Below are 72,089 nucleotides of genomic sequence, written 5' to 3' on the forward strand. Positions count from 1 at the left end.
TAAAATTTGCCATGGCAAGTGAGCATAAGCTACCCTTGACATATATGCACCTTATATAACAGACCCGTGTAGGGAAAGTTCCTTGTCCCAATTCAGCAGTCTCTTAAGTGTATGAGATTAATTTCAAGAAGTTCATTTGGTGGCCTGGGAAGCAAGTGGATGGGGGCAAAGAAAAACATGTATTGCACATTATTTACTTAGCCACTACTCTGTTTTGAGTGCTGGGCCAAGTCCTCAGGAGGAATATAAAAATTAAAAATGAGATGATGTTTTTAGGAGGTTTTAATGTTGAGGGTGTGTTGGTTAGGACCCATTTGGTTCCCAGGAACCATGTAACAAATTAATAATAGTGTAAATAATAAAGGCATTAAATTAAATTATATAAATAAGAAGCTGACAGATGGCTGTTCTGGAGCTGGTTCATCCACTCTGCACTGTCAAGAGCATTGGGTTGGCATCTCCGAGATTCCCTTGGAGTTCCCATTTTGTTCACAAGGTGGTTGTGCAGATCCATACAGTACATCCTTCAGGACCTCTTCTAAAATGGCCAGGGGAAGCGCCAAGGCCATGAGAGGGCCTCTGCATGCACTTTTTCCCTTTGTCATAGAGAATATGTCTTTTTCATCAGATACCAGTGTACGAGGTCTGTCCAGAAAAAGTCCAGCCATTCTTAATGTAATTGAGAACACTTTGCACATCGATGTAATCTGGCAGCCAAGGAGAGTGGATTGGAATGCGCATGCATGAACAATGATGACTTCACTGTACTAGTCAGTGGGGGCAGTAGACACCATTGAGTGAGCATGTGTACTGCGTGGCCATGGCATTCAAAATAACTAAGTGTATAGAGCAATGAATCTGCATCGAATTTTGCATTAAGGTTGAACATTCCTCCATGGAAACTATTCAGACAATTCAGAAGGTCTCAGCTATGGGCAACTGGAGATTGGCAGCTTCATCATGACAACGTGCTATCTCATGCATCACATTTCATGCAATGTTTTGGCAAAACATTAAGTCACCCAGGTGACTCAGCCCCACTACAGCTCAGATTTGGAGCTCTGCAACTTCTGGCTTTTCCAAAACTAAAATCACCTTTGAAAGGGAAGAGATTTCAGGCCATAAAAGAGATTCAGGGAAATATGACAGGGCAGCTGATGGCAATTAGAACTGTGTGAGGTCCCAAGGTCCCTACTTTGAAGGTGACTGAGATTGTCATTATCCTATGTACAATGTTTCTTGTATCTTATACCTTATTCAATAAATGTCTCTATTTTTCATATTACATGGCTGGATATCTCCTGGACAGACCTCGTTTTTCTCCTTACAGCTCACTGGATAGAACTGGTTTACAGGTCTCATCTTAGCTACAAGTGAGGCTAGGAAAAGGAGGGATTGTCCAGTAGCCAGTCGACATTTTTTTTTTCAACAGAGGTGAAATGATTATAAAATCCTAAGAATATATTATTTAACCAATTACTCAAAATTGCATGAGTATTGTGAAGTAAAGAAAAGGAAGGAGTACACATGGCATGCAAAGGAATTTAAAAAGAGACAGAGAAACCATTAGATAAATGGCAAATTTAAATTGATAGACAATAAAGGGTGAAGGTCTTTCAGGTAAAAAAAGAAATCAAGAAAATTGGTAATGGCATTAAATGATCCGTAATATCAGTAGCACCAAGGTTATAGTGTTGGCAATATTTATATCAGTATTAGAATAATTTTCTTATTTTGCCTGCCAGGATATTTTGAATTTAAATAAACAATATATTTTTTTGAAATGTGTGTGATATTTCCTAAGAAGTGCTCCAACTATATAGACAAAATGAATGCAAGTTAGCCAATTACATTATAGAACTTTCCATTTTGTAATGCAGGATGGAAAGAAGGAGGCACATTTTTCCATTCAAAGCCTTTCCTAATGAAGTTTTGCAAGCAACTGTGAGACGTGTCCCGAGGAGGGGTGCTAGTGCTAGATGTCAACCACCAGTGATATTCCAAGCTTTGAAGGCATCAAAATGCTGAGTTATGAGTACCACCAAGAATATATGCAAGTGTAAAACAACCAAGGTAGGGGATATAGCGTGTCTCTGAAATCTGCTGGTTAGATGGAGACCAGCAAAGCCTTTGCTACAGTAATGCTTGATCTAATGTGGTGTCTATTTTCTAACCCCAGTTATTCTATATCTCACCCCCATATTTCTTTCCTTTATCAGTCTTGTTAAAGCTTACACTTACTTTATTGATGTTTGTTTACCTAACTTTTGTTATCTTTCCTTCCTACAATAAAACCTCCCTGAGGACAGACATTATATTCTTGTTTACCCAGGTATCCCCAAAGCCCATCACAGGGCCTGGAGTCTCTCAGTGTTTATTAAGTTAATGAAGGATGAATAAGTAACCTTATCTGTAACTCCTTTTTTAGACACTTGAAATCTACAAAACTGTCCACACTAGCTGTCTTTCCTCAGGCTTGTGGTGTGTGTCACAACAGGAATGACGCTGGGACTGGATGGAGCCTGTTCAGCAAACAGAATACATCAAACCAAACATTACCAGACAATCAATAAAAGAATAGTCATTACTCCAATACCTACCAAACTAAGCCAGGGGTTTGGCTCACATTAAGGAAAGCTGATTCATTATCAGCTGTCACCCCCTAGTGGTAAAGATTATACTTATCAGGGCTCCACATTTTAGCCTCATTTCAAAAGAAAGAAAGTCAGAGGCTTTTGCAGAAAAGTTCTTTTGCTACCAATTTCACAACCTTTGAATTACATATAACACACACGTGTATTATGGGTTGTACCTTCCCATAACGATCTGCTTGTTAACTTACTAGAAAACATAGCTAGAGGTGAAAATAACTTGCCTAAAATTCCCTTTGAATCCTGTCTGCTTCTGTCATTTCACTTGCTTATGGAACCTTTTTCTAAGAAAGATGTAAAATAACTATTTATTTTCAAAGCACCTTGGAGAAGAATATTAGTTTTCTATTTAAAATTTGGCATGATGTGAGTAATCTTCCAGACAGAAAGAAAACCATGACAAAGTCACCCTAAAGCTGGATGGATATAGATCAACTTTTTTAGATGAATTTCAGCAAACTACATGTTAAAAAAACCATTAAATTCAGCCAAACCACTACTTACAAATCATTAGTTGCAAAACAAACAGTTGCTTAACTGAATTCAACATTTCTCTGCCTCCACCCAATCCTAGACCCCAAAACACCCACAGAAACCTATATTTGTATCTAAGGATATAGATTGAGGAAGGCTTTTAAAAGTAAACCACCCAAATTATTTCTAATTATGAAAGAATTATGAGAGCAGAGAACACATTTTTTTCATACATACATTTCAGCTTCATATTTGACTCTGTCTTAGCTAAAGAGAGTTTATATTGAGTTTATAAGAGAGTTTAGAATGAGAATATCATCTGCTTATAAAATTTGTTTGAAATGCTTGGGATGTGTGTGTGTGTGTGTGTGTGTGTGTGTGTGTATCAGGAACGTGAGCATTAATTATTTACCATTCATTGAACTTGGCATACAACCTTTCTAACAAAACTGTGGAATAGACATTATTATTATCACCAATTTATAGATCAGCCTGTCAGATATATTACATTCCTGGCACAAGGTTACCAACTCTGGATACTGAATCTTACTGGATTCCAATTAGCTGCCCTTGTAGCAATGACTCTTTCACTTAATTGGTACAACTCAACAAGCGGGATCCTAGTAACTGCAGTGACATTGGTCATTGAGGGTGCTAGGCAGGATTCAAAAGCTTCAGGAAATATTTATCTCGTACTAAGAACAAATGGAAACTGTTCTGCCTTAAGGAGGGGAGAACTTAATTAACACCTAAAGACTTATAGGACATCAAAATTATTCTTCTTAATGCTACACATTTTATATGCTATTATCAATAACTTGAACATATTCTAGAACTTTATTTAACCAAATCTCAGTTATTATTTATTTTGTTGCCAGTTGCCTTTGTTTTCTATAAATAAAAAAGTATAGTGCCATTGGTTGCCTTTTCAATCACAAAAAAAAAGGTAATTTATTTAGGATTTTAGTTACTTTAGTACTAGTTAGCCAAGATTTTATCCTATTAAATTTGTGTGGCCATTGGAACTGTCCTATCTGTCTAGAAGAAAATTCCCATGGAAAATCATCTGCTTGTCTGGTGGGATTGTAACGCGCTAATTGTAGTATCTTCTCCAATACACCAGATGGCGGCGGCTCATTTAACCGGTATATGCATATAAGTGAACCTCACAAAGATGTTCAGACTAGTGTATCAGTTAGGCTGTAAAGAAAGAAAAGTTTGTCTTAAAGTGTTACAGTATAGGAAACCGAACACCACATGGTATAGTTTCTATGAGCCTCAGGTGTAAAATACTTCCTTCAAAGCATCAAAGAAAAAGAAGCACACAATGACATAGGACTGTTAGAATGGGTAACTTGTGTTATACCAACGCTGAAAAACCATTTTCATAGAACTCACCTTTCATTAAATATTTCAGAAATGGCATTCTGTCTGAGCATGCCATTGACACACTTGACTTTTAGGAAACAAGACAGACTAGACTGAGTAAATAGGTTCTAAAAGAAACAGATTTGTTTTCTTTCAGTGGAGGGATTCAAGCATTGCCCAGAGTCTGGATGGAACTGTGGCTGTAAAAATCCATGGTAAAAAATGAGTGAATGAATGAATAAACAAACAAACAAACAAACAAACAAATAAACAAGTAGCTTCCATGCTAGTTAACATAATGGATGAGAATCAGGACTGGCTTAATTTCTGGTGCTCAAACCATTCCAGATCTTTCTTCATGGCGCACAAACCATTTTCCCATGATCTTTGTCAGATGAGGTTAAAAGTCTACAGCACCTCAATATTTCTAGCTTCTGTTTTCCCTTAATCTTTTGATTAAAATGATTAGGGCTGCTAAAATTCCTCAGTGCTTAAGTTGATGAGCCTTCCACTGTTCCACATCTCTAAACCTATTTCAGTGCTCAAATCCTAGCAAGCGGTGAACACAAAACTAGGGCACCTGTGAGGCTGAGTGTTCATTGGGAGTAATATTCAGAAGATTATGTCCAACAGATAAAAAGTTACCTGCAAACATAGGAAACCTGGGTTCTTGTCTGACCATTACCTGGGCAACTCCTTTGCTCTCTCTGGACCTCAGTTTTCTCATCCGCCAGACACATCGACCCGCACATCTTTTGTCTATCAACCCACCCCAGATCACCTTAGCAGGGCCTATAGAGTAGTGTCCATGCTTCACTCTCCTTCCCCCAAGTCACTCAAGACCCTTTATGTACTGTTTTCCTTCCTATCAGCTACCACCCTCTGAAATGGTCTTATTTATTTGATCACTTATTTATTGTCAATCTCCCTTCGCAGAAGAGGGGGGAAACTCTTCCTCTACCCTCTCAGGTTCTATACCTGAGGTCCTGGAAATTAAGCTGACAAAAGACAGACTAACAGGAGACAATGCTTTATTTCACAGGCAAATGAAAGGGCCTCAAGAAATAAAGTGAAAATCTCAAAGAGCAATTAGATCCAGGGGCTTATGTGGCTTATGTACCATTTTAACAAAGATCAATAAACTTGTGGAAGAGTGACAAAAAGGAAAAGAAGTTTAGGCAGTAGGTTCAGTGAATTGTGAGACGGTAGATATATGGGGGAAACTAACAAAAGGCAAGAATTATTTTAGTAAAGTTTGTTTGTTCAGGTTCATCTTGGCCTGGTCTCCATCTCAGGTGATACAGCCTGTTTTGATCCTCCTGGTACAGGTAAAGGGAGAGGGGATACCTTCACAAAGAAAATTTTATACCCTGCCTGGAGAGAGGGTAGAATGCTTTTACCTGCACCTGCTTTTACTTAATTCAGCTCAAAATAATCTTTAGGCCAAAGTGGCAGGTTTTGGGGTGCTATATTCTCATTTCATACACCTTCTAGAATATAAGCTGTGGAACACCTTCTACAGTGCACTCAGGAACCCATCTTGTTCACCACTGTATCCAGAGAGCCTGGTACATGGGAGGACTCAATAAGTAATGACGAATACATGAAGGAATGAATTTATGAATTTTTGCACTTCTGATAAAGAGTTTGCTCCAATGTCTTCTGTTAGCAGATGAGTTGTGAGAAGGGGAGGCCATCCAGGGTTTGTGCTCTGCAATGCTGACACTAATTTTGTTCTGAGTTCTGGTAACTGCCTTGCTTAATGTCCCATTCCACCATCCTTGAAGTGATACAGGCTCTCCTTCTTAGTGTGCGACCAGTTCAGGGACGTTTTTTTGCATAGATAAGTTCATTGCCTGCTTTTGGTGCTTACCCTGATTGCTGACATCCTTGATACCTCCATTCCATTGCCTTCGAATCTTGTTAATACACCAGGGAAAAGTCAAGGAGATTCTTGAGCTACCTAACCCCCAGGATGAGTGAATTGATCAGGCCATTCCTGAGAAAAGGTATTAATTTAGAGCAGGAGAAACACAGTTTCTTCAGTATCCAAGGATAAGCGTATCCAAGACAATCTTTATATACGTATTTTAGTGGCAGACCAGCCCCACCAATACCCCTCCACCTACAACAGAACTTGATTTGTTTTCCATTTGATTTTTGTTTCCCCAATTTGGAGGGAGGACAAGAAAATGGTTTGGTGTTTTGAAGGATCATTTGAGCAATCTTAAAGTTAAAAAATATCTTACTTATCATCTAATACAGTGTTTCCCCAAACTTGTCAGAACATGAGAATCACCTAAGATGCTGGTTAAAAAACAGTTCTCAGGCCTCACCCTACTGGTTTGGATTCAGTCAGCTGGGGTGAGGTGAGGGATATCTGTATTTTTAACAGGTGCCACAGGTGATCCTCATGTTGGAGCAAGTTTGAAACACTATCTGATATAACCCTTCCAATTATCAGATGAAGAAACTGAGGCTTAGAAAGGCCTGGATGATCATTTGGGTCACATGTCCCAAGAATCTTCATGTTCCTTGACCTGAATTCTTACTTTTATGCCAACCTGCCTCCACCTAAATCTCCATCCTCCTAAAAAAATATTAACACCCACCCAACAGGAGGACTGAGCACCCAAAAATGCTTCCTTAGGGTTTCCAACAAAAATGTTGGCTGACTTCTTTCAATATTCTCTCATTATGAAACATCTTTTTTCCCTAAAACTTGCTACTCATAATGTGTATGTGGTCCAGATTAGCATCCAGACTTTGAAAGCAAACTCTGCAAATGACAGACATCATAGGACCAGTCTGATGGCTCTGTGGAGTTAGCTTAGGTCAACCACTAGATTAGTGTCTGAAATCTTAACCTAGATCCTCATCAAGTATCACTTGGCTTATCTGGTGAATAAAGAATCCAGTGAGGTAGGTGTTCAGAGCAGTTTTTTCATCATCAGGAACTACAAACAATTACTAATCTGTTTATACTGATGTAGTCCGTCTGTGCATGAGCAATTTTGTGTTTTTTCCTAAGTAGAATATCATATTCTCCATATACCTACATGCTTAATAAAATGAAAGAAGGAAGGAAGGAAGGAAGGAAGGAAGGAAGGAAGGAAGGAAGGAAGGAAGGAAGGAAGGAAGGAAGGAAAGAAAGAAAGAAAGAAAGAAAGAAAGAAAGAAAGAAAGAAAGAAAGAAAGAAAGAAAGAAAGAAAGAAAGAAAGAAAGATCCAGTCAGTCCCAGTTCTTATAAAACAGAGCTGAAAGCAGTGATTCAGCTGACTTTAAATGACTCAGCAGCCTGCCTTGATAGCCAAAGTTTGTGAGTCATCTGTCTACAGTCTGAAGACATTCATTTCAGGAACACCGTTTCCAGAGACCTCCCGAAGCTCACTAAGCTCATTAGTAACTAATTGGTTATATTTGTTTTATCCAACCCTTGGCCTTCAACCTCAGTTTTTATCCCTCCTCAAAGACACATAAGATGAACTTAGAGACATCAAGCAGTAGTTCCTATAAGGAACATCCCGCATCTAGGGTGAATTTATACTTCCTTTGGGTTTGATTTTCTTGGTAATCTGGGCTTTTAGGGGAAACCCAAAGAATGGAGTGGCTTTGCTTGGGAACAAATTCTTAGATTTGCTTAACCTTATGATGAATGAAGAGTGAGCAGAAGTAAATGCTTAGTTTGGGTTCCCTGGGAGAGTGCTCAACATAAATCTTAGAACTTAAAATATTACTGGAATGAAATTTTTTAAAGATTATGCATTTATTTATTTTTAGACAGAGGGGAAGGGAGAGAGAGGGAGGGAAACATCAATATGTTGTTGTCTCTTGCATGCTCCCTAGCAGGGACCTGGCCTGCAACCCAGGCATATGCCCTGACAGGAAATCAAACCAGTGACCCTTTGGTTTGCATGCTGGTGCTCAATCCACTGAGCCACACAGCCTGAGAGGTAATAAAATTTTTTATACTATTTTGGATAAAGAAAGTTTGTTTTTTATCTAGTTTCTCTTCAATCTTATTGGTATAGTTGCAAATCTTGCAGGCCCTGAACCTTGCCTTAATTGGCTATTGCAAAATTGCTCATCTGCCATTATAATAGTAATAGCTACTATTGTTTATTGAGCATTTACTTTTTGACCAGCATTGGGCTAAGCTGAAACTGCAGAGGTACTAATTTTCTCACAGTGGTCTAAAAAGACAGTGGTCTTTTAAGGAATTTTGCTATATTAATTATTTGTATAAGTGAGGGATTTCGAAAGAGAACCCAGAAAATGTCAATATTCAATCTTTCTGTGCTAGGCTTGTAGGTACGAAGGCACCATTTCAATGAAATAGTTTCTTGAAATCAGACTCCAAAATGGAAGAGACAAAAGTTGCTCAAACCATAGGAGCAATATTGACAAACTATCATCTCTAAGACTGCTCTCACTATGGAAGAAGATTCTGATGGTTGAATCAAATAGAACATTGGCTCAGATTCCTCCTGGAGCTGATGAGCATATGTCTGGGGCCAAATGACAAGAAAAATGTTCTCCTAAAGTACCATATATTTTTCCCTCAGCACCCATCATTGCTAATGTGGACAAAGGCTGAACTCCTTACCAACACAGCCCACTTTCTGAGAAACATGGGTTCCAGCTTTGACTAACATTCATTCATAAACAATAGTACTGGAATCCCTAAGTGGCAAACAAATCACAGAAAACCATTATATAAGATAGCTCACGGATTCTGTAATACTCTTTTTACAGATGAGAAAACTGAGATCAGAAGAGGTGACTGGGCAAAGATCACAGTGTATGTTTATGATCAACCATAACATGACCTCAGGTCTCCCATTCTTGCTCCTATATCAAATCCTTTTTCTTTAAGTGACACCTTTGGATCTCAATATCATTATTGGAGTCTCTGCTTGCCCTGGGTATTTTTTAAACAATAACAACAACAACAACAACAACAACAAACAACAAAGAAATGTTACATAAGCCTCTAGTTAAAACAGCAGAATGGAAAATTTATCAGTTGGTTATTTTTATTAAATCCTCCTCAAAATATTACCCATTCTTACCTTATTCTTGTATCCAGAAGCTCATTTTCTGCTTTGCTTTCTCCTTATCATTGAAAAATTATTTTATTGCACATACCCTTTGACCTAGAACTTCATCATAGACATATACTTCAAAAAATATACTGGGATCTACATTGTGGCAATGATTAGAATCATCAAAAAAACAGAAAATAGCCATCAGTTGAAGACTAGTTAAAAATTACCTTGGAGACATACATAGACTATGTTGTTATTTTTAAAAAAGGAAAGAAGGAAGGAAGGAAGGAAGGAAGAGAGGAAGACAAGCAGATAGGGAGGAAGGAAGAAAGGAAGGATCACCTTCAGGATATGTTGTAAAGTGAACCAAGAATGTATGTAGGATTATTCCATGTAGGCTTGTTTTTAAGTGTATATATATATATATATATATATATATATATATATATATATCTTTGTTTCTACATGGAATATTCTGGAAGGATACTCAGAGCCATACTGTTTTTGCTATTTGTACTATTACTTTATAATAATTTCATAAGTAATAACAAAGAGCAGGCAGAGGAAAGGCCATTGTGTGTTTCTAAATCTGGGGCTGTTAGCCAAAATCAATAGACCTGACCTATTTGTGAAAAGGAGTTAGTCTTCCCAGGCAGGCTGCTGGAACTGCAGCCAGGGAAACGTGATAGAGACAGATGGTAAAACACTTGACTTTTACCAACTGTTTTGGTTTTCCCCTTTGGCCAAACACATTAAGAGCCATTTAAAAGGGAAACACTATAATTATACCTACATGAGAAATAAAAACAGCAGCTAAATGATAGGATTAGACTCTTAATCCTTATTACCACCTCCTTAGAAGACAGGTGTGACAGCCACTCATTCAGGAATACACCTGAGGCCACACCTTGTTTGTCATACTACATCTTGTTTGTCAGATACCTTGTGCTTAGTATTACAGCAGAAAGAAAAATAACAAAAGACATTCCACCCAACAAGCTATTCAGGTTAGCTGAGCCTTGGCACATGGCCTGGCAACTTTGCCGACCATCTCTTTCTCCTTCCAACTTTGGCAGCTTGTATTTTGGTGATGAATGATTCTTTATAAAGTGTCACCAAACCAACACTTCCTGTTTTCTCTACAGAGTTCTAGTTTTATGGCAAATAAAGATTAAGGTAAAAACAAACAAACAAACCTCACAAGGGTCCATTCCATGATATTTATATTATATTATTAATCTTAAAATGAAGAGAGCTTTCACCCTCCTCTTTTTAGGAAGGTGGTAATCTATGGAAATACAGTCTTTTAAAATCTGTTTCAAAAAGCGATTTTACATTTATAAAACAAGAATCTTAAAAATCTTAAAAATGTCTTTACTCTTTGATCTAATAATTTTACATCTATAATTCCAATCTAACCATAGTCAAAAAGATAGATAAGGTTTAGGTGCAAGGATGCTCTTCAAATTATTATTATCATAGTGGAATCATGCTTATCTTACAGAGTAAGAGTTAAATCAGCTACATTGCATCCATATGATAATACAGTGTCACAGAGAACATTAATAACAAGAATCATAAACTATGCACATACAATATCATCTAATTTTATTATTTATAAATGTTAACTGTCAGTCTTTCTGAGATTTCAGGTGATTTTATGCTTTTCTCTACTTTCTGAGTTTCCTTCAATGACTATTTCTCTCATTACCAGAAAAATATAAATGTAAAAGTCACTGATCTTCATGAGAGTTTGCTTAGTAACAACCACCTGTCTATTGAGAATCGGCGATTGGCTCCAATCAGCCCCCACCGAGGAGTCAGCCTACCACACCATAATGTCAGCACCACTACCATAAGCACACCACCAGAATTGGGATTGAAACTGAGTGAGCTTCCATGGTAAGCAATGCTAGAAAACCAGAACTTGAAGTTTTCCCTGGTTCCAGTCATGACTCCTACTGGCAGGCAAACATTTAGCTTCAGCCCGACTTAGTTTCTCATATGCAAAAGTGAGACACCAAGAACATCAATAAGAAAGAAGCTCATTTCTCCCCCTGGCATTATAAGCCAATTTTTGAACCTTCCTGAGAAGTTAGAAGAATGGCATGTTTCATGTTACTATATCCTCAAAGAAATTGAACTGTGGGAAACTAAGATATGGACATCCAGAGTTTACTCTGTGACACACACGCACACACACACACACAGTTTAAGAATAATAGCATATTATCAACAATTAGATATATCTTCTAGTTTACCTCAAAGGTCAAAATCTAGCTTTACTTGGAGCTGAGACTAGTTCACCATTAAGCATTTGTGAAGGGAGCAGCAAAAAGACTCAGGGGTTCTTAAGCAAGTTTACTGTAAGCAATCTCTGTAAATGGTAATTGTGCTTATACCAATTCAGTATTCCATATCACAAAAAATGCTTTGAGTTTCTCAAGGCTAGGTGCCAAACAGAAATCAGTACTAAATTTTATTAACATCAACAATATGTGTAACAGGATGGCCCAAGGCCTTGGGCCTTCTCAGATGGCCCAAGGCCAAGATTGAGACTTACTCAACTGGACATGCACAGTAGCGGGCAATGACCACTCCCACGTCTCACTCTGAGCATCCACTGGTTTTCAGAGAGGCTGGGAAGCTTCTGGGGAGAACTCAGTATTCATACACACACATGCATTTCTGGTTGGAAGCAGAATCAATGGCATAGGGGGGTGGAGGACACAGAGGTGTGCTAGACCCAGACCCTACCAGCTAGAGAGAGCCCATTGTGCACCTCTCTTCCCAGCTCCTTGTTCAGTGAGCACACATTGGTGGATTGAAACTCCCCATGGTGTAAGAATTTATACCATGGAAAGCAACCGATACTATAAATCAGAGCCTACCCCACCCCCATTCCCCAAGCCAGATGTTGAACATTTATGAGTGCACCACTGTGACACACTTTGAAAGAGAACGCATGGAGGGAATGAGGTGTCTGGAGTGACAAGCCACATTCAGTAACATGATGTGAGGCTATTTACCCTACCAGTCCCAAAGGTCACTGTGGGCACAGTGTCCCTCTTTGGGCTCCTGTTATGTTGGGCTGGAAAGATAGGGCATGACATCCAGTGTGTGTCTTTGAGTACATGTCTACATCCCATGAGACCTTTAATATTTCTAACCTCACAATAGTGCTATCAATAATCTTGCTGAAGAGCTGTGATATGAGAGGCCCCATAACACGAATATCATAATATCTATGTCCTCACATGTTTCCTACTAGGTCCTGTCTTCCAGAAAGACCAAGTAGGCAATTAATCACATAGGATCAATCACAGAGCAAGCCAGGTGAGGGATGCTCTAAAAACTGGTTCTCTGACTTAACCTGTGGTTCAAGCTACAAGTACCTATGCCACTCTTGCTTTTCCATCATACTGGCCACTGTGATGCTCAAGTAGAGTGAATATGGAATTTCTTTCATGTTTAACTCTCTCATGTCTACTTCTCAGCAACAGTGAAGACTGTTCTGCAAGAGGCAGGCAGCTCTGGTCTACAGCACTGACACCTACTGCAGCAACACAACCAGAGAAGACCCCCAACACAGGAGCTGCCTTCTAGCATGGAGAAGAGTGTTCTTGGAGATGGACAGGAGCCATTCCCTCCGCATTTTGCAGCCTGGACATAAGCAAATTCAGGGTGACTAGCAGGGGCCAGCATTCCTCTGGGTTAACCCTGTGAAGTAATGCAAGTACAAAATTACCAAGGCGGGATATAAAAGGAAAATTACAAAGTGTAATGGGAGCACACAGGGAAATAATGTTTCTTGCTGGGAGAAATTGGAAAACTTCCCAGGGGGAAATGGATAGTTGAACTGAGACTAAAAGGCTAAGTAGGCTTTCAATAATAGATGTGGAGGAAGTGAGGTGTTTGGCACTATTCTAGTCATGAGAAGCGTATAGGCAAAAGCACTGCTTTGTTTATACTGTTTATTTTTTGTGTATTATGTATGATGTTTTGACATCTTAAAAACATTTATGGCTGAAGAGAGACCACTAGTCCTGGAACCAGCGAATTCTTAGAGACAGCAAAGGGCCCAGCAAGGGGTATGCCTTTGATGTGCAACTAACCAATCCAGGGCCCCACCTCCTCCATGTGGCCCTTGCACTCCAGTAGGCAATATTCTTCTGCCTTAATCATCCCAAAGGGGAGGGGCCAGGCAACTAGGAATGAAATGTCCCAAAGGGTTAGAGTCTTCTGAGTTATTCACACTGGCCTGTCCTCAACTGTTTATCCTGACCTGCCTTGCCTTTCCCACAGAAACCCTAATAAAGTCTCCAGTCTTGGTTTTCTCCTAGCTCCTGTTGTCTGCCACCTGAACCCAAACTGGTGTTCCTCACATGGCCCTGCCTGCCATGGCATGTCTTTGTGATTATAATACACTTTGTTTTCCTGCTGTGTGCCTGCTATTGACTGCACCTGACTAATCATCTCATAAAAGAACATAGAACAACTACACAGGTAGAATGTTCTGGGTATGTTCAGGAGACTGGGACATGGGGTGTGCAGTTTAGGAGGGAGGCTGAAGGACAGTTGACCAGCTCATGGATGACCTGGACTGCAATGATGAAGAACAGACCACAGAAGCTTCTAAAGAGGGGAGCTGCAGGTGAAAAAGCTGAGGTTCCAGTTAGTGTGGTATTGGATGAGGCTGGAGGTAGGGAACCCAAAACGTTGTTAAATTCATCCAGATGAGCAGGCATCAAGACACCGAGAGGGAGAAGGAGGAGTCAAGGACTAGAAGACAGTGATATTAATAGAGAAAGTGAACACACAGTCAGTTTCAAGGACAGAGATGAGGAGTTTGGTTCTGGAGTTACAAGAATAAAACCTCTGGTATAGGCTTTAGTATCAAAGAAGGGATTTATACATTTCAACTGATTATTGATGAGTTACCGTTACAGAGTCAAATGAAAACCTATTATAACATAGTTGTTTTGACTTGCATTTCTTTAATAATAGTAGACTTGAACATCTTTTCATTCTTTCAATCATTCATCATTCATTCAACAATTATTTAATGAACTCCTACTATATGCCAGGTACTAGTCTAAGTGTGAGTCATATAGCAGTAAGCACTAGAGACAAAATTCCTCGACCTCATGAATCTTGCCTTTTGATAAGGAGAAATCAACAATAACAATAATGAGAAAATATATAGTATGTCCATGGTGATAAATGCTATGAAGAAAACTAAGGCAGGGAAGGGGAACAGGAAATGCTGGCAGTTGGGGGTGCAAGTTTAAATAGAGAAGGCCTTATAAAAAAGTGACATTTCAGCAAAAGTCATCACAAGTGAGGGTGAGCCAAAAAGATATCTGGGAAAAGGGCACGTTAGACAGAGGGCACATAAGCAAAAAGGCCTCTGGCTGGACCATATCTGGCTCCATTTTAAAAAAATTCACTGAGAATTTGTAGTGGGTACTCTGCGAACTGCTTGTTTATATACACATTTTCCTCTTAGGTCACCTATCTTTCTTCATATGAGTTCTTTGCATGTTAAAGAAATTAGCCCTTGCCTAGCATTACACATATTTTCCTCATTTATATTGTGAGTTTTTATCCATATGTGTATATCAGATTTAGATGTAATTGCTGTATAAAAGTATTAAATTTTATGTAACCTAGGCTTTGTGTCTTATTTAGAAATATAACCTTCTTTCCAGGAATAAAGAACAATATATTCTTTTTTTTCTTTTATTGTAATTGTATGGATTAAAAAATAACATTTATAACTTTGATCTGTCTGGAACTTACTTTGTAATAAATAAGGTAGAGTTTACTTTTTTAAAAAAACAAGAGACTGTTGAAATTGAACAACATCCAAGACGCAAAAAGATGAGTTTCTATTCTTATTTTTTAAGATTTTATTTATTTATTTTTAGAGAGGGAAGGGAGGGAGAAAGAGAGAGAGAGAAACATTAATGTGCAGTTGCTGGGGGTCATGGCCTGCAACCCAGGCATGTACCCTGACTGGGAATCCAACCTGCAACACTTTGGTTTGCAGCCAGTGCTCAATCCACTGAGCTACGCCAGCCAGGGCTAAGATGAGTTTCTAAATGTGAGAAACAGGCAAATTGAGTTGCAATTAGTTGGAAAAGAACCTACCAAAGTCAACATCCACAGGTGCCAACAGCCATTCTCTGGAGTCTCATTCCCCAAGGTCCTTCTGTGGCACTCTAGTTCCATAGGATGACTATAGATATTCTGAAAAAAAAAAAAAAAGGTCTTCCATGTTAAAATAAGTTGGAAAAACTTGGGATAATTATTTTTTAACTATAGAACAACTAAAATCCTTGAACATGCTAGTATCGTTTGGAGTCTCTAATAATAGCACTGTTTGCCAATGGAGCCCTTGTTTCATAAGGTATCTCAGGAACCAGCGTTTATGTCTGGAACAGCATTTCCTTGATCTGGTTATGTCAGAAATACCTAGACAGATTTTTATAACACAGACTGTTGAATCTGATTTCTGATCAGTTGAATCAAAATCCGTGAGGATGATATGCGGGAACTTTTTAAGCTCTCGTGAGCTGGTGTTTTGAAATCAGCATTCCAGAGCAACCTCTATCAAAGAAGTTTCCGCTAAAGAATTAGCTCTGCAAATAACTATCTGAATGGCTATTTTCTCAATTCTCCCAAGGATGAGACATAGCTATGAGCACTGTTCTTGATGCATAGGAGGGAAGTTAATCCACTTCATACAATAGATTCCTGAGGCCATTAAGTTTTATTTCTCTCCCAAAACCCAGATTGAGAAGAGCTGGTCTATAATATCACATAATAGCTGCAATGGGACTAGATATGGTACTTGTAAACAAAATCCCCTTATATCTAACCACCTCTTCATCTCTTATCCCCTACAAACAGAACAATAAGTGTTGAATTTGAGAGCCAGGATGAGTAATGGGATTGAAATTAAATTAAGCTTCATTGAACAAACTCACTTTTGGGCTTCTTAAATTAATATATTCCTCAGAAATTTGGACTGATCGATCATTTTTGTCCTTTCTGCATATATTAATGTTTGAATGGTCTGCTATAAAAGCTCATTAATAAAAGCTCAAGGTCAATCCTGGCTGGTGTGGCTCGGTGGATTGACTACCAGCCTGAGAACCAAAGGGCCACTGACTGGTTTGATTTCCAGTCAGGGTACATGTCTGGGTTGTGGGCCAGGTCGCCAGAAGGGGGAGCTCAAGAGGTAACCACACATTGATGTTTTTCTCTCTTCCTCCCTTCCCCTCTGTAAAAATAAATAAACAGAATCTTTTAAAAAGTCTTTTAAAAAATAACACAAAGTCATCTGTAATAAGGTCTGATTTTTTTCTTATCCTATCTTGCCCTTATCTTGTGTACAATTCTTTCCTCCCATCAGTGTCTCAAAAGAAAGTATAATGTACGTCAGGCTCCAGAAATTTCAGTACATTGTGCAAAACTAAGTACATTTGATTAAAAAAATTAAGAATTATTTCAATAATTTGAATAAACTGATGTGTAATCATAGAGCCCAATATCATGCTTATTATTATAATTATTTCTCTTTCCAAATGAATTGGTTTGTAAGCTCAAAGAGCACATTTCATTATATCCTAATTGGATTCAGAGAGCTGTGATCTCCTTGTAACCTTACTCCCTATTACAAACTGGGGAAATCATCATTAAATTTGATTTACACATTCCTTTTGGGTAGTGTCACCTATATTTCCCTAATGGCAAAGATTTTCTATTCAAATCTCTTTCTGAACTAAGAAGTCTAGTCATTTAGAATAACCAAGATGAGTACATCTTACATCCTAGTCACTTAGGATAGAAATTAACACTTTCATTCCTAGCTATCGAAACTAACATTCTGTCAAAGCCTAAATCATTAAAATCCACAATTCCCCAAACTCTGAAAAACACTATACCTATGAAATGCTCTGTGAAGACAGAGGTGTCTTAGGGTCAGATAAGTTTAGAAAATGCTGACATTTAAAATATAGCTTAGTATTTAGCTCCTTCATACCTCCTATAGGTTTTTCTAGGTTTCTAGTCAAAATATTTCAAGTTCATTAGACAAGAAATTCTCTTTGAGTATTTTACTTGGTACATTCCTCAGAACACATGTGGGAATTGCAGGGCTAGACTGACATTTATGTAAAATTGACTATATATGTTAGTCTCACAATACATTCATTTAACATCACAGTAAGTCTCTTCCTAGCTGGTGTCAATGGGCTGTGTGAAGAAACCACTCATGAACCAGGTCCAGATATTTCCTCATCATACAACTAGTCATAGGGAACTCCTTAAGGTTCCAGAGGTGTGAGTTGAGAGACAGATGGCAACAGCCAGCTGTTCACACAACTTAGTTTCGTCTTCATCATTTGCTGGACTTCAGTTTTATAGACAGTTCTTTCTTTTTCTTGTGATCATGGAGTGCCCTATGAACACTCAATTTTATGATTTGGTGAAGTAGTACCTAACTCATGATGAACTACTTAAGTTGCATGTATATGTGTATTACTTAAGTTGCATGCTGGATCTGTTCAAGCATTGAATCTGTACATAGGTCCCAGGAGAAAGCCAAAAATTATTTCATAGATGAAGAATGATTCTTTTCAGAAGAGGACATGGCTTTGCTTTAAAATCCTGGGGATCTTCATTCTGATTCTCCTATTAGGGCACCTATCTCAAAACCCCAGGCAGCATCACTAGCTTCCTGGTCTGCTGGGTCATAAGGCTCAGGTAGCAGTAGTCTTAAAGTGCACAGTCGTGTGGAGCAGATGCAGAGCCTCTTTTATTCTAGGCTTGTTCAAACTGGCAAACATACATCATTACCTGGTAATGGGTCAGAGCAGCATGCTCAGACCTGTATAAGTTGTCTTAAAATCCAAAGAAACGCGAATGTACCTTCTTAGTGAATGTAAGGTGTAACAATCTGTCACCCATTTCTTGGGAGATAACACATTTTCCAGGCCACTCAACCTCGAGAAACTTCACCAAGGTGACACACCTTGAATTTTATGCATTGTTTCTCCCACCTCCAGCATGCAAATATTTTACCAAGGCATCTAAAATACCTGTTACTGCCTACTCACCTGGTTCAATCAGCATGAGTCTTGTAGAGTGGTAAGACAACCTTGGGCTCTGTGGACTAGATTATTGCTAAGAACCAAAATGTTGACATAGCCCTCAAGGGAGATAATGAAGGTGTATGGCTATCCTGGTAGATAAAAGCAAACTACGTTTGATGTTTTTGGCTATTCAGAGCAGAGGTGGAAATAGTCCACACCTGTAACATCTGCAGTTATAATTGCAATACTCCACCGTCATTATTCTAGATTCATCTGTATTCTGCAAGGACCAAACAGATGAGTTAATGTTTCTATGACAGGAATCAATAGTCCTGCAGCTTTCAAGGGCTGATGGTGGCACTTCAGGGATGTAGTATTAATTGCTGTTTACTATTTGGGGGAAGCAGTCCTAAGGTCTTCTCTTTGGATTTTCTTGTATAAAAGCCCTTACTCCAGGTGAGTGGATGCCAAAGTGGGGATGCTTCCAGTAGCTAATTAAATGGATTTCAATCATGCTTTCACAGATTAGCACAGTATGGTTTTACAGATCCACTAGACCAATTTCAATATGGGTTTAGGTTATTCCACTTTTCACCTAAATTCCAAGCCCTTACTCTAACTGATAGACATTAGAGGACTTTGGGGTCCTCAGAAATTTGCATCAAGTCAGACCAAGTGAGAAGTAATTCCTGAAAGTTTTGGGACTTGACTTTACCTACTGTAGATTAACTCTGGCAAATGGCCACAGAATCCTTTTTGAAAGGGTAGGTAACAGATTTACAGTACATAATTATGACAGTGTTGTAGAGTCCTTTATCGAGTTGACTAGATATCCCTCTATTCACAAGGTCCTGTGAGCTCACTCAAGTTGAAAATTAGGGATGAGACCATGACTGTTGATGACTTAGGTCTCTGTTACCAAACAAAGTGGCTACCTACCTATTTCAGGGGAATAGGGGCATCATAATCAATTAGTTGCTACCAGTGATGTGGGTACCTACCTATAACCATTCTGATTAGTGCTCTGGGCCTACCACTCATTACAGTAACCATATTTACTTTGTCTCAGGAGTTGAGTGCTGTCACTTGACTTCCATGTCAGGATCCTATCATCCTCACTACAATGAAAGAGCCCTTTTCCATGATAACATTTCCCACCATCATTTCTGAACTACAGAGGGCAGCTACTGCAGAGCTTTCCAAGGATATGTAAACCTTCTCATTGCCCTGTCCAATATGACATCTAGGAGCTCTTCTGAGATGATGTAGTAAAGGAACAGGGAACAGGATACACATGATACATCCACTTCAATCAATATTCTTATCCTCTTTAGCCTTTAGATTCCTTCCTCTATGTTACATGAAAAAGTCCTAGCAACTCAACTTTATTTAATGTAGACCACCATTGATTCCAGTTTCTATCAACTAATAAATTGTATAGCTACCTCCAGTTGCTTGAGTTAACACAATGAATCCAGAGTTTCTATTAAGTGTCTCGTGAGAAAATGCTGGCCTATTCCTAACTGGTCTAGTACACTTGTAATCCATCCATGCATGTTCTCCAAGTGTCTTCAGGTATAGATCAACCACACCATGGATATTTTTTTTGTGTGTGTTTAAACTACCCACTGTGAGTTGTCCTTGTAGTTGTTCCCCTAGAGTACACTCAGGGTCTCACTGTAGTTACTAATCTAGAGACAGTGTGGATGGGGGTGGGCCATAATAGAATCTTCAAGCAAGGGGAAATCAGCACTTCCAACCAGAAAGGTAGAAGGCTCAGTGGGATTTGAGGCATTTAGATTTATCCCTACTCACTTAAATTTGCCTATTCCAATTCTCAGTCAGTGCTCTAATATCACAAAAGATATCTACACTTAAACTGTAATTCAGCAGCCTGCAGAATCAAACTGAGTAGTTTTAAGATATACTAGCACCATAATTATAAGAGATAATGTATTCTTTTAGCACAGTCATAATTATGATTTTCAACCATGTCATAACCCAAGAATTTAAAACCCTAAGCTTATAAATTCAGTTAGAATTTGCCATAGTTTTTTTATTATTATTATTCCTACCAGGACAATCAATTGTAGCAACCACTTGGCTTCCCAAAGACTTTCACTCAATTAATATCCCATGCTAAGCGAAAATAAATGAAAATAGATAAATACATATCTTGCCACTATATGTCATGAACTACCACTATCAGTTATCAACCCCTTTAAATGTAAGTAGGCCAGCTTCCCATCTTTGAGAGTTTGTTTTCCAGAACTGCTTGTGCCACAGAATTCTTTATCATCAGAAACTGTTGGAGAAGGGGTTAAGTGCCTGCAAAACCTAATTAGGGGAATAGGTTCTCATAGAACCACTGGCGTGGCTAGAAGAAAGTCAGGGAAGGCCATCATTTGTTTTCACATTCATGGTCAACTTGTGGAAATCCAGATATGATTTCTGCAGTCAGGCCAAGAACTCGTAAACCTGCCAGTGACAGAAAAGATTGTCAAACATTCTATTTCTTTTCCTTTATATCTCATCTTCTGTGCAGTTCTGTGAGGCCACGGAACTGTGAGAAGGTATGTGCATCATTTCTGGGTTAAGAAAGAGAAATCCCACATGAAGCTCTCTAGTCCCTTGATTTCTGTGCCATGGTTTTCTAGAAGGATGTAAGTTTGATTTGTGCAGTTACCAAGATGGGTAACTCCATCAGCCTGGGTCCTTCAACAACTGTGGGAAGCAGAGTATCCTATCAACCAGTGGTGGACACCAAGTATTAAAAAAAAACTTTTTTGTGTTAAGTCACTTAGATTTCAGGGTTAATTTATTGCTGAAGAATAGCCTAGGTTTGCTGGCTAAGGCAGACACTCGTAGTCACAGCTACCTGTAGCAGTAAAGCAGCAGATTGCAGGGAATCTGCAGGTTGCTGCCAAATTCCACATCTGCCAAAACTAATGTATCTGTCTGTTGTTGCAAAAAGAAGAATAATAGCCCTTGTTTCCTTCTGCCTTTCAAATACATGAGTGCTTCTCTTTGGCAGATCTAAGCTGGGACTCAATTTGCAGGGGATTCTGAGAAATACAGTTTCAAGGCTTCTAGCCTTTGCTATGTGGGGATTACAAAGAAGGTGGCAAAATGATGCCAAGTCTGGAGAAAAAGAAACCCTCATGCACTGTTGGTGGAACTGTAAACTGGCACAGCCACTATGGATAAGTGTGAAGATTCCTCCAAAAATTGAAAATAGAATTACCATATGACTCAGCAATTCCACTTCTGGGTATTTATCTAAAGATCTCAAAAACACTGATTCAGAAAGCTATATGTACCCCAATGTTCAGTGCAGCGTCATTTACAATAGTCAAGATATGGAAGCAACTTTTTTTCCAGTTTTTATATGTTAAAGGTGTCCTTCCTGTACTAGTAGAAGGCATCTTTATCACTAGATAAAGGGAAATTAAGGCCACCAAGTCTGTATAAACAAGCCCTGTCACATCTTTACCATCTTATTATTCCCGGCCCAAATCCCTTTGTCTGGTGAATTCTCCATAAATTTATTGTGTAAAAGTTTCATGCTTTGGTCATTTCTCTGAGACTCATATCTTTACATGGCTCTCATATGTACTTATGTACACACTCAATTAAAATTGTTTTTATATTGACAATGTATTTTTCATTATAGGGCGGGGTCTCAGCCAAGATCCTAGAAGAGTAGAAGGAACATTACTTTTTCTCCCTATAATAGACCTGAGAAATATGAGCAATTGTACCAAGGTTTTTATTAAGATGAGTTGATTTCTATTTTTCCTCACTTTCTGTGCCAGTCCTTTGGAGGTAAGGGCTGCAGGAAAGAACTTTAGTTGAATCAAACACAGCATTAGCAAAGAAATGAGAATGGACATTTTGTTCATGTTTAAAGCAGATTCTTTTTATGAAAGACTATTTCATATTTTGTCTACTGAAATCATTACTGGTATTTTTAAAAATAACTATTGGGACACAAAGTACTAAAATAGTCTATTTCAAGCACTTCAGACACAATGTACGTTAATGATCAGCATTAGGCTGATGTATGAATAAACATTGCAATGATGCAAAATAAGGAGAAAAAATAATATATTTAGTTAAAGCAAATTCAAGGAGTTAATGACTAGTGCTGAAAATTATAAGTAAAAAAAGTAGTCATTTGGTAAACAAAGTAAGTACATTTATTGAGGTTGATTCTCTTGAATAAAAATACACATTTTAATATTATTTCCAATAACTCTTCTGCTTACTAAATAAGTCTATGGGATGTCAAGTCTTCTGAAATTCTCTGGGTTTGAGCTATGAAGGGACACCATCTTTAAGGGTTCTTATCACTGGTTTGGAGAAGAAGCACATCAAATACAGTAATACCCTCATGCTATATGATCACATGTCTGTTCATCTCTCTCTCATAACATTTCAACATGAATAGAAAAAGATTATTTTGAGCTGTAAGTTGCCACCTGATGTTTCAGGATCTATGGCCTCTCAACAAGCTTTAGTTCATTATTTTTCCTACCTTCTGTAATCAAGAGAGTGGAAGTAATAGGCTCTCTCATCAAATAACAGACATGTGTTGTTTTGGATTAGGTACTGAAAAAATATGGGAATATTTCTGATGAAATATTCTTCAGAGAATAAATACTTAGAGAAAACGTTTCCCTTTCTTTTGTTAGAAAAACATTACTTCAGTACAAATAATCATCCTTTCACCAAAAGTTATTTCTTGCATTTGGCCTCTTCTGTGTTAAGCTTATACTAGTTTAGTGTCATAGTAGGGTTTTTTTTTTCTGGTAGTCTTCCATCTCATGAGGTGGAAGCCTAAGACACTTGACCTATGCTGGGGACCTGAGCCGGGGAAAAGCTTGAGAGATTTATATGGCTCATTGCTGAGGGTGAGCCAAGAAACAGCATCCAGTGTGAAACCAAAATGAAAAACCAGAGAAACTGTGTGATCAAAGTCATAGTCCAAAAGGCAAGAAAGAAGAGTCCAATTCTGAGTAGAATGGAGTAATTTGAGGCTGACCAATGCATCTTTGAAGAACTACAAACACTGGATAAGATATAGAATCACTTGCATAAAGATATCCAACAGCTGCTGAATCAAAGAAGATAAGAATGGCTACATTTCTCAAGAGGGGAGAACTTCAACTCTCAGGCAATCGCATCACTTTTTCCCTTGGGGCATATGCAGATTCTAAGAGATTGGAAATCTGAGATTTTCCCAGACGGCTGTGGGAAAGCAAAGCCAGCAGAGATTTCAATGGTTTTGTGGGGCTTTAGAGATGTAATTAAAGGCTTGAGGGACCTCAAATATACAACAACTCAAGACTTGTGCCAATTTCTGAAGTTGTAAGGGCAAGTGATTAAAAAGCAAAGCAGAAAACCTCTGAAACACAAAGTCACACTTTTTTCATAGACTGATGGTACCAGGAAAACAAAGTAGACTTTAGGACTTGCAAGCTATGCCAAAAACCTCTGAAAATCCGAGAGAAGTTCTACTTTTTCATAATGCTGAGGAGACAAAGATTAGACTCTGCCAGTAAGAGGGAGAACAATGGACATATGAGCATTCAGTTCAAAACCCTAAAGGGCAATACCGTAGTCTCAGAAAGAAATTAGAGGCAGATTTAACCTTACCAAAAGTAAGTCAGTCTCAACTCACTTCACTCTGTATTTGTTTTAAGATGATCAGTCCCAATTTCATCTGCTTAGGGAAGGAAAGGATAAACCCACTATAAAGGGGAAAGAAAGTCACTTGGAGTTACATAATTTTTATACGTAATGACCAGCACTCAATACAAAGTTTATAGACATGTTTTGACTCACCATATTACTGAAGAGCTCAGGAAAAAACTTTCAGTGGAAACAGAACCATGGGTAATGTGTATGTTTGGAGTTAGCAGACAAGGACTTTAAAATAACTAATTAACACATTCAAGAACACAGAGAAGCAGCTTTTAAATGGAAGAATTTTCAGAGAATTTTGATCTGTGAAAAGGAATTGAATGGAAATTTTAGAATTAAAAATATAACATCTGCTATTATAGGTTTAATTGTACTAGACACAGAAGACAGGATTAGTGGAATGGAAGAGTGGTCAGTAGAAAAGATCCAAACTGAAGCACAGAGAGAATAGGAATGAAAACTATAGGGAAAATTTCACATGACATACACGGGACACAGTGAAAGGTACAACACGTATAATATGAGCCCCTGAAAGAAAGGAGACAATGAGACACAAGTTCTATTTGAAGATACAATGGTCCAGAATTTTCCCAATTTGAATAATGGTATCCACACACAAATTCATGAAACTCTGCCACAGACTTAACAAATAATTATAAGGAATATAAATAAAAAGAAAGTCATACTTAAGCACATCATGATAAAACTGCTGAAAATCAAATGGCAAGGCAAGGGAGAGAATCCAGAAACCAAAGAAAGGCCCTATGAACAGAGGGGGGAAAAGGGGTGGATTACCTGGATAATCCACTGGGTGGTACACTTGGCAGCATATTTCAGAGATGGAGGTGAAAGCACTTCAGAATAAACAAACATTGCAACCTTGAGCTTCACTCTCAGTTCATCTGTGTTAAGAAGCCTAACAAGAGGGTAAAATCCGAAGCAATTTTTGCATTAATTAATTGAATCCTAGCTAGCTTTTTCTCTATACATTCTATCCAATAAATTAACTTACACAATTTACTATTTGAGAAACCCTGCAAGTTTCAGGAAGGGCTTGCTTTTTGCTGGGTATCCGGATCTGTAAGGACTGCTGTAGCTGACTTTCTCAGCCAGGAGCCCACCTTGGAAAAACTGGGCCAAAGAAGGGAAGATTCAGAGAGAATATTAATATTACCTAGGGGTACTTTTCCTCTTTCTCATTTTTTACAGGAATCAACCAGAAATTCTGCTGACAGATGGCAGGGAGAGGGCCAGTAATGGTATACTGAGTGGCTCCCCATACATTTCTGCACCACTGATTAAGAATCACTTCTTTATTATATTGGTGCAAATGAATCATCCAGAAATTCTCCTAAAACATAGATTCCAATTTAATAGTTCTGGGATGGGACCTTGCATTCTGCATTCTAACAAACTCCCAAGTGATGCCAGACACTGCTGGTCCACAGACTATTTTGACATGCAAAGGTTTGGTGAACCCCAAGTCACTTTTAAAAATTGGCCATTATGGCTGTTAACTGTGAGCTGCTTTAAAATAGAGGGTCCGGAATTATCTTGAGAGAGGTGTGCCCAGCGATGGCACTTTTGAAATGTTTACCAAGGTGTATTTGAACATTAAGTACCATAGCTGCAGAAGATACTGAGATAGGTTCCCTAAAAGAAAGCTTTCCAAAGCCAAATAAGTTTAGGAAGCATTTGTTCACTTCCTGCTCTTTGGGAGATTCACAATGCATCTTAATGACTCTGAACCGCCTGCAGTAGGAAAACATGTTTAACTTGATAATTCATTCATTCAGCTATTAACATTCTGAGTAACTGTGTTCCATGGAACAAACTTTGGGAAATGCAGCCATGCTGAGCAGTAGTTTTCAAACTTTGGGGTTAGCTGGAGACCTAATAGAGGACACAGATGACAGAACTTGATGAAGTAGGATAGGCCCTAGGTCTTTGTAGTTTCACCCAATTTCCCAAGTGATTCCAGTTCTCATCAAGGGTTGAGAATCACTGCCGTCAAGTAATCTCAGAGGAGTTCCTGTTACCATCTGGGGAGGCAGGACTATCTGTTGCTTGGCCTCCCTCTTGCAGAACTACCTCTGCTGTCCCTGGGAGTACCAGCATCAGCCACAAACTGCCTTAGTTTAAGGAAGAACATTGCAACCAAATGAGGCACCCAAAAATTCCTCTCAACATTCTACACACTTACAGGGATCCCTCCAAGTCTTTTTACTGTAACTTCCCAGTCAACAGTGGCTATCCCTTAGCCCTGCTCCAGGTCAGAGCTCACAAAGATTTTCTCTCTAGAAAAAGTGAATCAATTCATTAATTCATTGAACAAATATTCATCAATTAGGACTTTGGCAGTACTCAGGAAATAAGATAGACAAGACCCTCCTATGAGGCTGGGGTAGGGGACAAATAATAAACAAATAAATGAATAAATAAAGTAAGTTCATTTAGTAACCAGTGCTGTGTAGAAAATAAACAGTGTCATGGGAAAGACAATAACTGAGTCAGGGATTCCATTTATACACTTCAGTCCTGGAAGAATGCAGAAGCCCCAGGGCCATTCAGGGTAATGTGGACACCATTCCAGAGAGGCCAACAGTGACTGGGGTTGGCCTGGATGGCTCAGAAAATTTCACCAGCTACCCCAAATATATCTGGTAAGGAGGCAGCCAATATCTCTTGTACCTACTACAATGATACTTGCTCATACATTTCCTCATGAACATTGGTCAATGGTGTTGGATGGATGGACAGACGGACGGATGGATGGATGGATGGATGGATATATAGTTAATTGTACTGATTTTGGCAAGAGCCTTTTGGTGAAATCTTAAAACAGAACTCGTCTAGGTTATTAGGCTAGACTGAGCATTCAATATGATGAACAACTCTCTCCTAAACTATAATGCAAATGGTGGGATACCCTGTATCCAATCCTGAAGCTTAGAAGGAACAGACTAAGAATCCACAAAACCTCTTTAATGCTACAGAGTCAATAATTACTTCATTACAGGCCACGTGAAATTCATTCCAGGCTACGTTAAAGGAAGTGGTTCCTCTTCCCAAGCCACTTGAAACAGATGTGCTATATTCTTCTGGGTCCTTAGTGGCAAGCAACAGAAATTGATTCTAGCTGACTTATCAGAAAGGAGTTTATTAAAATAGCGTTGTAAACTCACATCATCTCTGGGAAGGATAGAGAACCAGGTGAGGAGGTGCTACTCAGGCAGGAGCAAGGCTGAAATTATATGACTAAAATGGTCCAGTGAAGACACCAGGGTAACTGTCAGTGGGCACAAACATCCCAACTGACCACTTCCAGACTGGACACTGGATCCTCCTGCCAGAACTGGCATTGCCGATGCCTCGGGAAATGGGTGGATCTGTCCCCTCCACTATCTTCCACCACCAAACTGGTTTGTGCACCCCTGTTTCCTGAGGTGGACATGTGTGATTGGCAGCTTAAGTCACAGAGGTTCAGGATAGGATGTCAGAGAGTATGTGACATTTTCTAGTTCTCTTGTAGGACATGGCTGTACCCCATTAGGTGGAGGAATCTCTCTGCAAATTAAGAAAGGGTTCAAATGCTGAGCAGTGAAAATGAATAGATTTTCTGCTACAACTAGAATAGAGACCCCCAAGAAAAGAAAGCTGAGGACACTACATTGACCCTGTTGGAAAATGAAGACATGGGGACCCAAGAACCAAGTAAAGCAGGTGAAAAGCAGTCCAAAAGCAGTGCATACAAAATATGGTCCAAAGAGTTTTCTGGAATCCAGATTTACCAGTAGTGCTGATATTTGGTCTTGCATGTGTTGGGCTCATGTGTGATAATTATTGATAATTATTTCAAACTTTGGAAGGGAGCTTTATTTCCCTTCCGAACTTCAGAACCAACGTATCCACACATCCACAACAGATGCTGCTTGCATTTGTTTCTAATATTTCCTTTTATAAACTTCTATTTTCAACCAACTCTCTTAAATACATCTATTAGGTGCTGACTCTGCCAAGCATTGGGCTACAAATTTAACACAGATTATCTCATAATCCCAATTAGAGAGAGAGAAAATGAGACTTTGAAGAAATAAATTGCCTAAGATAACAATACTAGCAAGTGGTAGAGCCCAGGTCTTTCTTCAACTATGTTAATGTCTAACTATTTTAATATAATATCAACTGTCCTATAATCCTATTCCTGTCTTGTTTTCATCCATCTTCATGTGATCTTCCTTACTTTCCCTCCTTGATTTTATATGCATAAAAGAAACTGCAAGATTGTCATTCCCTGGAGCATTTGACATCTTGCTTCCCAGCACTTGTCATCAGTTCTGGCTCAAATAAGCTCACAAAAATTCTCAAAAAGAATTCTAGCTGTTTTATTATGTTAATATCATCAAATAGATTATTTAATGTAACTTCATAATTTTATAATTTGATTATATTATAAATTATAATTTGTTTTTTATTTTCATATACAAGAAAGATTTGTTTTTAATTTTCAAGTTCTTGGGTAGGGAGGTGGTAGGAATGAAGGAAGGCTTCATGGCTGTCCCCCAAGCACTTTCTATGTGGCCAGGGCATGGCCGTATTCTGTCTATCTTCCTGCTGAGGAAACTGGACCCACAGTTACAGAAGATAAAAATTATGAAGCAGGCAGCCGAAACCGGTCCTCCTGCAACCGCACCATTTTTGAGGAGTGGCAAGTAGGCCGCACTGTGTGCGCCAAACATGATGAGCAGGAATATTAGTCTTCTGTGACTGTTGTGACAAATAACCAAACCTTAGGTGCATAACACAGTGCGTATTTATTATCTTACAATTCTATAGTTTCAAAATTCAACATAGGTGTTCTTTGGCTAAAGCCAAGGTGTCAGCAGTGCTGCATTTCTCTCTGGCAGCTCTGGGGAGAATCATTTTCCTGCCTTTTCCCGCATCTAGACGCTGCCTGCTCTCCTTGGCTTGCAGTCCCCTCCTCCAACACCAGCAGTGGCTGGCTGAGGCTTTCTTGCGTCATATCACTCTGACATAGACTTTTTTTTTGGGGGGGTGCATAATTCTGTCAACCACAGCCAGTCATGACTGTGCTGAAAAGGAATCTGAGGTCACGTTTACATTCATCAGGACAGATAATTATGGTCAATTAGCAGTATTCCCCATGGATTCAAAAGGAGGAAATGCCATGTATTTTCCATCCCACCATAGATGCAGGCTAAAAGAAGAAGAATTTCAAAATATCTACTGATAGGAGTGGTGACCAGCCAGTGCACACGTTCCAGCACTAGCTGGAAGGGCCCTTATAAGGGGAATGCTCCAATAATCTGCCTTCTTTTCCTATACCTGGAGCTGCTTGCCCTTACTGGCAAGCTGAGACCCTTTCTAGGCTCTAGGTATAATCCTGCCCTTCTTGATCTGTCCTGAATGGCAGTATAGCAACTGGTCTGGTGCTAGGTGCTAGACATCAAGACAGGTTAGGACACAGTCTACAGGATAGGTGCAGACCAAAGAAGCTAACCCTCTTGAGGGGGAGACAGACAGGTGAACACATGGCCACACGAGGTGAAATATCGTACTTCCCGGGCCTTGCTTGGCCTGTGCTTTCTACCTCCATGGCTGTGCTCAGACAGCCTACAATGCACTTCTCTTCTCTGTTATGCCCAGTCCTACTCATTCTTCAGGCACCACTTCCCAGCTGGAAGAAAATCCACATTCTCATCATTCTTTCCTTGTTTAAAGTACCTGAGGCTATTGATGCTTGCATGCTCCCCAAACACTACTTAGTGAAGACCCACTCTGTGCCAGGTACTGCACCTAACACTGGGGATGCACTGGGGATAAAAGATACAGATATGGCCCCTTTTCATGGAAATGACAGACTAGTGGGGAAGCAGATGTGAGTCAAGAAATCACACCATTAGATCTGAAGGGGCACCTTGGATCACTGCAACAGTGAAAATGTGCATGATGTTCCGAGAGTTATGAAGCTGCCTTGGGGAAGTGACAGTTGACCTTGAATCTGAAGGCTGAGTAAAAATTAACCAGGTGCAGATGAAGGAGAAGGGCATCCAGGCAGAAGAAGGCAGCAGCATGGTGGTGCTCAGAGAGCACAGGGTATTTGCAATGCTCTGAAGGGAAGCCAGTGGCTGGAGAGGAGGGAGTCAGAGGCGTGCGACTGGAAGAGGTGGGAGAGGCAGGCCAGAGCCAGAGCACGCAGGCAAGCTCAGGGCATTGTCCTGCATCCCATGAACAACTGTGTGTCCACCCATTTGCCCTTACCCCACTGTGAGCACCTTTGTTCATGCTAGGGTGACCCTCACTTTGTAAGACTCCCAGTTCCCTCCACCAGCCTCTGTGTTTAGGATTATTTATGAAATTTTAGCTATGGTGTCAAACTACAGGCTCACTTAAAAAGGGGTTAACAAAATAAAAAGTGGTGCATTCCTGAGATGAGGGGAATGACCACAGGGTCTTGAACAAAGAGGAGCTGAGATATATAATCGGCTGTTTCTCCATGCTAGATCGACCTAGGTGAATGCAGTGCCTCCCTACCAATCTAAAGTGTCCAAAATGTGTGTATTAAATTCTAACAGACTTCGATCTGGACCTTGGGAAATCCTTAGCAAAGTGGGATGGCTCCATTACAAGCTGGGGGAGTCTCTAGAGATGACAGAGTGGTGATCATTTATATCCCCCATAGTGGCTTGTATTAAATAGTTGCAATAATTGACAATAAATATTAAACTGAATTTTAGGACAGTGAGGATCATTGTATAATCAACAAATGCATACATTTAGGGCCATTTTCTGGGAATCTTGTCAAGGAGGTGTCTCAATGTTGTACAGAAAGCACTAGCTGAGATTCAGGAAGACAATATTCTGGTTCTCTTGCTTTGTCTGGCATGAAGGGGAAAAAAATCTTTCAAACCACTATAAGCCCCACCTTCATGATAAAATATGAAGTCACATTCTTAAATATTGTCAGAAGGCAAAAGTTTAGTATATTTAGTACTACCTTAAAAAATGCCTGAGGAAGGCATAACACCGGAGCCTGACACACTGCACGCTGTCTCGAACTAAGTGCCACATTGCCAAGTTCTCCCACAGGGTTGGACAGAATGGCTGTTAATTCAATTGAACACCAGATGAAATGGCTGGCTTGCTCTCAGGAGCCTTATTTTAACAAAAAGTGCACCTTCTCTTTCAACATTGAAACCGCATTCAGTGAGGTGAGGTGCTTCCTGAGGAGCACCTGGTCCTGCCAGATGTGCACCTCCCATTTCCCCCACTGCTCTTTGTTTGTGTCAGAGGAAGGAAATGATACCTCCTCACCCTACCTACCGCAAAAGCATCTATGAGGATAACTGTAGGTGGATGTCATAGAACATTCCATAAAGTTTAAGTCAGTGAAAAGCCCAGCTGGGTAACTCAATTGATTAGAGTGTTGTTCTGCTACTCTAAGGCTGTGGGCGTGATCTCCAGTCAGGGCACCTACAAGAAGCAATCCATGAATGCATAAATATGTGGAACAACAAATCAATATTTCTCTCTCTCTAAAAAATCAGTAAGTAAAAAATTGAAAACAAGGGCAAAACATAATTTAAAAAAACATCAGTGAAAAAGGATCTCCAAGATCAATTCACCATGTCCACACTAAGTTTTATGTAGCCCAAAATAGCGTAGCTCCAGTACCTATGGCAGAATCCCAGAGATATGTGTATTTTGAAGAACCCAGTCCAGTTCCCCACCCAAAGAAGGGTCCCATCTACCACAAAGGACAGTGTGGAGACACGGAGCTCACTTTTCAACAAGGTGACCTATTCCTTGTTGAATTTAGAGGCATTTTTTTGTTCAGTGACTTGGTGTCTATTTCTTTAGAACTCCCACTCACTGATTTTAATAATGTGTTTTGCAGTCACACAGAATAAGTATTCTCACAAGTGACAGCCCTTCAGACATTTGAGGACAGCAAGCATGACCTCCCTTTTCTCAGGACTCAGGCACCAAAGCCCTCGATCACAATCCAACACCTGCCTCCACGCATGTAACATTTACCGATGTCCCCATCAGTATGGGCAGAACAGCAGGGCCTGCCTATGCACATTTACTCTCATGGAAAACCTATTATCTTAGAATAAGGGCTGCAAACCCAGAGGCAATGTATCGTAGGGCTACAGGTTGAAGATCCCTTTCAGATATGTCGACTTTACTGATACAGAACATGGACAAAAAAATAAAAATTTCACCACCTTAATTCTACAAAAAGGAATTCAGTTTTTAAAATTCCCTATCATTTAAGTATTGAAATATGTTTGGGACCCTGCATCCCTGCCGTCTCCAGAGTTCATTTTTCAAGGATCCCAACTGAGCAGAATCAAGATACTGAGACTTATGTTTTCTAACGCTCAGAGATAATCAAGAATGTCATGGTTATTTCTCGAGAATATTATGACTTGGTGAACTCATTAACTTTAATGGAAGTATAAGAACAGACTGTGGTCATCTCCCTAATAGTTCTAATAGCTCCTGAACAAATGGGAGCCCCCTAAAGTCTCCTGATTCCATGGTTCTCGAAAGACCAATGGTTCAGTAATTCTACCAGTGATATACTTCTCTATGTGATCTGTCCTGATCATTCTCTGGGCTTTGCAATGACTAGGATATATAACATATATAGGTTGAGATGTATAGTGTGAAATCTGTTCGTGGTTTTTGTTAAGAGTTGACAAGTTTAAAAATACAGTGTGGGAAAGTTACTCATAGTTATGCAGGAAGATGGGACAAAGTGTCAAATGGGCTTGTGTTCTCAGTGTGAACATATGTAAAAAGAACTTTGATATATAGACATTATGATAAACAAAAACCATCAACCTAACTTCTCAAGAAGGCTTACTCAAGAAGACTTACAAGTGGAAGATCATGGTGACTGTGTGTATAAGGAAGAGCTTATTCATAAAAGACCATTTTGTTCACTGTTAACAGACAGGCACACTTGGCTTTCCAGAAACATTTCAACTAGACAAAACATGGCAGCACATTAATCAGAAATATAGCTTTATTATTATAATATTTCATAATTTAAAAACTTTCTTTTTAATTCTTGGAAGAGAATATTCCAACTTCCAGACAACTGATCGACCCTGTAAAATACTGGAAAACAGTGTCTAAGAAATCTGAATTTTGCAGTTAAGAATCTGTAACCTAGTTTGGGAGAAAAAATGAAAAAACAGTTCAAATAAAGATTATTTTCCTTACAAAACAAATTAGATCCATTCTTGAGTTTAACTTTTAACATGTTTTCCCAGAACTCTGGTGATTTCTTCCAAAGAGCAACTCTAAGGTTGGCTTCCCATGTAGACAAAAAAGGAAAATTAAAAATAAGATGCAAGGGGGCCATGGCAGCCAGCTCAGGCCATGGCGTGGAAGTGGGGTATCCGTAGGAGTGAGCCAGCTTTCACGTTTCTGTAGCGGATTTATGTGCCTCAGGAAGCACAACATATGTGATGTGTTTGCTTGTGTGAGGATCACACTTTAGTTGAAAATTAAAAAATTTAAATATAATACATCTTAAAAATCATCTCCCTTGTGTAATGTACATAGAGTAGAACAACATGGTGCTTTCTGAAGATTACAGGTACCACCGTCAAAGAAAGCTGTCATGCTCTCTCGGCATATCAAATGAAAATCGAAAATGTACCTTACATTAAATAAATTAGAAAAATAGTCTGGTTACACCACCTGTAAAAACAAGTTGTGGCTGCACACACATGTTATAGGACCATCAGCATGCAATACAATCAACAAGTCAGTTTTCAGTGTGTAAAGGCTAAAGTGCAATCATTGTATGAACATCAGGAATAAATAACCTTGGAGAAGATTAATTCTCCAAGTAAATAATTATAACATCACAATTTTACAGTGTTAGCCCAAACAGTGATATCCACAGCAACGTTTTTCCCACTGATAGTTGCCTTTACACCACAGGAATGGCCCACCCCCAAGAGCCGAAAGTCAAAGTGAAGATTAAAAAATCAACATTTTCACTATAACAGGTTAAAAATGTTTGTATAATGACAAGTTATACTTCTCAATGTACTGTCATGTTAAGTAATTGCTTTATTACCTATTTTTAATGCACTGCTAATCTGATGTTTATTGTAATAACAATCATAATTCTACTAATGTTAATTAGGTTACAGTTTTAATTTTTAAAATGACAGAATTCAATTTACATGAGCTAACACATATAGTTTAAAAACCACCCACCACAAACACACACCTTTTCCATGAGTATTTAAAAATAAACTAATATACTTGACATATATATTTTATATGTTATATATATGTATACCTGTATATATTTGTGTACATAATTATTCTTATTTCCAGGAGGATGTCAGCACTTGTGAACTCTGCAGGAGATTTGAGGATAATATTAAATTTAAAAACCATGAAAGTTCATTCTTGAAGAAAGTCATAAAACGGGAGATTCTTAACAGATGGGTCTTTGTGGAAGCAAAGGCCATTTCAGGGCAGGAGAGGAGGACAGTCTCAGATTCTGGATCCCACATGTACTGCTGATTTCAGAAACCACTTTAGAAAGCAGTGTACAATGAATACTTCAGATACCTGGTTGAAAGGTGAGAACGTGTATTTTAGTCATAAAAGGGCACAGAAGCAGCAGGAGGTGGACAAGTGAGGTGAGCAAGGAGACAGCCATGCCTGCAGCTAGCGGTGAGGACACTGATGCTGCCAGGGAAGGTCTCGGGAAAGGGCTGCGGAGCCCCCTGGACGGCTCGCAATGCTCTGCAACCCTATGGCTCCGACCACTTGGACCCTGAACTTGTGATGTGAGAGACTGGCCGTGCCATCCCTTTTCCTGATGGCTGCTGATCAAAAGGGCTTTATGTCCTCCCCCAACCATAGAAATAGAAACAACTATTAGGATAGAGGCTGCCAAAGAAGACAGCAGAGGGACACCAAAATCTGAATAAACGTGCATCCAGTGAAACATAAAACCAGAATCAAGCAAACTGGAAAATGGTCCATTGAAATGAGAACTGAAATCTAACAAATGAGTACTCTGGGAAACAGGAATTCTTATTTTGGAGGCTTTCCAACTAATTGAGGGGCAGGTTAAAAACAAAAATATTTTTATTTCACTGCTATTTAGAGACTTTATATTCCTATTCCCTGTCTCGTAATTTAGCAAGCAGTGAAAGGCAAAGATGAACCTTTTCCCGGTTCCTGACATCCTGTGTGGTTTTGGGTCGGAAAACTAGTCACCAAGGCCTAGAATGTCAGATGAAGAAAGTACTGGATACTGGGCTAATTATTTTAGAAGTTGGAGCTTCCTTTTACTAAAGTTTTTAGAAAGACTGCTTTCTAAAAAAATCCTTTTTGTAATTTGCCTCTCAGTTTTACAAGAGGCCTGTAATAAAATTCTGGTTCGTGAAGATTCTTGTTCGTTCAATTCTGGTTAATCTGCATGCTTGGACAGACAGGAAGTAAATGTGTTATGCACTTTGTTTTCCCGTTGTGTCTTATTATGGGATGTGTGAAAAAGAACATTGTTGTTGGCCCCTGAAACAACATTCCCCAAAGCCCAGCAACGATGGTTCAGGCCACCCACCCTATTAGATGATGTTCACGAGCGCTGTTGGCTTTTTTTTGGCCATTTTGGGCCTGATGTTGCCTTTCCGACTAAACCCCAGAGGCTCGCCTTTCTTCGGTGGTCTGCAGAGTTCTCTTGGGGTCTCAGCCTGTTCATGGATGGACTTAGCAGGCTGCAGGCTGGCTCTGTCGTCCCTGGCTTTTTTCAGGTAGCTCCTTCCCTTTGGATGAAAATGAGTCTTGAGATCCGGGTGGTTGCACACTGAATGTGGGTGCCCTCGGCTTCTACAGATGGTAGGGAAGGAGGGGGAAGATGAGCAGAAAGACTTCTTTAAAGCCTTAAAAGAATAAAAGCTACCCACAGCACAATCACTCCTGCATGCTAGGGCAGCAATAATGCTGCCAGGAAAACAAGTAATATATAATGGTATTTTTCTTTCAAAAATTCTTGTGACATTCATGAAGTGATCCTACATTCTCAGAGAAATATTACTAGTCCCATTTACCAGTGATAAAAACTGAGAACTAGAAAATGTAAATGACTCCCCAGGATAATACAATACACACAGGTAGTCTATGGCGAAGATGGGAGCGGAACCCATATCTCACAAGTCTTTAAGCAACTACTAGAGGAATCAGACACATCTGTAGTACAGCTATTATAAAGTATACAATTCACAATATAAATGCATATATGCAATATACTATATACCCTACAGTAGTAGTACTATAGAGCTATTATGACTATACTTCAATAAGAGGAAGTTACACCATATAACACTATATATTGTATAGTACCATCATACTGCCATATACTAATAGACAACTAGCATAGCTAAAAGTCACACCCACATTTCAGAATGGGATGTAAAAATATTGAAAATAATGAGAGTATCCTATTTGTATAAGCAGCTAAATTTTTACCCGAGACCCTCAAAACCATTTATATTATAGGTGCCATATAAAACACAACAGAAAAACATCATGTAAACATTATGAAATGACCCAGGTATAAAAAGAATACATACAGGCATTTGGGTTTCCTGTTTGAAGAGATATCTGTAAGCTGAAGGAAAACAAATAAGAAAAAAACATTATGTAACTTGAAGAACGAACTTGGTTTTTAAAATCTTGCTTATATTTTTAAGAAAGGGTATTTCTGTTAAGGGAGCGGTAACCATTGGAAGCACTGCCCACTCGCCCCAGCAGTGAACCGTCTCGGGCTCAGCCTCTGCCCACTCTGGGACCCTCTGTGCCTCCCTGTTCAGAGATTTCCAAGAAGCCAGAGTCAGCAGATCTCAAAAATCTTAACAAGTCAAACAGCCCCCCAATAGAGCAACATTTGAAGAAACATGTTATTAAAAACTGGAATGACGTAGCATCATTTCTTGATTGATTCAGACTGTATTTGCAGCTAATTTACTACAGCTGTGGATGGTCACAGTGTATCAACAGAGGGGAAAATTGGCATAAAATGTTTATTGCCTAAAATACCTCATTTCTAAAATGAGAGCATATGAAGACTGACCTACTCTACAATTGTCCGAGGCCATCTATCACTGAAATTATTTTCCACTCCCATTAAAGTATCTTCATGCACTTTTGTGGCCGAGCTAGGAATATCATTTTCACAATAAAGTGATAATTATCATTTTGTGATCCAGATGTGACCATCCATGTTATAGGCCAGCCCAGTGTATTCCAAACCTTCTGTTCCTGACCACCTTCATGAAAAGGAGTGGTGGGCAGACAAACAAGATGAGATGACAAAGAAAATGTGGAGAAAGAGCCATCTTGGTGCCGGGGTTCGATGCCACCAAGACATGCATGCATGCTAGACTTAAATAGGTGAGAAATGAAGCTCATCATGACAGGATCACGTCCCCCATTTTCCGGTTTGCCCCTTGGGCTTTAGTCAGCAGCAAACCAGAAAGTTGTTTTCTTAACTTTTGAGGGTCACGTCCCCAAGAAGGCAAGATGACATTCTTGCCTTCTGCCTTTTGACAATCAAAAGTCAGCATCACTGTTGGCCCGTTTCACACTGGCAGGTTTCGGCCAGTGTGAAACATGAAGAGAAAAAGGCCCCTTCCTTGCACAAGGATCCTGAGGTTATGTAGTATACAAAGAAGGCAAGACAGGTAATGAATGCCAGGTTGGCAGCTTCTGGGAACCCCAGAGGCATCAGCATTTCTACCTTCTTGCCCCTCCTACCTCCCGCCACCAACTAGGGTTTCTCACCTGGGCTCCTTTCATAGACTTTAGTGTATGTGCAAATCACACACACACACACACACACACACACACACGATCTTTCTCCCTTTAATTCCCTCCCCCATTTTTGTGCATTAATACTGAGGCATAACAATTTTTTTTCACTCTGCTGTATGTACATATACATATAACTTGGCCCTGGCTGGGTAGCATGTTAGTTAGAGCATCAACCTAATACCCCAAAGTGCTGGGTTTGATCCCCAGTCAGGGCACATACAAGAATTAACCAGTGAATGCATAAATAAGTGGAAAAACAAATTGGTTTCTCTCTCACTCTCTAAAATCTATAAATAAAAAAGAATTGTGTACATATTGTTTGATGACTTACTGTTTTTATGTATACACAATACCCTTTGGAATTTTATGAGGGAGAGAGTGGAAGTGTGCGTATGCTTTCCTGCTTCCCTCTCCGGGGAAAAGGCCAATAGTGTTCTCAAATGTTCAAAGGAGTCCCTGTAGTTTTAAGAACCACAACCCTCCTGGCTGGCGTAGCTCAGTGGATTGAGTGTGGGCTGCAAACTAAAGTGTCGCAGGTTCGATTCCCAGTCAGGGTGCATGCCTGGGTTGCAGGCCATGACCCCCTTCAACCGCACATTGATGTCTCTCTCTCTCTCTCTCTCTCCCCCTCCCTTCCCTCTCTAAAAAATAAATAAATAAAATCTTAAAAAAAAAAGAACTACAACCTTAGCACTTGTGGATGTCACTAATGGACCCTGCTGGGACCTCAGGAAATAAGAATAATTTACTATGTGTTATAAAAAGAGAAATGCATAAATAAAGATGGATAAAGATGAGTCACAAACCTCATATATAGGTACCATAAATTGTGCATGCCTATACATCACGTACTGGGTAAAATACTCACCGAGGAACAAACACAACCCTCAAAACAACCCTAAGAGGAGACCTTATAATCCCCATTTTACAGATATGGAAACTAAGGCAGACAGACGTGTTAAGTGGCTGATTCAAAGCCTCAATGCTTTACCAGTGTTAGAGCTGGACTTCAAGCCCAACATGGTACCTTCTTAGCCAAAGCAAGTCTTCACTCCACACATCCTCCCTAAAAAGTGTGTTCTTGTACACATAAGTATAAAAGCAAGGAAGTATATACACAAAAAGTTAAGTGGAATCCAGGCTGGATCAGAATTTCTCCACCAATTCTTCAGATTCTGAGGTTTGGGGTGGGGGTGGGACCAGTTATCGCACACTACAGAATTTCATATGCTGTCCTCCCTGTGAACACAAGAGGCCACTGTTCTTTTGGGTCCCCAGAGTCTCAGGCAGATGGAAAGGCTCTGCCCACTTAGCCCATCTACCTACCTCCATTTTCCCTAGTCCACTCTGTCTTCTTTTGGTATAGAGACAGGAGTGTATGAAGATGGGGATCAAGAGTGTGTTTGATTGAGTGTCCAGGCTGGAAAAATATAAATAGCCTTGAACTGAGAGCCAGTCTAACTAGTTGTAAAACACAAAAATGGTGTCTTAGGTTGTTATAATAGGCTTGGGGAAACCCAGCCCTCCTTCCAACTTCCCCTTTGTAAAAATAGCACTGTATAATCAGTTGTTCAGGCTAAAACCTTAGATTCATTATTTTAATTAAACATTTTTTTATTGATTTTGAGAGAGAAAGAGAGAGAGAGAGAGATCAATTTGTTGCTCCACTCATCCATGCACTCATTGGTTAATTCCTGCATGTGCCCTGACCAGGGATTGAACAGCAACCTTGGTATTTTGGGAATGACACTCCAACCAAGCCAGCCAGGGCCTTAGATTCATTCTTGATTCCTTTCTCCTTCACCTGCTAAATCTAATCCTTCAGCAAGGCCAAGTGGTCTTGTCAATTCTACTCCCAGAACATATTCTATACCCATCACTTCCCTTTACCTCCACTCTATCCAAATTGCCACCTCCTCTCCCCTGCCACCATAAAAGCCTCCTAACCCATCTCTTATTCTTACATTCCTCCAGTCAATTCCCCACAGAGCAGCTGCACTAATTCTGCTAAAACACAGATCACCTCTAGCTTAAAACCTTCCAATGGCTTCCCTCTGTGTTTGGTATAAATCCAGACTCCTTATGTGACCTGCAAGCCCTGGCACGACCTGGATCCTTCCCAACTCTCTGACTTAAACATGCTAGCACTCAAACGCGCCAAGCTTGTTCACTCCTCAGGCACTTGCAAATCCTATTCCTTTGTCTGGAACATCCCACTTGCAAATATTCAGAGCTGGCTCCCTTTTGTTATTCAGGTCACAGTGCAAAGCTGCCTCTTCAGCAAGGCTTTTTGTGAGAGCATTTCACTGAAGTGGGCATCTCAAACGTATCATCTTACTTTTTCCTTTACAGTAGTTATCACTGTACAAAATTACCTTCACTGTGTGTTTACTTGCTTACTGTGAGCCCCTCCTCACTGAGAGCAGGGACCTCATCTATCTCACTCACAGCAGTTTCCTTGGCATTCAGTAAGCACTGTGTCCTCAATAAATAAGTGTTAAATGAATTACTGCTAGTCCTAATTTAGCAGCCTGCAGGACATAAATGCAATCCTTAAAATAAGATTATCCAAGCTGTTTCATGACCTTCTGTGTGAGCAGCTCTGTCCGTGATTCTGGCAGATGGGATACTGGGTCACTTTGCATCTAATTTGACAGCATTTCTCAGAGCGTAAAGAGAAAATATCTGAGTAAGCAGAGCACACTTTTAGAAACTAGCCAGGTGAAAAAAGAACAAAAATGCTCGAGGGGATCAAGGGAAAGATACAGATGCCGAAACATTATTTCAGAAAAGGCACTAAATGTGAGGGGTGAAGGAAATCTTTCTAGAGCACACAAGAATCTTGAAGCTTGAAGGCACCTTAAAAAGAATGAATTTATACACCAATCTAGGAATGTCACTGCTATCTGAAGTTGGTAATTGGGAAAAAGAAGAAAGAGGAGAAGGAGGACTCTGGGGTGGGGAGAAAGGCAATAAAGAAGATTCACACTTTCTGTAGTATAGAGTTAGTGGCGATGGCAAGAGCCAGGCCAGGCTGGGCATGGTGGTCCCAGCTGCTCGGGAGGAAGGGGCTGATGTTGAGAAGGAGGGCAGGGAAGCACACAGGTCAGAATGCTCTGTTCCCTCCTCGGGTACACTGGGGCCAGAGCTCTCCTGGAGGGCGGGAGTGGGAAATGAGGCTCCAGGAAATGAGCCTGGGTGTCTCTGTGCTCTGGATCTTCACTAAGCCAGACCAGAAATTAATAGAAATATGATCCAAAACTTCTCCATCTAAAGGCATCCAAGTTTCTGTGTAGCTAGAGCCACAGTTACCCGGGAGTCCAGACTCAGCACTTTCCTTACATGGAAGACATGGCTCCTAACTTCATTAGGTGAGTGTGTATTGTTATGGTAAAACAGACTAAGTAAAAAGGAGACACAGCCTCAGGGTCTGTGGACTGCCTCATGATGAGGTCCATTATGAGTTAGAGGATTATACATGAAAACAGGGGACACGGCATCTGCTAAATCCTTCCAGAAATCAAACACCTCATTCTTGGTCCTCTCAGAGAGATGTATGCTCCCTCCTCTCGTCAGAGTTCATTTCCCTACAGTGTGATCACGCTTTACTCACAAACAGCTCTCTCGTCCAAATTCCCTGCTGTAATCTTAGCTACACTGTATTTGAATGAATCAGTTCTTCCCCAGTTAAATCAAGTCTGATGAAGGCAGGTGATGTCACCCATGTTTTGGGACACAGAGGGCTTGAACATAAATATTTATTAATTTCCTACCATAATTGTTTATAGGTATGTATGCGTGAGTGCATGTGTACTTACATGTATATGCACACACATGTATATATGTTGTATGTGCATGCACATGTATAAATAATTTTATATACACACCTGACTAGAGAGTAGAGATGCTGCTCAACTTTTGATCACATGGCACAGCATGGCAGGAAATAATGACTGGCTATGTCTTAGGAAAGGTGTTCAATTTTCAAGCTAGAAAAATAAACTGAGCAGAGGAAGTGAGCACAGAACTGTAAATAAGAGAGAGAACTAGTGGGCTTCCTTTCTTCCCCCTTGCTTTCCATTGTTTTTTCTCTAAGATCCTTTTGGCTTAGCATAGTAGAACCTCACACATTTCTTAGCTCTGGGTTATTTATAAGCCTGACAATATCAATGCTACATTTCAATCTTAGAATTCCTAACCACCAAAGTCAGGTAATGAGCAGAGAATTTAAGAGACCAAAAGATCTTTTAGAGCATCTAGTCTAACTGCTTCATTTTATAGAAGAATTAAAAGCCCAGGAAGATAAACTGTCTCGCCCTGTCAGAGGGAAGATGAGAATGATCTGGAAAGCAGGCCTTTTCACCTCATATGTGAGTTCTCTGACCTCATGCCACAACCCTCTCCTGAAACAGGGCCAGATGGAAGAAGAGGGTAGGAAGAGGCTCGGAGTGGCCCTCCAGCCAGTGAGCTACACCTGGACACTCGCACGGTCTCCCAGAGGGTAACAGCTGAATCAAGGAAGGGAGTAAAGGTTTCCCCTCAGGGAACCACAGACACCCACCTGGAAAATAACAAGTATGTCATGTAGCTGAAACTGCTTTGAACACAGAACCCTCACAGATATAACAAGAGTACTTCCTGTCAGTCTACTTTGTTTCTGGAAGGTTCTGAAACTTGCATTACTGAGTGCATATTATTACAGTAAGCACTGGGTAAGATTTCCATATTTCTTACCTTCCTCCCTCTCTCCTTTCTTTCCTGTAGTCTGCCTCTCTCCCTCCCATCTTCCTTCTTTTACTCACCTGCCCTTCATTTTATTCCTCCTTTTGTTACTTAACCATATTTCCTTTCCATTTTGGCTTCCAGAATGCTAAAACTGAAGGTTTTATCAATCAGTAGCAGCAATCGTACTGAACTGCTGATTAGCATAAACTTTCTTATTTCCTAATATATATAGTCCATTTTGGGGGAAGTAAAAGGATCATTTTAAAATCTTCTGGGAAGGAGGTAAGTGCAAATGAAATTCAATAAATGATAAAAATGTTATAAATAAACCACTTTGGCGTATCAAAAGTCCTTTCTTTGGCTTTGTTGCTTATACCACCAAGGAAATTTTCTAGAGGACAAAAATCACCACCCATGCCACACCCCTCACCTACAGCATGTTTATTTCACCTCCCCCCACCCTCCAAAGCAACCGGGAAAACTTAATCAAGCCACTGTGACAGTCTGGACCTCCACCTATATGTAGGGTTTTCATCTGGACTCCCGTCATTTCTTAAGCCTCTGAAACTATACGTAAAACTTTATGCAAAAGTATATTCTGTAACAGCTATTGTCCTTGAATTTTTCTGTTTCTAAAAATATACTTAAGAATGCTTAAACTTTAGAGGCTATTGAATAGTGTTTTCCTTCCTACTAAGGAAAACAGTATATAGGTAGTTAAATCTTGCTTTGCTGAGAAGGGCTGAAGCTTTCTTAAGATTCCCTTATGAAAACACCATACTATCTTTTGATCTACTTGAACACTGAGGCTGTGACAGATGATTTAGCTGAATACTTCAAACTCTGTTATTCTACAAATGTAAAAATATTCCTACCAATTCAGCTTGGTGTGTGTGGAGACAGAGGGGGAAGAACCGGAGGCAGTGCATCCAGAAGGAAGCTCACTTCTGGGTGTCTTGTCCTCACCTATCTCACTTCCACAACACAGGCCTGGCCGGATGTGCTCTCAGATGATATCTGGAGAGTGCTTGCAAGTCACTCCCCAGCTCCCGTTTCCTCTGTCCTTGACCCGATCTTGCCAAACCCAAGGACCTTACTCTTTGGCTAGACCTGCGTGACTTACCACATGCTCCCTGACATCCCGGCAGAGGCCTGAGGCCTGCTGGCTCTGATAGTACTCTAACTGCTTTTCGGCCAGTTCTACTCGTTGCAGCAGATTCTCAATGAAGTCCTGGAGCCGCGCTTTCCCTTGAACTTCCTTCTCCGCTGCTGCTTCCAGGAAATGGTTGAATGTAACAACTTCTCTGCAAAGAAAAATGTTGGAACACAAAATGGAGACGTGAGACAGGAATTCACTCATTCAACACATATTTATTGTCTATTCTGTGTCAGGCACTGCCCCAGGCTGCATGGCCACAGCAATGACAAAAGAGATAGACTTCCATTTCAGTGACAACATTTAGAGATTATAATTTTAGTAGGAGATAGTCACTATAAAAATACAAAAAAAATGTCAGGTGGGGATAAGTCCTAAGGAGAAAGCTGAAACTGGGTGCTAGGGGACAGGAAGCGACAGAAGGGAAGGGGTGAAGGATGTGGCAACACCTGAACACACACCTGAGGGAAGTGGGACTAAGCTACGCAGATGCCTGGGGAGACCTTGGGGTGAATGTGCAGATGGGTCTAAGGTGCAGCAAAAGGGTGTGTTTGGTGGGCGCAGAGCAGGGGAAGGGGAGGTCAACAGGAACAGGGAGCCAGGTGGGGCCTCAGAGGCCACTGTGATGATTCTGGATCTTCTTATATATGAGATGGGAGACCACTGGACACTTCTGAACAAAGCTCTGATTTGCATTTTAAAAACCTGGCTATTAGGGGAGAAAAGACTACAGGGAGGGAAGGTATGGAGGCAAGAGGCCATGCTGACTGCTCAAGTGTATAAAATGAGTCAGCTTGTCCAACGGTAGGTTTCTGAGCTGAGAATGAAACAGCCCAAGCAATGCTCTCTTGAAGTAGATCCAGGGCCCATTGGGAAAGCTATTTTAGTTGACATAGGAGAACTGTGCAGGTTGCCCTTCCCTAATAAATTACACAAAATACCTCAAACAATACTCTTCTACCTACACAATTCCTTGTGGATTCACAAATCCAGAAAAAAATGTATTACTTTATTACTTCCAGATTTTATTTTTATTGCTAATCAAGTATGAAAATAACATTTTGGTAGACATCCCCACAGCACTTCTACACACTCACACACACACACATCCATGTACCCTGGTGCTCAGCCTTCTTCTCAGGCCAGGTTCCAGGTAATCAACACTACCAGCGGGTGTCCAGTATCACAGCTCTCCTCATCTGACTTACCTCACTTAATAAGAAATCATGAAGATCCTTTCAGTCATGTTACTGTATGTTCTGCCACCCCCACTGAGGATAAGGAATTTCATAACATGGCTACCTGTTGGATATAGTATTTTCTTTTGTGTCATCACTGCCTCTCTCAGCCTTTGAGGGGTAACTCCTCATTTTCCCGGCCATGCTCAATTTAGGCTTTAGCAAGATTCTAAACAATATCCCCCTCTAGCCTCTTTCATTTTAGATAAATGAATCCTATTTGAAAAATCTAACCTCATGCTGTTGTTCTAGAGTCGATTAAATTCATGGCCTTCTCTGCATCATTTCAACCGCCACTTGATCTTTATTTTCTGTTGAGCTCCATCATTTCTTAAGAGGAGAAACTTCAAGGAAGGCCAGCTCAGGAGTCACAGTTTCACAGAAAGTCTGTGCCAAAGATCTGGTTGTGGTTTCCAGCTCCTTTCTGTCTGACTAGTCAGTTAGCTGCTTTTATAATTAGTCATGATTTTTCTCTCACAAATATATTATGTCATACTGAGCCTTCCTACAGAGTCAAATGTCTCTGTAAAACCTTGGGAATCATATATCTATAAAAATAGAAAGACTGGTTGTCAAAAGTGATTTACTTGAAGAACTGCTCATTATACCAGCCACCATTTTTCTATTTTCCTGTCTAGGATCAAACATAAACCCTAATCCCACAGTAATTCCATTATCTTTTAGTAGTCAGGAAATATTCACATAAGTGAAATAAGAGTCCTTTTGGAAAGGAGGTTTCTTTCATCATCAAGTTTATTCCCAGATGTTTCCATACTGAAGACGTGCACTTTCCAAGCTGTTCCAGGCCATGGACACAAGCCAGTGTTCAAGCTCCACTGCCATTCAGCTTTGATTTGCTTCCGAAATGAGTCACAAACCTTCACTAGCAGCAAAATAGTGGAGGGTCCATATGCACACTACATTCAGCCCTTCTATGGCACTAAGTGATGGTTGGGATCTTTGGAGACAGTATCTTCATAACTCAAAACCACCACTGAAAACACAGCACAGAAAAAGGCTACTACTTCCTCCTCCCAATATGAAGGCTTTAACTCATTTGGCATCAAAGCCCATTGTAAAGACTTCCTAGGTTATATTTGGATTAACTGTCATGAAACAGTTGCTGAATTGTACTTATAGAGAAAACAACCAAAAACTCAATCCTTTCCCTGCCAGCAAAATCAAACAAACAAACAAACCACACAGAAAAAAGAGACACTGTATTTTTTCAATTCATTTTAGTTTTGTAATATTTACTATATTTATGTCATTATAGAAAGGTTTCATACTTATTATAGGAAATATGAAAATTGACCTATTTGGAAGCTCAGAGTAAGGGCTGAATTAGCTTTGTTCTCTGCTCTAAGCCCATTATTCAATACAATACATGCCCCATCATAAGTGATCAATAAACACTTGCAATTAATGTTTAAAAAGGACAAGAAACAAATAAAAAAATGACCTATAATCTCACCACCCAGAGGTAACTACTGTCAACATTTTTTCTAGTCTTTTTTTCCTTTGTATATATTTATTATTCTGGGGCTCTCAGGCTGTACTGTTCAAAATATAAAACAGCAATAGTTGACAGCTTAATCCCACAGGATTAACATCTCAAAATCAAGAAAACAATCTGAATGCAATACAGCTTATGACTGTGGCTCTATTTTTAAATCATGTAATCTTTTGCTACTGGTTCCATATAAAACTTTTATGAATTAACATTAATGCTCCTAGCTGTTCATGGAGTGTTATGTCATGTTGGGAGAAGAGATGCATCTTTTTCTAACTTTCCCCTCATCCAATTATCTTGTGCCCTGAAGCCGAGAAGTTAATACCCTTTGTATTTTTCAACCAGCCTGGCACCAATGTTAACCTAATTTCAGTTTATGGATGTTTCACATCAACTAAAACAAAAGGAGTTAAAACAAACCTGGTGATTTAATTTTAAAAGAGAAGTTACACAAAAGAAGGACTAGAGAAATTCATCATACTGAGACAGTGTTTGGGTATCTGTATTAGATAGAAACAGTAACGAAGCACAGCAAGTGTGGGAGAGCATGTGTGCAACTTCAGATCCCCCTTTCACATCCTGTTCAGGCAGGATTAACAATATCCAGAAACACCTCTTATTTCCCTAAGGATTTTGGGAATTTCCTGAATGGAAAAGAATGAATTTAACTACATTGCATTTGTGACATTTTTAATAATTATACTCCAAAAAGTAAAATATCCATTCATATAGATTTCAACGCAAGGCAGAATAAAATACTCACTGATATGATTGCAGATTCTATGTTGCAATTAACTTTTAAGAAACTACTAATTGTTGAATTTTGGCATCGTATCAAAGCAGAATACCCACTATTCTCTGAAAATAGTATTAAAACGCTTCTCCATTTTCCTACAACATATCTGTGTGAGACTGGATTTCCCTCATCTACTTCAAACAAAATAACAAATTTGCAACAGATTAAAAGCAGAAAAACTAACAAGGTCCAGCTGCTTTCTATTAGGCCAGGCATTAAAAATATTTATAAAACTTATAAACAATGCACTCTTTCCACTAAATTGCTTTTGGGAAAATTTATTTTTCAGAGAAACGTGTTTTGTTAGCAAGAATGGATTTCTCATTGCTATTTGTAAATGAAATAATGTGTTTTTCAAATTTCTAAGTTTTAGTTTCTAATACAGTAAGTATCAGTAGATAAAACCCACACAAGGAAAAGCTTTTGGAGATCCTCATATTTTTCTTTACGGGTGTAAGGGGAAGTGAGGCCAAAAAGTTTGACAATTGCTGCCATACTATGTACCAGAGCAATCCAGAACCTCACAGCTCTGGTGAGGGTGGGGAACATGGGCTTAAACATAAGTAAGATGCAGCCACAATCCATACATTTAATTATTCCATTATTCAGTCACTGAACAAACATTTATTGAATGCTACCAGGTAATGGGCTTAGTAATGGGGGTCTCATGAACCCATGGCTATATTCATGGAACTTAATGTCCAGCCCAGGGATCAGCCACCTGTATCTGTAAAGGGCCAGGGAGTAAATATTTCAGGGTCTGCAGACCGGTGGTCTCTGTCACAACTACTCCACTCTGCCTAGTACAACAGACCACAGATGACATGTACCACAGGTATGTGACATGTGACATGTAAATGAATGAGCACGGCTGTGTAACAAAACTTTATTTTCTTATTCTACTTCATGGACACTGAAATTTGAATTTCCTATAATTGTCATATGTCATGAACTATTATTTTTCTTCTGATTTTTTTAATCATTTAAAAATATAAAAACCATTTTTAGCTCATGGGCTCTACAAAAACATGTAGCAGGTTTGATGAGTCTGGTCATGTGCTGGGCCCTGATATCCTGAGAGAAGCAGACCTGAAAAGCAACAAATACTAAAAGAAATGTGTAATTACAGAACATGACTAAGAAAAAGAATAGTATGATGCTATCAGACAGAAGAGTAGAAAGACTTGTGTGGTTTTATTTTAGGTTCTCAACCCTGTGATTCAGGATACAGTGTGAAGGCTGGAAGGCCAGAGGAGAAGATTAAGGGCAAACCAGAGAGTAATTCAATCAGGGTGTGGGTATACACTAGGTCTGGGGAAATAACTCATTCTAGGCTACCTCCAGCCCCATCCTGGACTTCTTATTTCTTTTTATAAAAATGGTAAATATGATTAAACCCAGGGTTTCAAGTTTTAAGCTTTAGTGGGAAACATGTTTATTTAAAGCCAGGTTTTGACACTAAAGACAAAAACACCAGTATAGTATAAGAAACTGTCCCGAAGTTCATTATTTTGCCAAATGACTTACAGATCTCGAAACCTGTCAGTATCCTGAGATTTACAGGCATTCAGTAACACACACAGGATAAGGAAGCACTGAGTGAAAAAAAAGGCCCTTTCAGTATAACCAAAGCTTTACTTAGAAAAAAAACCTGTTCACTCATGCACTCATTCATTTACAAGATAGCCATAAGATCTGAAAGATAAATATTATTTTATTTCAACCCCCTCAATGACTTCTTCTGAGGTTGGTTAAAGACAGGTTCATTAAGAAAAACCAAAGACATTATCAGGTGAACAACGTACTCTAGAAGCAGGTGTAGAGACAGAGGGAAGTGCACAATAATTCTGATTCTACATAGGCATTGCACTATGCATGGTTAATGAGGGTCGACACACCCATCATACCACATATTGTAATCTACTATAAATAAACCACCTAGTATATCTAGTCCCTGATATTTCCAGCTTCCATGGCCATCCTATAGCCTCATGTGTGGGGACCTCATTAATAATGTCCATCACACAGCTCTCTATTCCAGCACCAGTGAACTCCATTCAGCCAGATTCCTACTGTTACACATGCTGTTCCTCCACCAGGGTCCTTCCACCTCCCCTTCCCAAGTTCCCATCCTTATCGATCCCTCCAACCTCAGGGCTCTCCTGCTGGGAAGCTTTCCCAGACACGTAGCTAGGCATGGGTTAGGTGACCTCCTATGTTCTCCCTCAGAACCTTGCACCCTGTCACAGCACACACTGCAAAGGACTAGTGCCATTTACCCCATATCATTGGAAAGTCAGCTAATAAAATCAGGGACCCTGCCTTTTCCTTCACTGTGATACTCCCAGCACCTAACACGGGCCTAGCACATAGTAGGGCCTCAACAAATTTCTGCTAAATGCATGAAATGTGCAACTGCATCTCTAGCTGAAAATCTTTAACTAATGAAAAGATCCTTAGGTTTCTTTTTATCTTTTTCCAGACAAGTACTGGGGCTTAAAACCAATAGGTAACCTAAAACACAGGCACCTCTTACAAAAGTGAGGGTGGGATCTAAAATTGATGTCTTTCTTCTATTCTTAAACAACACTTTAATATCAGCTTCTCCTCCCAAAGGCAAAGCTCTACCAAGTTATTTAAATTTCATTTTACATTACTGATTTATGAACCTCTTCAGAGGTGTATGAAATGGTAAAAATACCTCAGGCTAAAAATAGTCTAGCTATTGATCACAGAGCACTTCAGACAGACGGGAATGTCAGCCACAAGGCAAATCCCAAAGTCAGACTCAACCACCCCCAAGCACCAGGGGCTTGGCTGCAAGCTCGGAGTTCGGGTCGGCTCCTGTGCACGCCAAGGGCCCCATGGGGTGGAATCTGCACCTGCTGCACATCTGGGACGGTAACATTTCTACTTTTGGTAGCCCTTTGCCTTACCTTTCTTTTTTGGCTGCTCTGAATAAACCAAGAAATAGATATATCTCATTAAGGATTGAAAAAATAATGAGAAAGTCAAATTTTTCTTATTGGTTCTAAGTAGATTAACACTTACATTCCAAGCCCTTCAGGCCAAAAAATTGGTGGGGTGGGGTTGGAGGAGAGGAGGGAGAGAGTGAGAGAGAGACAGAGAAATAGAAAATGTTCTTGTCTGCAACTTTCATCACAGGACATCCCTCAGAGGGCGTGCCTGGCATCGTTTTTCCTTCAGTAGTTTGTAGGTCTGCAGGGAACGTAGCCTGGGAAGAGAGGACCCATCCTTTAAATAAATGCACTCAAAGGTGAAGCAAACCAACCCCTTTCTGTCCCACTGAACTCTACATCTAACATGATTTTTCTTGGCCTGTATCTTAGCTCTGGAGCAGCCTGGAGACCAAGTTGTTTATTTGCTGCTTTAGCTCATCAAAAATGGGAAAGACATGATTAAGCGGCAAGAGGGTTTAGTTGTGCTAAGCAAGTAACCAAGTCAAACTTGCCTTTTCAAGGCCAGTGCCCCACCACCAGCTTTGGATAGAAACCCAATAGATTTTACTGGGTCAGGCCACCCCTATACATCTCTTTATCATACCCCTGATGATCTGTTCAAAGTCTACTTTACCTTCTGGCCTATTCCTGACATTCAAGCAGGACCTGGACTCACTGGTTTACCACTTGTTTGACCAGATCCTAGAACAGCACCTGGCACTCAACACACACTCAATAATGACTGGTCTTCTTCGGACTCCAGTCTGGGAACCAAGGGCAAATGATGAAGGAAAAAGGGAAAAGATTACATCAGAGCTCTCAAGGGAGCAGGCTGGGTCTTAGAGATGGAATTACAAGGAAGCCCCTCACAGCAATCAAGGGCTGGGGGCTCATGCACCACCCTGGCTGGGCGTAGACATGCAGAGTGTCAAGTTTAAAAGCCCTTGTTGGAAGTGAAAAGCCCCGGGCTCTCGTTCTGGAAGCTTAATATCAGAACCATACCTAATGACACCACCATTTTCCATTTCCCAACACCTAAGATGCCAGCTGACATTTTCCTTAATCATATCAGAAAAATAAATGATGTCATCCTGGCAGCCCTTTCAAAATTGCAAAGAAGCAAGTCCATTCCAAAATGGGCCAGATTCAATACTTCTTAGGTCTTGACACTTTGGGCAAATACCACATTTTCAAAAGTCTGGCTAAAACACAGTGAATTAATAGAAAAAGTACTCAGCAGAGAGACAGGGAGTTTGGGTTCCAGTTTCAGCTTTGATACTCAATTTTTGTCCTTAGGTGAGGTACTCCACTTCTCTGGGCCTTACCTTCCACATCCATAAAATGAAGGTGTTATCCTGAAGGACACAGGGGGTACCTTCCAGAACTAAAATTACACAGTCCCCTCAAGGATCATCTCTAACCTCCCTGCTGTCCTTCAATGTTCCTGTCCTCTGATTACCAATGCAAATTCTTGCCCTTCGTCCTCTCTGCCCCACTGTGGCCTCTTAAATAGAAAAACCTGGTCTCTAATGTTTTACTTGAAACCATGGCTTGTATTTAAGCAGTTGTTCATAGCCCTGGGTTTGAACATGGGCACGTTCGTGGGTATGATGATTTTTCTATGTAGAGTGTAAGGTCATTAGGGAAAAATACCGAGAACTTCATGCTCCCCCCACACACCTAGCACAGTGCCGGGTTCCTTCCAGGTGCTCAGGCCGCACTTTCCAACCCTACCAGCAGAAGAGAGTGTGCAAGTAAATTCAGGTTTACTGTTATTACACTGATGTTCTCCAAACCCCAGGCGACTGACTGAGCCAGGAATCAGCTAGTACTCACAGCTATCCTTTCTCGTTAAGGGATACCTTACTGCGAGGATGGCTGGGATTGATTTACCTGATTATGGGCAGTGCTACCCTACAGCTCTGAATACTCCTGAATAAGTAAATAACTGTTTCCATCGGACATGTAAAATTGTGCTCACTTTGTGAAGACAAAGAGAAATTTCTTTCTTGGATTCACTCTCCAGAAACATATAGCAACCTCTATACAAAGGTAAAAAGAGACTCACCAGCATGGAGGTTTAAAATATTGCCAATTTAAACAATCTCCTCTGTTACAAAGCATAAATACTCATAGACATCTACAAGCTAAGGTGATTCAGTCTATAGATGGCCTCAGGGCGGAACTGGCCCTCAGAGAACAGTTTAAAAGAAAGGATTTTAAAGTTGAGGGGAAAATCCATAAGTAAGAGAAACTCATGTGAATATTAAATACTTGATGTTTACCTCTCCAAAGTTTCAGTCAATTTCAAATGTTATTATAACAACATACTTTTTCCCACAAACGGGCCACGAGAGCTAATTTGGAAGGATTTCGCAGGGGAGCACAGCTCTTGGTGGGTTCCTTGGTCAAAGAGCAGCTTCAGTACTGGCTGGTGTGGCTCAGTGGATTGAGCACCAGCCTGCAAACCAAAAGGTCGCCAGTTTGCTTCCCAGTCAGGGCACATGCCTGGGTCACCAGCCAAGGTCCCCGGTGGAGGCATGCAAGAGGCAACCACACATTGATGTTTCTGTCCCTCTCTTTATCCAAAAATAAATAAATCTATTAAAACAAAAAAAGAGCAGTTTCCCATATCTTAAAGGTCATCTCTTTGGTGGAAGGCTCAGTCCTGTGAGGAGGTGGTAAAGAGGGAAGGGGCACAGCCCAGCCAGGCAGATCTAGTCAAATCAACCTGGTTTCAATGGTGTGGCAGGTGGCCTGCTGGCTCACTCTGCATCCCCGTTTCAGGGGCTGGGGTGGAGGTGGCAGGGAGGCTGGACACTGCAGACAATGAGGGCAAGGGCCACAGATGCTCTATCAAACCAAGAGCTCCACTGTCCTTCCTGGAAACAAAACTCCTTCAGTCCTATATTATGGACAAAAAGAATGATTATTTGAGGCTTGAAGACAGAAACTGATGGAACAGCCTAACCAAAGGCTTACAAAATGAAGACTTTGTTCATTTTATGTTTAAACATTTAAGGCAGCTTCACTGTAATTTCATTTTAAATGTTTTTTTTTAATGACATTGCTTTTTTTCTGGTAGTCTAAAATAATGTCATACTAAAAATCAACTCATACTTTACCCCCAGATGTACTCCAAAAATGTGAACAAAGGTATATGTACAAGGACCTTAACAGAGGCCGCACTTTTAATACTAGGAAAAAGGAACAAAGCCGTGTATTCATCAATAGCAAGCTGATTAAATTGGTCACGATGCATCCCCACCATGGAATACCATCCAACAGCCAAAAGGAATAACATAATTCTATGTTTGCTGCATTAAAGAGGCCTACAGCATACTATGTTGAAACAAAAACAAACCCCACACACAAGTGGCAGAATAGCATGTGTCATGATTCCATTCTGTGTGGATAAGGTACACGTGATTCTATGCATACAACAAATGTCTGGAAGGTCATTTGCTGAACTAAACAGTGGCTGTCTCCAGAGGATGGGCCAGGGTATGCCTGGAGAGGAGGGAGGACTTCTAACACAATTCTACCCTGTTAATCTTTTTTACAAGTATATCTTAGTTTTTCAGTTTTCAACTGGTCCTCAGCTGAGAGCACTGGATTAACCAAAACACATTATCATTATTGATCCATGTGTGGCCCACTTTTACTTAAGATAGTTAACCAGTTCTTTTTAATAATAAAACATCCTTGAACCCATCACCCACAATAAAGCTAGATCCTTGACCATAACCTTGACATAACCATATGACCCTCCCTGCCAACACAGTGTCTTCCTGACTCTAGGCTGCCACCACCTCAAACCCCACCTTGATTACTACTAATAGATTCAATAAATAAAATACAACGAATAAATACAAAGAATTAATTTGGTTACCTTTTTTAGTTCACTGCTCTTGAATCAAACAGAAATACCACAAAATTTAATTCTAAGCTTTTCTCTGCACACAGGGGAACACCATCCGGCATCTTCCCAGTGGTGCAATGTTAGTTGCCTGGAGCCACAAGGGGTCCAGGCACTAACTTCCCACCAGGAAACACCACCGGCCAACAGATAAACGTTTTTCATTAGGTATCATTTCCCCGAGATCAAAGCAAATCAGTGGCTGAATCAATTTGCCCTCACTATGTAACTTGAAAAATGTCTGGTGGAGCAAAGCAGGCTTTCCCTCTAGGCAGAATGGAAGTGTTTAATGATAGTGAGTGGTGATCCCTTTACTATATAGGGCTTCTCAGCCTCTCACCAAGTGCAGGAACTTTAAGTTCTACACATTATGAGACAACACATAAACAAGAGTGCCAGAGGGCAGGAAAGTATGAAATTACATCAACCTCTATAACAACTCAAATTATTTGGAAACCTTCTTTCTAAGATGTTTTAGTTTATCAATTTTTATGTCCTTTCATCTATGTGTTTTCAGCCTCCATTTAAAATTAAATCCAACATTCTGCATTTGGGAAATTCATTAATGCATTGTTATATATACTGTTTTAGTTTGTTATGTATACTTTTTTAGTTTGGTTAGTTTGGTTTAGTTATGGGATAACATTTCCATAATTACTGATAAGGAAATGTTTTTCCAAGTATGAGTTTTAAAGTATTAGCTTATCTGATCAACTATAACTTGTAAAAACCAGTGTCAACTCTTTGCAAGCAGGCATGGCTTACTCTAGTATGACATAACATTTTATAAAATGAAAATTTCCAAACTTAATTCACAGAAGCACAGCAATATTAGAAAGTTTCCTCTGGGTTTCTTAATGTCTGTGACCTCCAAATAAAAAGTATAATTGAATGGATCCTCAGCAATGGACATTTAGTTACAAGGGGCAGATAATCCAAAATGACAAAGAAGCCAATTTGTATATAGAGCATAGCTTTATACTTGAATAACAGCAACTCAAGTTCTTGACTTTATTACGTGGAGACTGTCAAGAAGGAAAGCTCCCTGGCAGGTATTTTCTGCCCTCCCATTCAACTCCCCCGTGCACCACTGGGTGCTGGGGATGGCACCCACCACCGAAACAAGGCACTACTCCTCTCTTTAAAAACATTACCTGTACTTTACAATTTCCATGATGAGAACGAATCAGATATTTTGGCTTTCAGATTGCTGGGTTGCAGACCATTACTTGCCCCACAAAGAGGGCAAGTAATATTTAAAGTGTTGTGCCTCCCACATTCAACTATATCAATAAGAAATGAAGCCAAGGTACGTGCAAGTCATAAAATCCAAACCTTGCTTAACATTTGCATGTAACTTGGGCAGGGCAGGGCGGGAAGTGGTCTAAAGCAAAGGGGTTAGCATCCTGTCTCAGCGCCACTTACTCTTCTTTCCTGAGAAGCTCCTCCTCAGATTCCGTCAGGCGTTGCCTCAGCCCAGCGATCATCTCCACGGCCACGTCCACCTGTCTGTTCAGGGCCCGCTCTCGCCTCTGAACTTCCTGCTTTTTCTGAGTCAGCTGGACAAAAGCTGCCCGGACTTCCAACAGTTCTGCAGTTTTCTGGGCCAGCTCTTTGGTGAGTTTATCGATTCTCTTCTCGATGGTCCTGTCCACCGCCTCAACCATCCGATTGAATTTTTCTCGGATATGGGCCTCGAAAGCAGCTTTGGCATCTGGGCTGGGAAGTCCGGGACTGGACCGCAGCTCATCCAGAGAGTCAGCACGTAGGTCCACGGCAGTGTAGGTCTGCACGTAGGACACAGGCCTCTCTGCCACCACCTCAAATGGCTTCCTGTCCTTGGAATGTTCGTGCGAAATGCTATACAAGTTAACATAGCTGGGTTTCTGCTTCACCACGTTGCCACAGTTCTGCAATTTCCCCTGTTTCAGGGGTTCTGAGGAAGTGACTAGGTCTGTGTCTTTGAGGGATGGAAAGAGGCTGCATTTTGTCAATAGGGTTCTTTCCTGGTAGCTGTGACTGAATTCCAGATGGGCCCTCAACGATGACAGGCTTCTAAACCTGGTATGGTCTCCGCACCTCGGGCAGCGGAATGGCAGGCACACAGCAACATTCTCAAGGGATTCCTGCCAGGGGTATCTGCTTTCTTCAAAAGCCTTCTGTTGCATTACTCTAAAAGTCCTGGGCAGGGGAACATAAAACAGGTAGTTTACATGTCTGTTTAAAAACTCCTACTGAAATGACTGTTGTTGTTCATCTCCATAAGGGCAGAGGGCTTTGTTTCAAATGACTTTTGCATATAATATAAAATTAAAACCTGCCCTTGTTGGTTGGTGTAGCTCAGTTAACTGGAGCATCAGTCTATAAACCCAACGGTCTTGGGTTCGATTAGGGATCAGGGCATATACCCAGGTTACGGGTTCGAAGACAGCCAATTGATATTTCTCTCTCACATCGATGTTTCTCTCTCCCTTTCTCTCTCCCTAAAAGCAATGAAGAAATGTCCTGGGTGAAGATTAAAAAAAAATAAATTAAATCAAAACCTACAATCCTTGTGCCAAATCCAGCCACACCCACCAATTTCCATATTGTCTACTGTTGCTTTTGCACTGAACCGATTATGACCTGCAGAGCCAAAAATACTTACTACTTGGACTTTACAGAAAAAGTTTGCTAACCCCTGGCCAGGATAAAAAGGGTGGGTAACATCCCCTTTTTTCACATAAAACTAGAGCAAGGAGGTAATGTAGTTAGTTCAACGTTAGATAGAAAATGTCAGATCCAGACATGGATTCAAGTTTCCTGCCATTCTGAATTTAGTACACTCACTGCAAAACCATGCCCTATTTTACTAACAACCCAATAAGCATAAATACAAAAAAAAGGAAAACTCAGCATGAATTGTCCAAACAGATCCTATGAGAGCAAGCTCAGTGATCTTTTCTAAAGGACAGAAAAGATGTTACTGAAACTCCATGTGTGGCATTAAGCACACAGCTGAAAATTTTTTAGCCTCAGATTTTTGCCCTTAATTTTGTCCTTTAATTATTGATGTTATGATATAAATCAAAGTGTTATAAGAACAATGACCTCCATACTTGACTTACTAAAATTTAGGAATCCAATGTAACAAATATTATTTGATCTAAGTGGACCATGGCTAAGGCTTTATTAAAATAGGGTGCTCTGGATGGATTTATCTTGTCTCTGATCCTATTTTAAGGATCAACCCCTAGACATTAAAGACAACCTCTAGAGATGGCCAATGTTTGAACCGGGTAGGCACCAGCATAACTCTTTTAATAACAGGAAGTTCTTATTTCATTGTAGGAATTTCTTATCTTAGCCGTAGCAACAGATGACTGCTAGCAACCCAATTCTGCAAGCAGCGCACAATATCTATTTTCTCCAGAAATGATTTCTACTTAAACGTAAGAAGCTTTGGGCTCCCAAAAGAAGGAGCTCAGCTAAGGGTCCCTTCTGAAAGCTGAAAAGTATTGTTCCTGGGCCCCCAACTTCTTCAAAAGCAGAGGTGCAAATGGTCCCCAGACAGCTAAGGCAACGCTTCCAGGTTAATAAGCCCCTGGCCCCCAGAAAAGGGAACCTCTTCCTGTGCTACACTGGACTGTTTAAGCACCAGTTTTCTGGAATGATAAATGATAAGCAAACCCTGGCTGAAAATGCAGGTGAGAGGTGGAGGAAGGGGAAGTCAGGATTTTAAGAAGCAATGGGAAAAGGGTGGCATTCTGGAGGGCGACATGGGTAATCACACAGTCCGGGAGTATGCAAGCTTTCAAGGGCCCAGAGGAAACCCCAGAATACAGGGTTAGCAGAAAAGCCCTAATTTTAATTTCCTCTGCCTGGGCAGGGCAGGGCAGGCAAGGACCCTGACTCCGGTGTCCCGGCTCTCACCACCCCCGGCTTGAAGCAAGCCAGCCCAAGGGTGCCAAAGTGGCTATGTGCGCACACGAGTTCGTGCAGGTGCGGGGCCGAGAAGCACAACTCCCCGCTGCGGGGCGGAAACGAGACCTCCCTTCCAGCCCCGGCTGGCCCGCTCCGCTGCTCCCAAGGGGCTGGGCCACAGCCGCAGATGCCCCGCGGCCGCCACTTACCCGACTTGTTGCTGCACCTGCAGCTGCTGCTGATGCTGCTGCTGCTGCGGCCGGTGCTACTGCTGTGGGAGCCAAGCGGTTTTCAGCAGAGCCGTAAATCAGGATGAGCCGGGCCCGCTCCCACCCGCGCGCACCCCGGCGCCCGGACGAGCGGCGTCCAGGGCGGAGCGTGGTGCAGGCCTGCGGGGGCGGTGGGCTGCGTGGCACTCCGCGCGCCTGGAGAGCGAATGCCCCAGGGGGTTTTGGAGCGCGGCGGCTGTTGCGGGGCTGCACCAGCGCTCTGCCCGGCTGCCAGGCACGCGGTCTCCCTTCCCCCAGCCCGGGCTGGGGCTCGGGCTGGGGCTGCGGCTCAGTATTCCACTGACACGCGGGGAGAGATGCTGAGATCGTTCCCCGTAGGAGGGAAGAAGAAATGCGTGCCAGCCTTGGAGGCGCTGTGCCTTCTGCAGGCCCTGGCAAGCTTTTCTGCACTTTACAGTTACTGGGGAGAAGGGGAATGTGAATGAGGATGAAGCATGGCCAAGTATCCTCTTCGAAAATCTGCCGGCGGAAAGGTCCAGGTATCATATTAGGACCTCTTCATGCTAAGCAACAGGGCGAGGATATCCCAAAATAACTAGCCTAGAGAAGCTAGCTACTCTTGCTTTCCTAGCCGAGTGTCCTGGCGGTAAGTTAACCGGCAGAAGTAAATCTAGTGATGTATATGGGTTGTGAATAAATAAAGCAACAAGACCCCCAGCCACACCCCTATATCTGAGGGACATGGCCCCTCCGTCCCACAGAAGCTAGATTTATCCTAAAGACAGATTTCTTCCCTTCTGAAGGATCCTAATGACTCAGCTTTTTATTTTAAAAAGTCTGTTTTGGTATATTCCTATTCTAACTCTTGAAACATGAAACCAGTAGACACATTACTGTTGGATTTTCTTGTTAAAAGGAAAGTTTGTTCCTGTGTAGACAGTTATTTAAACGTATCTTCTTGACTCCTCAGGGCATTTCTGGTCTCAGAGCTTACTATTACATTTCAACACTGATTACTCTTTTTTTTTTTTTTTTTTTTGGACAAATGAATCGTCACATCATTGTGATTAAGAACCCAAGCTCTGGAGTCAACTTTGATTTAAGTCCTAGTTCTAGGATTCAAATCCTGGCTCTAGGACATGTATCAAATTATGAGTTTTCTGTGGCCTGGACTCTTCATCTGTGAAGTGGAGATAATCAGGACGCAACCTCTAATACGGTGATGAGGACCCACGGAGGTGACAAGGGTAAAGCACTCTCTGACCCAGACACTGATAAGATAAACTATCATTTTCATTTCAGTTATTATTATTAATATTATTACTGTAGTACTAATAATATTAATTATTAGGGTACTAATAATTTAAAAAATATTTTTTAAAATAATTTTTTAATTATTTAGAGGGTACTACATACATTTAAAAAAAACAGAAAAGACAGGGCAAGCTAACATGTACTTGTTTCCACATAAAGTGTGATAGGCAGTTGTGGTGAGATATATTCTCTTTGAAAAGCATATATTTCATTGAATTTATCTCATGACTCCCAAAAATACGTCTAGTCCAAAAATAAGAAAATGTTGAATGTGCAAGGCGTACTCATGGAGGGCCAGGTCATCTTGGTCATTTAGCCCATGTAGGGAGCATGCATGGTAAGCCACTCTCAGGGGCTCCCTTGCGGCAAAATGCACCAAAAGTACGATCTCATGAGGAAAAGCTCTTGGGCTCAGGCTGTTCCCGTTTCTTAGGTGGCATTCCTACCTTCTCTAGTTCTTGAGTTCCTCTACTGTATAAATGAAAGGGTGTGGATTTTTGAATGCCTTTTCTCACTCTAAAAATATAAAGAATATGTATTATCAAATAATTATGGAGAGGTTGTTTTGTACAAGGTCTAGAGCTGACCATTGTGGGAGATTCAACTTTGATTGACAGGCATTTAGGACCTCACAATTTACACTAGTTGTTCTCAAATCCCAAATCCCCTCATCTTACCCCCCTCCACACACACACCAGTAGCATGAGTATAATCTAGCAATTTGTTAGATTAGAATTACAGATTATCTACCTCAAGCCAGACCTACTGAATCAGAAACTGTGGAGGTCAGACTAAGCAATCTGTGGTTTCAAAAGCCCTCCAGGTGATTCTGATGAATGGTATAATTTGAGAAACTACGCAGTACTTCTTCATACATTGTCTACAACAAACCTGATGTGTTATCTCCATGATTATTATGCTTCTTGGTGCTGGGCACTGTGCTAAGCACTTTATTATCTCAATTCTCTCCACACCTGTGAGGTGTGAGGGGGACCTTGTGCACTCAGTGTTTGGCACATGGGTATCCCTTTACTTCTTCAAAAGAGCCCAGCTTCTTCTAATCTCAGGTCCTTCTTTTTCTGGGCAATGCCTCCTCATCCCTCAGGGCCCAATCTTCCCTATCCCAGGAGATCTTCTATGATTCCCCCAGACTAGGTTAGCTCCTACTAGTTAAATTTCTCGGAACAGAATTCACTACAGTGGAATTAGTTATTTGTGTAGTTACCTATTTAATATTTTTGTCCATTATTAAATTGTAAGCTACATGAGTCAGGAACCATATCTGTCTCACTCTCCAATGTGTTCTTAGTACCTAGCACAGTGTTGGTCACGTAGAAAGTCCTCAACAAGTATTTATTGAAGGAATGAATGTTGAACAAATGAATCCCCTTTCCATGTAAAAGGAAGCTAAAGCACAAAGAAGTTAAGCTGCTTTCCTGAGATCACATACTTAGAAAGCATTAGGGTCAGCACTCTAAACTTTTGGACTTTTAACCACTATGCTCAGTGCCTTTCCAATTTTTGATGAAGAAAATAAAGTCCTGAATGATAAAATGACTTGTCTAAAATCATATAAATAATAAAGAGAATTCATGACTTCTAACATTTATGTTCTTCTCTGATACATTAAAGTGCTTCATCCTGCCCTTTAGGAACTTACACGTAATGGGATGAGGCAAGGCATACATAGAAGACAAATTAATTCCCTGTAAAAGAAATTAAGTGAGACATAACTATAGAGCCTGGTATCATGCCTGATACATAGTAGATGTTCAATAAATGTTTACTGAATTAATAATGATCATGGCTCCCACCTTCTGAATATTTCCAACAAATCTCATTTTTGAATGAGATTTCTAAGCATTTACATGCATATACAGTGTTTCTAAAAGTAAGACCCTTGAAGTCCAGAACTGATAGAGGAACCCAACAGTTAAAGGTCTTACCTTCAGTCATAGATGACAGGCTTCAGTGAGGAATGCGTTTGGAAAGCTGTTATACAAGGAAGGGAAATGCTGACCTACTCAATTCTAGGTGGTCAACTAGCAATTCAACCTTTGTGCCCAGGGCGTCTGCAAGGGATGGAGACAATGTCTGAGCCCTTGTGTTCCAAGGAGGGGATGTCCTTGACACAGATAAAGAATGGTTTGGTCAGCAGATAAAGAAATACTAGGGAAATTGCCACTGGACTGAAATTCTTATCTGATTAACCTTTTTTCAAACCCCTTGCCTACCATTTCCTTCTTCCTATAAAAAAAGGTCGGCTTGAAATGAGATGTTAAGACAGTTTTTTTTTGAGGATATGCAACCCATCATTTTTTGCAGATCACCAGCATCTGAATAAAGTGCCCATAAAAATTCAATCCTTATCTCTACTTCCTGGTTCTGGTAGTGATAAGCAGCAGAATGCTGACTTCTCTGTTTCAGAACCTTGTTAAAATACCTGGGACTCTGACCTAATCGATTAGAGTCTAGGGGTATGGATCTTGAGAATCCGAATTTTTGCCTATCTCCCTAGGTGACTCATGCCCACTGAAAGTTTGAGAAACACTCCACTGTTGCCATAACCATCCAAAACAGACACTAGTAGTGCCTTGTGCACAAAAAAAAAAAAAAAAAAAAATCCTGCTTGAGATGTAATGAAAGTTGCGGAATGTCACACCACAAATAGGCATCAGAGACAGTAAGAATTTGAATCTAATTTTGACTCCAAAAGACTGCTTTTTTTGCTGCCACTGGAAGGAAGGAGGGAGGGAGAGAGCAAAAGAGAATGGGAAGTAGAATGGATGAATAGGCAGGAAGGGAGGAAGACAAGGTCAGAAATAGGAAGGGAAGAAGGAGGGAGAGAGGAAGGCCAAGAGATTAATAGAGAAAGTAGATTTTCTTGAGAAGGGAAAGAACTTGTCAGTCGGGATTTTCAGAGAATACTTGCTAAGAGACCTGGGAACTGAACAGAGATTTATGAGCTCCCCTGACTGTCTGCTTATCTGATAATATTCACTCACTGTGGCTAGAGATGGGCCTTTCAAACATAGGTTGCTTGAAACAGGTTATTTAAACAAATGTGTTCATTAAATATGGTGATTATATTTGCAAAAATGCATCCTTAGAAGTACTGAGCACTGACCCTCTCAGATGTGCACAAGTTCCCTGCCCCTGTTAAAGACCTGCAAGTTTCCCTGGTCAGATTCCTGCTACCTTTTCCATGTCTGCAGCATGCAGCTGTGTGCAGCCGGGACCCCTGGGTTGCAGAGCTCATAAATGTCCTGAAGATCACAGGCAGTCTTTTGGAATCAGATAAATCAGTTTACACACAGAGTGTCAGCTAATTATGAAAATTCAGGGAGGATATGAGTAAACTTGCTCCAGACTGATTCTAAATACTGACTTTAAGTAGCAGATCAGTTCTCTGCTGCTACATCTTCAGCTCCCTAGTGCAACTAACTGCATTCATGTATTCATCCTGTTTTTTAGCAAGTATTATGGGGCACCTACTATAGACCAGTACTAATCACTTGCATCATTTAAGCTTCAGAGTTGGAACTGTAATCTGGCTTTAAAGCCGCCACTAAAATAATCTACTAGAAAACCCAATTTCCGTTAAATTTTGTTGGCATGGCAACTACCAAGCAACATGGAGAGTGCTTTAAATCCCACAGCAGTCTGTTAGCCCCAGTGAGCCTGCAGGGAGCAGGCCATATACAGAGGCTGAAAATAGACAACATACAGCAAGGTGCCCCCTATATCCCACCCCCACCAATGAGGAGGAGTGTGACTGATTTGCTTCCCTTGGTGGTGTCAAATGTGAGCCAGAAGAGAGAATGGCCAGTTTTCCAGTCTGTAGGTTTTTCCAGCCAAGGGCCTGAGCTAGGAATGGGGAGACACAAGTTCTGATACCAACTTTACCCCCTAACTTATCTGTGTGAGATTCAGTTCAAGCTGGCCAGTGTATCTGGGCTTATGTGTCCTCATATGTAAAATGCATGATCCATGATGCCCTAAGCCAAGGACTTTTCAGTGTGACAACTAGCTGCTAGTTCAGTTAATGAGTTTGTCATTTCCTTGCTAGCATGGATGGGTAGCTAGGGCAGAGAACAGCAGGCAGTCCCAGTAGCAGTGAAGTTTGTCAATAGGCAGTCTGGCAAATATTGTATCATCTCTTCTGGGAATAAAAGCTGACATGTACCATGTGCCAAGGATGTTTCTCAGTGATTTTCATGTAATATGCTACTTAACCTTCCTAACAATGCTAGGAGAAAGGCATTACTAATACCACTATTTCATAAGTGAGTAAAGCGAGTCAGAGGGGTAAACAGACCATTTTTATTTTTTAAGATTGTATTATTTTATTATTATTATTATTATTATTATTATTATTATTATTAGGAGGGGAAGGGAGGGAGAAAAGAGGGAGAGAAACAGTGATGTGAGAGAGAAACTTTGATGGGTTGCTTTTCCAACACACCCTGATTGGGTACAGAACCTGCAACCCAGGCATGTGCCCTGACCAGGAATTGAAACTGTGACCTTTTGTTTTGTGGGAAAATGCCCAACCAGCTGAGCCATACTGGTCAGGGCATAAGCAGACCATTTTTAGAGACAGAGTCAATGATGTACCTAGGAATTGAACTCAGGCTCCCTAAACTCAGAGCCTTCATGCTTAACCACTATTCCACTGTAATTCTAGTGTCTAGTGTCATTGCCTGGCACCCTAAGGGCCCTCAGAAACAAACTGTTGAATGTGCAATGAATGACAGCTATGTTAGAAGGTTCTAAGTATCTAATATTCACAAAGCTTCAAGCCCTTTTCTTCCTTGGTAGTTTGTAATGTGAAGAGAAACCTTTGAGACATCTCCCCTCAGTGAAGTGGTTGTGGGAGAGCTAGAAAGCACGTTGCTATGGAACAAAATATACAGAGAAAGATGCAGTTAGAGAGGGGGATTGTTAGATAATGAGTTTGAATTATGTAATATGTGAAGAATAAATTATGGAACTGATGTTCTGTCAAAATAGGGTCTGTTTTCTAGGACCCAGAATACATAGGCAATTTTATTCCACTATTTTAGGTGAAAACTATGTTTGTTTTTAGAGGCAGAGCGAAAAAGGAAAAAAACTTATAACTGTAGGCAGGAGAGAACTGAACTTCAAAATAAAATATAGGCTAAGGAAATAATTCTTCTGATTGGGAAAAAAAGACGGATTCCCTCCCAGCACTAGCCCCCTATAACAATGGTACAGGAAGCATTTTCTAGGTTCTGCTAAGATGTGTATGTTATTAGGCGACTTATGGCTAAGATCACAAGGCGGTATAAAAAGATAGGTTCTTTGGAACATTGTTTTTATAACAAAAATAAGTAGTGTTCTTCAGTCTCTACCTTCTACTTTCATTTCATATCATAAATGCAAATCCTAATGAATTTTCACATCCAGATACACTTATATGGTCAGCATCCAGATCAAGAAACAGAACAGTTCTCTAATCCCCAGAATGCCCATTCATATTCCTGTCACCTTGACCCCTGCACCGCTGCGGTAACCACCACCCTGACTTCCAACATTGTGGATTAGGCCCGCCTTTGTGTGCTTCATGGAACTGAAATCCTGTTGCATGTACCCCTTCTAGTTTTGGTAGCACTGCCTCATGGTATTCCAAAATGTTATACCACTTTACTAAAATACCAGTGGTGTATTGATATAAGAATTCCAAATGCTATACTTCCTCTCCAAATCTTGGAATTTTCTGACTTTAATTTAGCCAATCTGGTAATACTAATCTCATTATGGTTTAATTTCAAAGTTCCTAGTGGCCAATGAAGTTGAAGCACATTTTCATGTTTTCTGGATATTTGCATATGCTCTTGTGAAGTGTTTGTTCAAATCTTTTTGCCATTTTTCCCTTGAGTTGTCTAATTTGTATTGATTAGTAAAAGTTTGTACACATGTTAGATGTGAATCTTTTGTCAGATATACATATGGGGATTTTTTTCTCTATAGTTAAGGTCTTATATGTTGTTTAAGAAATCTCTACCTACTCCAAGGCCATGAAGATGTCTTCTACATTCTCCTCTAAAAGCTTTATTGTTTTATTTTCACATTTAGATTGGTGATCCATCTGGAATGAAATTTTTGAGTATAGGTAAGAGTTCAGATATTTTTTTCACATACCAATTAATCCAGCAACATCTTTTGAAAAAACTGTTCTCTTACCAATTGCCTTGCCACCTCTGTCATGAACCAGGTGACCATTCCTGTGTAGGCTCTCTAATTTAGGTCACCGGTTAGTTTGTATAAATTTGTACCAATCCCATAAGTTCTCATTACTATAGCTTATCAGGGGTTTTGTTCTCAGGTAGAATGAATCTTCCAGCTTTGCTCTTCTGTTTCAGTTGCCTTAGATAGACTTGGCCCTTTGAATTTGAATCCATGTGAATTTTAGACTCAGCTTGTCAATTTCTCCAAAAAATCTTGCTAGAGTTTTGATTGGGATTGTGTTAATTTATAGATAATTTGGGAAGAATTGACACCTTTACAATATTCAGTTTTCTAAATGTTAAAAGTTTTATTTCTAAGTTTATTTATATATTTAATTTCTCTGAAGGATGATTTAGTCTTCAATGTTAGGGCACTGCAAATCTTTTGTTAGAGTTATTTCTATGTAGTTTATATTTTGATACTATTGTAAATAGTATGCTTTAAAATATAATTTTTTACTTGTTTGTGAATGATACATAGAAATATAGTTGACTCTTAAATAGTGACCTGTATCTAGCAGCATTGCATATTTATTTTTAGTTTAAATAGTTTATAGTGTCTTTTGAATTTTCTTGAAATATAATCATGCTGTCTACAAATAAAAGACAGCATTTTTTTCTTCTTTTAAAGTCCCAATACTTTTTTAAAAATTATATTGCAATGGTGAGGACCTCTAATAAAATATTAAGTACAAATAGCTGGCATTCTTGTCTCATTTCCAAACTTAGGAGAAAAGTTTTTAATATTTCACCATTGGGTATGAAGTTTGCCAGGAAGGGTGAGAATATAATTTTTTATTTGTCTAAGAAAGTTCCCTTTTATTCTGCATTTGCAAAGAGTTCTTTTAATATATAATAAATGAGGGAGAAATAAATTTTGTCAAATTATTCCTCTGCATCTATTAAGATATTCATATAACCTTTCCCCTTTTTTATATCAATATGGTTGGATTAATTTTTAAATGTTAAACCAAACTTGCATTCCTAGAATAAGCTCAATTTATTTGTCACTAGATTCAATTGCCTACTATTTTGTTAAAGATGGTTACATCTATTTTTTTACAAAAGATTGGTCTGTAATTATCTTCCTTGTAATGTCCTTGTCAGGTTTTGGAATTGTGATTATCTGGTCTCAGAAAACGTGCCTTAGAAAAAGAGCTGTCTCATCTGTATTCTGGAATAGTTTGTACAAGATTCATGGTATTTTTCCCCTTATTTATTTATTTTTTTTTTGCAAGAATTTACCAGTGAAACCATGTGAGCCTTGAGCTTCCTTTGGGGAAGATTTTACTATTAAAAATTAAATATTTTAAATAATTGCTGAGTTATAAAGAATTTCTATTTCTGACAGTTTTAAAAAGTTGTATTTTTCTAGGAATTTATCTATTTCACCTAAATTGCCAAATGAATTGGTGTTAAAGTGTTTCATTATTAGGCAGTTGACATTATTTTAGTTACATATTTTAAAAATCAATTTCTACCTTGATTCTACTGTGGAAAGAACATACCATGAGTGGTTTTAATGTTTTCAAATTTGAAAATATCCAGGTGAATCTTTTGAATAAGTCCTCATGCAATATATGGTGGTCTGATTTTTAGGAAAAATATTAGAAATGGAAGTATAGGTTTCATTATTGTTATTTCTTTTGAAACTATATTTTATTAATTCTCCTGTCTGTTCCAAATTTTTCCATGTAGAGTGAGTTAAAGGCTTGTTTCTCTAAATTGGCAAGATGATAGGAGAGTAGGATGTTACTCTTTACAATAATATTGTGATATGTTCATTACTATCGGGTAATCAAAATCAACCATCTCACTCCTGTTTCTCCTCCTACTTCACAAATACTAATTAGTATTCAAATCACTAATGCACAATGAGTAAGAGCTTCACAGAGATTATTCACATACTTCCTGGTTCCTGGGGATCCAATCTGTCCACACAGCACAGGAAGTGACTAACATGTGTATTGGGCTGCATGATGAGACAAGCAAAGCCAGTGGAATTCCCTGAGTTGAAAATTTACACGACAAAGAAGGGGAAAAATTATACCTTTGGAATTGTGTCCAGACACAGTTCAGACCTTGATTATCCAGTGTGCATCTGAATATAATATATTTTAAGAGTGCATAGCTTAGTAATAAGATATATTTCTTGTTGCCAACTTGTGGCTATTTGCTAAGACAGAGTCTGACATCATTCAGGCTTCACCCCATGTCATTGTGTATGCTGAGTCCCAGATATGGAAACTGAGTTTTTTTTAACACACCATAACTTTTTTGATCAACTATATCCTAGAAATCTTCTCTTAACCATGGCTCTAGACCTGGGTTCTTTTCATCCTTAGATCAAGAAAAATTTCCCCACCTGCTATCAATATTAGTTCCCCTGAGATATTTTTTCATCACAGAATTCTGTTGGCTTTCTTCTTAGATTGAGCAAAATCTGTATTGTCTATTCTATATTTTCTTAATCAGGATCAAGAGGAGTTCAGTTTTATTGACCTTTTCCATTTTGTAAGCATTATTTATCTTTAGACTTTTTTAGCTTTGTATTAATTATTTTTTTCCCTACTTAAAATTCCATCTTTTGGTTTATATTGTCAGCCTTTTTCAACGTTCTTAAGATATAAATTATGAATCCACTCCTTTTTTGTTTTTCTCCTTTAATAATGAACACATTTAAGGCTAACATACTCACTTCTTGGTATAGCTTTTGCAGACGTCTCAGGTTTACTGTGTAGTGATCTCCTTGTGTTACTCTTGGTAGTTCATAATTTGTTTTGAATTCATCTTTAATGCAATAGTCACCTAGAATTCTATTTCTCAGTGTTCAAGTACTTAGTTTGTAACCACATTTCATTATGTAATATTTGATCATTCAAAAGACTATATGTAAGAATCGGTATCCATCAATCAAACTAAGAAATGAAACACTAACAATATCATCACTACCTTGTGCTCTCTCTTCTTTTCAATCAATCACTTTGAATAACCCTAAAAGTTCACTATCTCATTACTCTGGTTTTATAATAACAACTCTTTTTTTAAAGATTTTATTTATTTATTTTTAGAGCAGGAAGGGAGGGAGAAAGAGAGAGAGAGAGAAACATTAATGTGCAGTTGCTGGGGGCCATGGCCTGCAACCCAGGCATGTGCCCTGACTGGGAATCAAACCTGTGATGCTTTGGTTTGCAGCCCGCACTCAATCCACTGAGCTACGCCAGCCAGGGCTACAGTAACAACTCTAAATAACTGTTATGGCAAACCTGTTAGCTACTCTATTTCTTAAAAAGTGTTTGAGGAATGTCAGGAAAAAAGACACAGTAAGGAACTCTGAGGGCCTCAACAGAAACACAAAAACTGCCAGAATCAGTTTTATCAGAACTGTGGAAAACAGTCAGTGTTTCTTTTTTCAGCAACCAGGCAAACAGTTAATAAAGAAAAGAGTAACTAAAACTTGGCAGGGATTCTCTGTGGCATTTTAACCCACCCTTGCCTCATTCTACCCTCCCTAGTGCAGTGGTGGTCTGGAAGATAGCAGCCTTTTGGGGGAGCAGAGCTAACCTTGTTCTCAAAGAATTATGGTTGTCTTTGACCTCTGATCACTCTCTGAAGAACTAATGCAAAGAGTTCACTCTATTTTGCCTCACTAGGAAACCTCTCAGGTCAAAGGAGCTGCTACATTGAGGGGTTTTTTCAAAACCTTTTACAGGCTGGGGAATTAGTGCCACCTTGGACTAGGATATCAGTTGAGATAAACAATCAATACTCCTAGAGGTTATGAGCTGAATTGTGCATTCCCCAAAAATGTTTTGAAACCCTAAGCCCCGGTATCTCAGAATGTGATCTTATTTGGAAATAGAATCATTATAGATGTGATCAAGTCAGAATGACATCATGAGGGAGGCCTTACTCCAATATGACTGATGTCTGTAAAAAAGGAGAAAACATAGATTCAACTAGGCAGAGGAAGGTGGGAGTGGGTGGGATGGGGGAAAGTGGCAGTGGGAAAATGGAGACGACTGTACTTGAACAACAATTTAAAAAAGAAAAAAAATTTAGTACATTTTTATAAAACCAAAAACAAAACCAAAAGCAAAGAGCAAAGAGAGGGAAAATAATGTGAAGACACCCAGAGAGAAGTCAGCTATACGATGCATCTACAAGCCAAAGATTGCCAATGATTGTCAGCAAACACGGGAACCTGAAAAAGAAAAGGAAGGATTTCCCCCCAGAGGGGTCAGAGAGACTACAGCTCTGTTACCACCTTGGGACTTCTACCCTCTGGAATCTTGAGACAATAACATTTCTATTGTTTTCAGTTGCCCAGTGTTTGTCACTGCTCTGGCAGCCACAGGAAACTAGTAAAGGGTCTTTATAACCTATGACTTGGCAATGGTTTCTTAGAGATGACATGGAAAGCACAAGCAACAAAAGAAAAAAATAAATTAGGCTTCATCAAATTAAAAATGTTTGTGCATCAAAGGACCCTAGCAAAGGAAAGAAAATCCAATTTACAGAGTAAGAGAAAATATTTGAAAATTATGTCCTATTATTCAATGATAAAAAGGCAAACAACCCAATTAAAAATGGGCAAGGAACTTAAAAAGACATTTCTCCAAATAATATATACAAATAATCAACAAGTATAAAAAGATGCTTATATATAAAGATGCTTATATTTCATTATATATACAAATAATCAACAAGCAAATAATCAACAAGATAAGAAGATGCTTGATATCACTAGTCATTGGGGAAATGTAAATCAAAACAATGAGATATCACTTCGTACCTACTAGGATAGCTATAGTTTAAAAAAAAAAAAGGTTGGTGAAGATGTATAGAAACTGGAGCTCTTGTACATTGCCGTGGAAATATAAAATGGTGTAGCCACTATGGAAAATAGTTTGGTGTTTCTTTAGTTAACCATAGAATTACCATATCACTCAGCAATTACCATATGACTCCACTCCTAGGAATATAACCCAAAAGAATTAAAAACAAGTATTCAAATGAAAAGTTGTACAAACATGTACATAGCAGCACTGTTGACAATAGCCAAAAGGTGGAAACAACCCAACAACTGATTAACTGACAGACAAGTGTAGCATATTCATACAATAGAATATTATTGAGCCATAAGAAGTTGTAAAGTTCTGATACATGTGATAACATGAAGGAGCCTTAAAACATTATGCTAACTGAAATAAACCAGACACAAAAGATAAGATACTGTATGATTCCATTTATGTGAAATATCCATGCTATCCAAATTCACAGAAACATAAAGCAGATTATTGGTTTTCGGGAACTAGGAAAAAGGAGAATGAGGATTAATTACTTAATAGGTTTGGGATTTCTTTTGGGCCTAACAAAAATGTCCTGGAGTAGATGGTGATGATGATTGCAGAACGTGAATGGACTAAATACCACCAAATTGTACACTTTAAAATGGTTAAAATGTGTACTTTCTCACAATAAAAAATAAGAGACAAAATAGTATCTGGGCTCATTTTAGGTCATTGCTTCTCCATAAAAAAATTTGGATGAGCCTAATAGAATCCTTGACATCACATTATGGAATCTGTCAACCTATTAGCATAGTGTCAGTTTCTGTGTCTTCCTTATATCTTTTATTTAGTTTTAGTTTTAATTTTTCATATTAAAAATTGTATATTTTTGTTAGATGTATTTATAGATATCACATTTTACAATAATTTTTGTAAAATGTCATAGGCACACAGAAAAGACTATAAATCATAAATGTATGGTTGATGAGTTAAACAGAAAGTGATTAAACTTATGTAAGTAACCAAATCAAGAAATAGAACATTACCAGTCCCCCACC

General features: G+C 39.8%; 1 protein-coding gene across 2 annotated transcripts; it reads right to left on the reverse strand.

Moving 5' to 3' along the window:
* Window positions 1-33,389: 33,389 nt before the first annotated feature.
* On the reverse strand, window positions 33,390-58,821 carry ZNF365 (zinc finger protein 365). 2 transcript variants are annotated; one of them, XM_028511128.2, is made up of 6 exons: window positions 58,653-58,790; window positions 55,966-56,721; window positions 44,082-44,262; window positions 36,994-37,031; window positions 35,985-36,250; window positions 33,390-34,981 (listed from the first exon to the last, which is right to left on the reverse strand). In XM_028511128.2, exons 2-5 carry the CDS (start codon window positions 56,706-56,708, stop codon window positions 35,989-35,991), a joined length of 1,224 nt encoding a protein of 407 aa, XP_028366929.1. In that variant the 5' UTR covers window positions 56,709-56,721; window positions 58,653-58,790; the 3' UTR covers window positions 33,390-34,981; window positions 35,985-35,988. The 2 variants fall into 2 exon arrangements, with proteins under 2 accessions (XP_028366929.1, XP_028366928.1); XM_028511127.2 differs by having other exon boundaries at window positions 33,390-36,250; window positions 58,653-58,821.
* Window positions 58,822-72,089: the final 13,268 nt, after the last annotated feature.

The sequence above is a fragment of the Phyllostomus discolor genome, chromosome 5 (genome assembly GCF_004126475.2).
Source record: "Phyllostomus discolor isolate MPI-MPIP mPhyDis1 chromosome 5, mPhyDis1.pri.v3, whole genome shotgun sequence".
Classification (NCBI taxonomy): domain Eukaryota; kingdom Metazoa; phylum Chordata; class Mammalia; order Chiroptera; family Phyllostomidae; genus Phyllostomus; species Phyllostomus discolor.

What these genes read in the sequence shown, in the direction of transcription:
- ZNF365 (XM_028511127.2), bottom strand. Translation starts at nt 56,708, where the DNA reads ATGCAACAGAAGGCTTTTGAAGAAAGCAGATACCCCTGGCAGGAATCC. An exon ending in GAGCTTCTCAGGAAAGAAGA is followed by an intron (nt 44,263 to 55,965) that starts GTAAGTGGCGCT and finishes TTTTCTTTGCAG; the next exon opens with AGAAGTTGTTACATTCAACC. An exon ending in AACAGGAAACCCAAATGCCT is followed by an intron (nt 36,251 to 36,993) that starts GTATGTATTCTT and finishes TACCATCTGTAG; the next exon opens with AAGCCGAGGGCACCCACATT.